This window comes from Canis aureus, chromosome 26 (genome assembly GCF_053574225.1).
Source record: "Canis aureus isolate CA01 chromosome 26, VMU_Caureus_v.1.0, whole genome shotgun sequence".
Taxonomy (NCBI): Eukaryota; Metazoa; Chordata; class Mammalia; order Carnivora; family Canidae; genus Canis; species Canis aureus.
Window position 1 is genome coordinate 32,205,518 of NC_135636.1, and position 71,059 is coordinate 32,276,576.

The following is a 71,059-nucleotide window of genomic DNA, read 5'->3' on the forward strand; positions in this document are numbered from 1 at the left end:
TGGTCTCCAGGGAAGTTATGCCCAGGCTAAAAAATCGGGGAAGGCCGAAGTGGGGTCAGGTCAGAGTCAGGGAAGGAGATGGGGACCAGGCCAGGGTCACCCACTATTATCCCCCACCCTAGCAGATGCCTGGCTGTGCCAGGGGCTGGGCGAAGCCCTGCAGGCCAAGAAAGGGCTTCCCCCAGGGAAGACCAGGCCCTGAAAAACAAGCCTCCTCCCTCTGCCAGCTCAGCCTGCCCAGCCCTGCTGGGGGCCTCAGTGGCAAAGCTGCCCTCCCAGAGCTGAGGCTGGGCTTGTCAGGGTGAGGCCCCCCAGCCTATCTTCAAGCTCCAGTCCTCTCTCCAGAGAATAAACCCCTGTTCTGTCCCTGAACATGTGTTTTGGCTCTTTTTTTCCCCCAGGAACAAGAGACAGGGATTAGGAACCTCAGAATCCCTGCAGGGACTTTTAAGCTGTTCACTTCACAACTGGGGAACCTGAGGCAGTGAGCAGGGAAGTAATTTACCCAAAGTCAATGAGCTAGGGAGGTGGCAAATCCAGGTGGTATGATGTTGCAGGGGTCCAGGAGGAGGCCAGAGAGGCTGGGAGGGTGCGTGGTGTGCAGAGGGGAGGTGTCAGCAGCTCCCCCAGCCCCTGCTGGATGCTCCTATGATGCCAGAGCCCACATTTTCCTGCTAAAGAGAGGACAAGACGGGGCCTCTCAAGACTGAAATGATTTCTTTGGAAAAGGAAAACAAACAATGAAATGAAGCCAAATAACAGATAAATTCACAAAGAGCTGTATACCCATCCACCCCCCACCCCCCACCCCCCGCCCAAAACCCCTGCCACTCCTGACTATGAGCTACAAGCTTATATGGGAAATCTGGAGCTGGCTTGGTGTCTTCATCATCCCACCAAACATTTGACCACCTACTGTATTCCAAGCCCAGTGCTGGGTGTTTGGGATTCAGTTAAAAGCACATCAGTCCTGATTCTCCAAGAGACAGATAAGTCAAGAGGCAGTTACCAAAAATGTACAAATATGGCCAGCCTGTGCTGGGCCAGGAACAGGAGATGTGGGTGCCCAGAAAAGGTGCTAAAACCCACCTGGGAAGGAACATGATTGGGGAAGGCTTCCAGAAGGAAGTGATATCAGAGCTGTGCTTTGAAGGGTACGTAGGAGTTAGCCAGGCAGGCCGATGAGAATAGCAGGACAAAGCCCTGGAGGAACAGGAGAGTGCAACTTCTATACGGAGCTGAGATTGGGCCGAAGACACTCAGCAAAGATAGAGAGGTTGAAGGCCTAACAATTTCTCTGGAACTTTCTAGAACAGATCCCTGAACTCCTGGCACATGCATAGTTTAGGGGACAGGGTGGCAGCTTTTCTGAACCTGGTTTTCCCATTTGAGGCTTCAAAAGGCAGTGGGATGTTTAGCGTTAAAACATGCTGGCGACAGTGGTGAGCACTTAGCCTTCACTGAGCCCACCCCCGTTTCCTGCCCCAGGCACCGGGCCTGGATCAGGTGTCTCCTAAATACCTCTTCTACTGTGTTACAGAGGAGGCCAGAGAGGTCGATGAGGTTGCCCAGGGCCTCACAGTTGGTCAAAAGCAGAGTCAGGGTTAGACCTCGATGTGTCTGACTCACGCTTCAGCCAGATGTGAAAGGGCCGCTGGGTGGAAGGGACTGTCCAGGTACGGCCTCTGAAGCAGAATCCGAGACAGGATTTGTGTGACTGAGGTTTATTAGGGGGTGTCTCCAGGAGCACCAGAAGCCAAGTTGGGGAGTGGGACAGGACAGGGCAGGTCAAGCGAAGGTAAGTCCCCCTGCTGGGCAAAGAGCTGGGTCTCTATTACCTCCTCCAGGCAGGCCTTGATGGGGGGCGGCCCCCCACTGGAGTGGGCAGGGGGTATTAGTTCCTGGGCAAGTCCAGCTCCCCCTGGGCACAGGCAAAGGGTCTTCCGGTGGCCCGAGGCAGCCCACGACGGAGACACAGGTGCAGACTGCTGGAAATCCAAGGCTGGGGGGAGGAAATGGGAAAGAGATCTAAGGGTCTAGGCAGAGCACAGCAAATGGGCTTCTGCTCCCAGGGCTGAGGGGCTGAGGGGAACTGAGCGACCATCCCTGTCCCCAGGGGATCACCTGTGGCCGCCTCGTGGTCTGCAAAATGCTTCTTTTTTTTTTTTTTTAATTTTTATTTATTTTATGATAGTCACACAGAGAGAGAGAGAGAGAGAGAGAGGCAGAGACACAGGCAGAGAGAGAAGCAGGCTCCATGCATCGGGAGCCCGACGTGGGATTCGATCCCAGGTCTCCAGGATGGCGCCCTGGGCCAAAGGCAGGCGCCAAACCGCTGCGCCACCCAGGGATCCCTGCAAAATGCTTCTGCATGTCTCACCTCCACATGTGTGCACATGCTATGCACATCCATCTAACCGTGGCCAGCGAGACCTGCGACACACACACCCCATGCTAGGCTCTGGGGACAGGCAGGTGACTGGAACAGCCCTGCATGGTCCCTAGCTTCCTGGAGCTTCAAACCTGGTAGGGGACGCAGATGCCAGATTGCCAGGTGGTCGCTGCAAAGGGATGTGGGCTCTGAAGGGATAGAATGTGATTCTCTGAGAACAAAGAAACTTGACCTAAACCAAGGGTATCAGGGAAGGCTTCCCTGAAGAAGTGACATCTGAGCTGTGACCCGGAGGAGGAAGAGGCAAAACACAAGCCGTGGGAACGGCTGCCTGACGTGTTCCTGACCAGGGCCTCTGAGCCTGGGATCTCTTGGGTGAGGCAGATCCTGATCAGGGCACCTGAGCAAGCAGCTCCTCTGGGCTGAGCCTCACTTTCTTCATGTGTACAATGGTGCGATGAGGCTTGGCCTTCCAGCTGACCGTTGGTTCAAAACATCCACCAAGAAGTGGGAACAGCAGCCTCCTCAGAACGCTCCTTGACCTCTGACCCTGTGACCCAGAGCTGTCTTCTTGCATCCTCCAGGGTCAGATAGTGAGGGACCTCTGGGTTTATCAGCCTGACCTCCACTTACCCCCTCATAGGACGCCACATATGCGTTGCAAAACAACTGCTTGGTTCCCCAGAACACTGCCTGTTCAGACTCCTATGGCCCAGACGACTGGTCTTGCCTGCCTGGGGAACGTCAGCCCCCAGAGAACCTGACCTGCAGTCAGCTCCTGGAGGGCACTTCCAGAAACAGCTCCATTTCTGAGAAAAGACTGTCTTTGGTGATAGCAACCCCCGGTACTGTGCTCAGAGATAACAGTGCCTCGGTGTATGGTCTTGAGCAAACCATGACTGTATAGCTAGCACATCTTACCCTCTCGGCGCCTTTGAGCCCTCAATGGGTGTTCATTAATTTGACAGATATATTTACTGAGTTTCTACTATGTGCCAATACTGTCCTCGGCACTAAGAGAGACGGCAGCAAAAAAAAAACAAAAACAAAAACAAAAAACACAAACTTTTGCTCTTGTGGAATTTACATTCTACCAAAGGGATTAACAAAGGACAAATAGACAAACATACTACGATGCTGGTGGTGACTGACGGGTGCTTTGCAGAAAAACACAGAAGGATGAGAACTAGTAAATAAAACAGGGAGGTGGAGAAAGTGTTCCGAAGAAGTGATGTTTGAGTAAAGACCTGAAGGAAGGAAGAGAGGGAACGACATGGATAGCCAGAGAAAAGATATACCCAGCGGAAGAAAAGCAAGTGCCAAGGTTACGAGGTGGCAATGTGCTTAACGTGTGTGGAATGGCAAAGGGCCAATGTGGCTGGAGTCCAGTGACAGGGAGGGAGAGCGTGTTGAACATGAAGGTTGCATTCAAGAGTGCATTTTATAAAAAAAAAAAAAAAAAAAGTGCATTTTACCTGTATGTGTGTATGTGAGAGAGACAGAGACAGAGACAGAGACAAAGGAGAGAGAGAGAGAGAAACCTAGAGACTCCCCTTTCTTTTACCTCTTCCCATCTTGGGATCATCAAGATTAAGAGGGGAAAAACACAGATGATTAAATGATTTAAATGTGCAAGTAAAATAACACTTCAGTGAGCACATTATGCAAATCTATGCAATTAACATCACAAATGAGGTGAAGCCACCAAGGCCGAGGAACTAATTTCTCTGGGGGCTCCGGCTCCATTCTTGCCCCTCCCTGCCTGCCGGAAACTTCTCCGGGACAACAGAGAAGAAGCGAGGGCCTGCCCCGTGCCTGGGTGCTTGCGCAGTGCGACTCCACCCTCATTACCTCCTCGAGGCATCCGGCACCTATCAGAGGCGGTGACAGGAAGAGGAAAGAGGAAATTGAGGCATGGAGAGGAGATTAGAACCCAGGCCTCCTGGGGGTAAACTCAAAGAGTTTTTTGCTGAAATTTTTCCGATTTGTCCCTCGGGAGGTTTGAGCTTCTAGGTGGGGCTGCAGATTCCCCAGGCCTTTAAGGAAGGCAAACTTTCTGGAAAGGGCCACGAAATAAATGTTCTAGGTTTTGTGGACCATCCAGGACTGGGCCCTTACAGCGGAAGCAGGCACGGCCATCTGTCAGTCCTCGGGTGTGGCTGCCTCACAGTAAAGCCTGCTTACAAAACAGGCAGTGGCCCAACCCGAGAGCTGTCCTGTGCTGATTGCTCTGGAGCATCTGGTTTAATCAGAGCTTCCCCTGCAGCACAGCGGGTAGCTGCTGGAGGCTGTGTGACCCTGAGCCAGTCCCTGGTCCCTCTGAATCTGTTTCTTCCCCGAAGCAATGAGGGGATGTTCTGGGTGAGGTTCTGCAATGAGAGGGGGTGAGAGCGGCCACGGTGGGGCAGCCCTCAGCGAGGCACACTGTTGCAGCACCACCATCTCTGCCTCACGAGCCTCCCAAAATGCTTCATGGCATAAAGCACCATTTCACAACGCTCCTAGATTCTGTGGGTCAGGAATTCAGACCAGCACCATTAGGGACAGTTTGTCCCGATCCCTGATGTCAGCTGGGAACACTTGAATGGTGATTCAATGGCTAGAGTCTGGAATTATCCAGAAGCATCCTCACTTGCAGATCTGGCGATCGATGCTGGCTGTCAGCTGGGGGCTCAGTGAGGCTCTGGATGGAACACCTCCACGTGGCCCTTCCTGGTGGTATCTCCGGGGGGGCTAGTTTGGGTTTCCTTACAGCACGGTGGCTGGGTTCCCAGAGAGCAGAGTGGAAGTGCATTTTTATGACTTAGCTGTGGAAGCCACAGAGCGTCGCTCTGCCCTGCTCTGGTGGTCAAAACAGTCACAAAGGGAAGGGAATATAGACAATCGCCTCCCGTCCTCCGGGGCTCTATGAAGGAAAGTCAGGGTCACATCTCCATGGTTGTCTTTGGGAAACACAGTCTTCCCCATACACATGGTGTGAAAGCCCCTGAGAGGCATCGGGGCCGAGGATCTCCTTCACTGGTTCCAGGCAGCATCAGCGTCCTCACTGGCTGCCTATTCTGCTCAGACCCTTCCCTGGGACCCAGTTAAGCTTTCTCTGATCAATCTCAGCCCATGCTCAATCCTGGATCTCCTGCCAGAGCTGATCCTGGGGCCCTTCCTGCGGAGGGAAGAGTCGTTAAGCATTTTTCTTACAAACAATGAAGGAAACAAAAGCAAACACCTCCCCACCCACACATCAGCCCTATGACCCCCAGCCATTTGCAAGAGTGTTGGCCAAACAGATGGGGGAATGTTGAGACAAAACCAGCTGGGAAATGCTTCTTCAAGCCCAAGGACACAATTATGTATTGAGGGCTGGAGGGCGGAGCTGGGGTTCTGGTTTTGCCTGAAGAGCGAAGACTCTCAGACAGCTGGTGGTCAAAAGAGGCCCGGAGCACACCAGGGTCACAAGGTTGTGAGCAGATTTCAGAGAGGAAAGAATCGTTGACATCTGGGTGGCTGAGATTCTGCGGGGAGATGTGAGAGCCAGGCCAGCCCTCAGATTAACAACAGGTCCCTGGAATCAGATCCAGCCGATTCCCAACCTCCACCTATTCCAGGGTCTGATCCTCCCTGCAGCAGGGTGGGAGAAGAAACCGGGGCTCAGAGACGGGGAAGGACTCACAGTAAACTGGTGGCCGAGCTGAGACTTGAGCCCAGGGCGCTGGCTTCTTCCATGGGGGTGGCCCTGCAGAGGCCTCTTAGGGTTCAGAATCTCTTTTAAATGGGTCCAATTATCAATAATAATGTGACCTCCCATCCGTGGGACTCCCAGGCTGGGCATTACAGCACAGGCCTCCCTTCACCCCATCCCACAACAGTGCTGAAGGGTAGCGGCTGTTACTAACACTCCCATCTTCCCAGGAGAGAAAATGTGACTGACACAGGAAACAGAGGGTTGAACAAGGGTGAGACCATGGGCCTGGCACTCATGCCCTCAGAGAGAGGGAAGTGGCCTGCTCCAACCGTGCTGGACATGCTGGCATATTCCCAGCCCTTGCTCAGGTGCATTGGCGCTTCCTGCCCCAGGTCATTGGCAACTAGAACTCCCAGCAACCCCAGCCAGGTATGACTGCGTTAACAGGAGTTCCTGGGGTGGGGTTATGTGGGGGGTGGAAGCTGGTGGCCCCTGCAGGCATCTCACTCCCAGCCATCCTATCCCAGCCTCCTGGCAATTAGAGCCAGGATAATTGTCCCCATTTTAACAGATAGGAAAACTGAGGCCCAGAGAGAAAATCAGGTCACCCCTCTTCTGGAGTAGTTGAGGGTGGGAGACAGAAGTTGCAGCTGGATCCTAACTGACATCCTGCCCACAAGGCCCCTTCCCCAGGGTGAGTAAGATGCCAAGGAATGATCGAAGAACAGATGAGCCCGCAGCTCCTTCCCTGCAGACTTCAACAATCCGATCATCCCCCATGACTCATCCCCACACCCGCATGGCCCTGAGGCTGCTCTGCCTTCAGCCTGCTACCCCAGTCTTGCTCCTCAGCAGCGAGGAGGCCACCAGGCCTGCCCATCCCCTCCATCATTCCTGGGGAAGCATCATCCTCCAATGAAAGACAGCAGATGGGTAGGGTGGTCATGTAATTTACTGTTCAAACCAGAACACTTTGGGGAGCTATTCATAATTACAGGGGGGACAGGAGGCATTAGCCTAGACTATCTAAGGCAAATAGGGAAGTCTGGTCACTCTGCTGCTGGGCTATTGCTTAGCTCAAAGTATTAAAAGCACAAATGTCCCACACGGAAGTGCCAGCCACAGACAAGGGCAAAAGAGTTCCTAGGAAGATATATTTTTGAGAACTCTTCAAGTCACAGGGCAAGCCCGGGGGTGGGGTGGGGTGGGGTGGGATCGAGTGGGGTTCAAACCTACATGCAGAGCTTCAGAGCACATACCCCAAAATGAGACTGTCTGGCTTCACATCCTGGTTCTGCTTCTTGAGGGCCGTGTGAGTTCAGGTCTGTTTCCTAACCTCTCTGACCCCTACTTTTCTCAACCATAAAACCAACCTACCCCTGAAGGACTGCTGTGAAGGTGAACACGGGTAATGCAGGTGAATCGTCCACAACAATTTCGGCCCAGGTTAAATGCTCAGAAAATAAGAGGCCATTGCTATTTTGTAGTAATTTTATTGTTATTAATTAATGATGCCAGGCACTTAAAGGGGCAGACCTCAAGGTCTCAGGTAGAGACCCCTGCCCTCAGGTATACACAGTCTTGTGGGAATGAAGGCTTGAAGGACAGACCCGGGGCTGTAGAATTCAGAGACATGTGGGTGGCCACCTTTCTGACTTGAATGGGGCCATCCGGGAGGGCTTCCTAGAGGAGGTGGCCCCTGGGCAGGGTCATAGTTCAGACTCTTTGGAGATTACCACAGTTTCTGTTTCTAAAGAGCTTCTGATGTCCCTCGGTCTCCATATGAGTACCCAAAAAGAAAGTTCACTGAGGTTCTGCTTTTTCTCTTCATGACAACTTCCATGCAGTATTTGAGATGTCAAATACCAAAGTCTTTTCCCTCCAAAGTTCCTCTTGGGGTCCTTGGGCTCACATTTCGTCTGCCTAATGTTTTGTCCCGGTTGCAAGGATCACAAGGCCCTAGAGCTAGCTGGACTGAAGCTGGACTGGCACACGGGGTGGTGAACGGGGGTGGGTGGGGCGGGGGCCAGCAGGTCAGCAGGCAGCCTGGCCTCGGAGCAGGGCTGGCGGCTGGAGCTGGAGGCCAGGGCCCTCACTGCCTCTGGGCCTCTCTCGAGTCCGGCTCTGGGCCTCTCAGTTTTAGTCCACCCCCACCGGGGAATACTTTCCTGCGTTCTAGGGACATGTTGTGACACTGCGGCCCTCTGCCCTTGACTTTACACCACCTGCTCGGTTCAGAAACTGCCTAGCATCGCCGACTCCCAAATTCAAATCCTGGGGACAGACCCCCACTGGCGAGCTTGGGTCACTTGTGTACTCCTCACCCAACCCTGGCTTCAGGGCCCAGGACCCAGGACTAGCAGAGGACTGCTGGCGGGGGGCATTGGCCGGCCACTCTCAGGAAAGGCAGAAGGCTTTGCAGGAGGGGGACACAGCTCAGGCAAAAGCGCAGAAGCGGGGCAGCGGCGGCTTTGTGTGGAGGACACCGGGTGGCTGGGTTGGTGTCAGCCCAGCTGTGGCTGCTTGAGGGGTGGCTGCTGCAGCCACATCCCTGCGTCTGTGCCCAGTGGCCCAGACGTGGCCCAGAAAGGGAAGTCACAAGTCACCCAGCAACAGAACCAGAGCTCAAAGCTGTTTCCTCCTCCCAGCCCAGGCTTGAGTGTCTGAGGTGTAGGAGGAGGGAGAGAAGGAGCAGGGAGGATGAAATCAAGAAATAACAGGCTTCATAGGAGCGATAATGACATTTTAACTTGAAAATTGCAAGGAGACAGGGCTGTGGAGGCGTATGCAAATTTCCATGCAGATGAGATGCAAATGAGCCTGCCTGCTCTTGCCTGGTGCACCTGGATGTGGCTCGGTGACAAATCCTAACGGGCACCGCATGGCTGTGTGATTGATTATCAAGGCCAGCTGGGATGACAACTGCACTGCCCTCCTGGGAGCTGGGGGAGAGAAGAGACTGCTTCTAGAGCGCCCTCTGATGGGGCACCCTGAGGCATGGCCCTATCGAGTTGAGGAATGGCAAATTTGGGACACATCTATTACTTTTATCAATGCTGGCATCCGTGGCAGACATCATTAATCAATCACAGAATTCTTCTCACTGAGCCAGCTGTGCGCTCTAGGCAGTCCCTACTAATTGATCAAAGTTGGCATTCATTCATTCATTCATTCATCCATTCATCTAACAAATTTTGTTGATTTTTTTTTCCCCTGTGCCAAGGATATATTGAACAAAGACTTTCAGTTTCTGCTCTCATGAAACACACAGTTTAGAAAGGGATATGTGCATTAACAAAATATTCCAGAATGGCAACTGGAATCTGTGCTGTGATGAAGTACCTGGTTTTATTATTATTATTTTTTGAGATTTTGTTTATTTATTCATGAGAGACACAGAGAAAGAGACATAGGCAGCGGGAGAAGCAGGTTCCCTGTGAGGATCCCTATTCGGGACTCGATCCCAGGACCCCGGGATCACCACCTCAGCCAAAGGCAGATGCTCAATCCCTGAGCCACCCAGGTGCCCCCAAGTACCTGGTTTTAATACAAGGGGGGTTTAACTTGGCCACCAGGGCCAGGAAAGGGCCAGCCTGTTGCAGATACCTGAAGCATAAGAAAGGCTTAACTGAAAAGGTAAGGGAAGAATGTTCCAGGCCCTGAGACAAGGAAGAGCTTGTAAGAAGACATTGTCCATGCTACACCTACATTCCCTATGGTTGCTTTTTGTTTCTTTGCATCCCTTTCACGACTTAAAAAAAAAAAAAAAAAAAAAAGCTTTATTGAGTTATACAATTCACCCAAAGGGTACAATTCAAAAGTATTTTTGGAGTATTCACAGATCCATATAACCACCACAGCCAATTCTGAAATATTTCATGACCTCCAAAAGAAACCCTTTACACTTTAAGGATTCATACCCTTTTACCCCACACCCCCAGGTCTAAGCAACCACTAATTTACTTTCTGTTTCTACAGATTTGCCTGTTCTGGACATTCCATGGAAGCAGAATCATATAACATAATCTCTTATGACTGGCTTCTTTTACTTAACATGAAGTTTATAAGGTTCATCCATGTCATAGCATATATCAGTACTTTTTCCTTTAAAACATTTTTTTACTGTGATACAATATAAATAACACAAAATTTTCCATTTTAACTATTTTTCAGTGTACAACTCAGTGGCATTAATTATACTTGCAATGTGCAATCATCACCACTATTTCCAAAATGTTTCCATCACCCCCAACAGAAACTCTGTACCAATTAAACAATAATTCTCCATTCTCTCCACCTCCCAGGCCCTGGGAACTTTTTTTTTTTTTTTTAACTGGGTTCCAGGCCCAGCACAGAGCCTAATGCAGGACTTGTACTCACCACCTTGTGATCAAGACCTGAGCTGTTATCAAAAGTCAGATGCTCAACCGACTGAGCCACCCAGGCATCCCAGGCCCTGGTAACTTCTAACTTACCTTATGTTTCTATGAATTTACTTATGCTAGATATTTCATATATCAGAATCATACAATATTGGTCCTTTTTGTCTGGCTTATTTCACTTAGCATATTGTTTTCAAGGATCTTCCATTGTAGCAGGTGTCAGAATTTCATTCCTTTCTATGGATGAATAATTTTCCAATTTATGTATATATCACATTTTCTTTATCCATTTATCTGTTGATGGACATTTTGGTTGTTTCCACCTCTTAGCTATTGTGAATGATGCTGCTGTGAGCATTGGCTTACAAGTTTGAGTCCCTGTTTTCAATTCTTTGGGATACACACCTAGGAGTAGAATTGCTGGGTCATTCTGTGTTGACCTTTTAGAGGTACCCTCAAATTTTTCCACAGTAGCTGCATCATTTTACATTTCCATCAGCAATTCAAGGGTTTCAATTTTGCTACACCCTTACCAACATTTGCGATTTTTCTGCTTTTTTGATTATAGCCATCCTAGTAAGTATGAGGTGGTATTTCACTGTTCTTGATTTGCATTTCCCTAATGATAATTATGTTGAGCATCTTTTCACCGGCTTGCTGGCCACTTGTATATCTTTGGAGAAATGTCTGTTCAATTTCTTTACCCATTTTTTAAAAATTTTTATTTATTTATAATAGTGAGAGAGAGAGAGAGAGAGAGAGAGAGAGAGAGAGGCAGAGACACAGGCAGAGGGAGAGGGAGAAGCAGGCTCCATGCACCGGGAGCCCGATGTGGGATTCGATCCCAGGTCTCCAGGATCGCTCCCTGGGCCAAAGGCAGGCGCCAAACCGCTGCGCCACCTAAGGATCCCTACCCATTTTTAAATTGGATTATGTGTCTTTTTCTTGTTGACTTGTAGTTCTTTATACATAATAATAATTATTATTTTTAGAAAGAGTGTGTGCATGAGCCAGGGGGTGGGGGACAGAGGGAGAGGGAGAGAGACAATCTCAAGCAGGCTTCATGCCCAACATGAAGTACAATGCAGGGCTTGATGTCATGACCCTGAGATCATGGCCTGAGCCAAAATCAAGAGTTGGTTGTTTAATCAACTGAGCCACCTAGGTGCCCTTGTAGTTCTTTTGATATTTTAGGTATTAAACCCTTTATATATATATGATTTGTGAATATTTTCTCCCATTCTGTAGGCTTTTTCACTTTCCTATTGTCCTATTATGCATAAAAGTTTTCATTTTGATAAAGTCAAATTTATCAATTTTTGCCTTTGTTGCTCGTGCTTTTGGTATCGTATCTAAGAATCCACTGCAAAAGCCAAGCTCGTGAAGATTTACTTCTAAGTTTTCTTCTAAGAGTTTTATAGTTTCAGCTCTTACATCTAGATTGTTGATCTATTTGAGTTAATTTTTATATGGTGTGAAGTAGAGGTCCAACTTGCTTCTTTGACATGTGGAAATCTAGCTGTCCTACCAGTTTGTTGGATGGACTTGGTACCCTTGTTGAAAATCAATAAGCTATAGCTATATGGATTTATTTCTGGACTCTCAATTTTATCCCGTTTGTCTGGATGTCTATCTTTATGACAATATCACACTATTTTGATTACTGTAGGCTTGTAGTAAGTTTTGAAATTGGGAACTGTGAGTCCATCATCTTTGTCCTTTTTTTCAAGTTGTTTTGGCTGTTTGGGGCCTCTCGCAATTCTATGTGAATATGAGGATTGCAGGATGCCTGGGTGGCTCAGCAGTTGGGGGTCTGCCTTTGGCTCAGGGTGTGATACCTGAATACGGGATCAAGTCCCACATCGGGGTCCTTGCAGGGGACTTGTTTCTCCCTCTGCCTGTATCTCTGCCTCTCTCTGTGTGTTTCTCATGAATAAATAAATAAAATCTTAAAAAAAAAAAAAAGAATATGAGGATTGACTTTTCCATTTCTTCCCCAAAAAATCTGTTGGAATTTTGACACAGTACATTGAATCTATAGATTGCTTTGGGTAGTACTGACATTTTAACAATGTTAAGTCTTCCTATATATGTACCTGAGATGTCTTTCCCTGCTTTTAGGTCTTCTTTAATTTTTTTCAACAATGTTTTAAAGTTTGCAGTGAAATTTAACCAAGTCTTTCACTCCTTGATTAAATATATTTTATTCTTTTAGATGCTATTGTAGATGGGATTGATTTTTTAAAAAGATTTATTCATTTATTTGAGAGAGAGTAGAGGTCCAGGGGCAGAGGGAAGAGGGAGAGAGAGACTCATTGAGCAGATTCCTCACTTAGTGCAGAGTCTGATGCGGGGCTCAATCCCAGGATCCCAAGATTATGAACTGAGCCAAAATCAAGAGCCAGGGCAGCCCCGGTGGCGCAGCGGTTTAGCGCCGCCTGCAGCCTGGGGTATGATCCTGGAGATCCAGGATCGAGTCCCACATCCGGCTCCTTGCATGGAGCCTGCTTCTCCCTCTGCCTGTGTCTCTGTCTCTGTCTCTCTCTCTCTCTGTGTTTCTCATGAATAAATACATAAAATCTTAAAAAAAAAAAAACAAAAACAAAATCAAGAGCCAGCTGCTTAACCGACTGAGCCACCCAGATGCCCTGTAAATGGAATTGATTTCTTAATTTTCTTTTCAGATTATCCATTGCTGATGTATAAAAACACAACTGAGTTTTGTATCTGATCTTATATCCTGCAACTATTAGCTCTAGTAGCTTGCTTATGGATTACTTGGGATGTTCTATATACAGGTTATGTCATCTGTCAATACACATTGTTTTACTTCCTTTCCAGTTTAGATGCCTTTTATTTCTTTTTCTTATCTAATTGCTCTGGCTAGAACTTCAGTACAATGTTGAATAGCAGCGGTGAAAGCAGGCATCCTTGTCTTTTTCCTGATCTTAGGGGGAAAGCTAACGCCATTGAGTTTGATGTTAATTGTGGGTTTTTCATAAATGCTGTTGAGTGTGTTGAGTAAATTCCTCTCTGTGCCCAGTTTTATGATTATTTTTTATCATGAGAAGGTGTTGGATTTTGTCAAATGTCTTTTCTGCATCAAGATGGTCATGTGGATTTTTAACCTTTCATTCTATTAATGTGGTATATTACAGTGACCTATTTTCTTATGCTTAACTGCCCATGCATTCCTGGGATAAATCTCAATTGGTAGTATTGTATAATCTTTTTAATATGCTGTTATATTTGGTTTGCTAGTATTTTGTTGAGGATTTTTGTATGTATATTCATAAGATACATTGGTGTGTAATTTTATTTTCTTGGGATGTCTTTATCTGGTTCTGGTATTAGGATAATGTTGGTTTCATAGAATAAGTGAGGAAGTGACTTCATTCCTTTTTATGGCTGAATAATGTCCCATTGTTTGAATATACCACATTTTGTTTATCCATTCATTAGCTGATCAATATTTGGTTTTTTTCTACCTTTTGGTTATTATTAACTATGCTATAAACATTCATATACCAATTTTTAGGGGAACTTGATCCAGAGAGAGCTTGGAATGGCTAAGGAATTAAAAAGAAGTCAGTGTTACCAGAACTCAGAAAGAATATGGAAATTGGGGGATACAGTGAGGCGAGAGCAGTCGGCAGATGTCTGACCACACAGAGCTTTGTGTAACACAGTGAAATGTGGGTCTTGATCCGGAGAACCATGGGATGCCACTGGGTGGTGTTAAGCAGGACCTGACTTTATTTGACATTTTGTAAAGGTCCCTCTAGGTCCTGTGTGGAAGACCATGGAAGGGGCCCAACTGGCTGCAGGAAGACCATGGAGGAGATACTATTACAGTTGTCCAAGGGGAGAGAGGATGGAAGCTGGGATGAGGATGGGTAGTGTGAAAGGAGAGAGAAATGGAAGTTTAGAGAGAGATCGGCAGGTGGATTTCAGGGCTATGGAGAAGCTCAAGGACAACTTGCAGATTTCTAGCCTGAGCACCCGGATAGATGATTGGTGAAGAGAGGGAGAGGCAGGATTGAGAAGGCAGAGAGGGAGTTCCACATGCAAGATGACACCAGTTTACCATCAGTTTCTGGCCCAATCCCCTCATTTCACAGATGGGGTAAGTGAGGCCTGAGGAGCACAGTGATTAACCCAGGGTCCTCCATCATGGTCTGAACAGAGGGGATGGGACTTCAGGAGTCCTGTTGCCCAGCCAGAGCACTTACTTTCCAGGAGGCCCACTGTCTCCAGCCTCAGAAAACTATTTTTTTAGCTGAGAGAGGGCAGGGTTTTGAGGCTGATGGATTTGTCCCAGGCTGGAGGCCAGTTCCAGCCCCCAGAGAACAGAATATCTCTGTTTCATGAGGGCAGCCTGTGCCCTGACTCTAACTAGCTGACCTGTCTGGGTCTGGTATGAGTAATTTGACATCAGGAGGGTGTGGGGCGCTCACGTCAGAGTGGCTGACATATTAGAGGCTTATCTGCACTCCCGGATTTGGCATTGATCAGAACTGGGTTCAGATCCTGAGCTTTCCCCTCTTTGCCTTGTGACCCCTTTCCTTGCCATTTGACTTGGGCAAGGCACCTTCCCCTCCCCAGTCTTCATTTGGTCTTCTCATCTGTAACATGGGGACATTCCAGAGTATGACTTTGGTTTCCTCAGCATTGTAGTGACCATCAGATGAGAAAACAGCTGGACCAAAAGGTCTTTGTAAACTGTAAAGTGCCTAAATGTCTATTTGGGCCCAGTCCTACCTTTGCCCAAGCCACTACTCAGTGGATTACTAAGGCTTTGCTCCCCGACAAGATAGCCCACCCCTCTGGAGAGGATAAAAGCCTGGCATGGAGCTCAGAGACCCAGAGATTTTATCACCCTGGCCTGGGAGACTTGATAAACCCATTGGACAGGTGGAGAAAACAGAGAGGTGCCCACTGGCTCAGAGTCCCAGGCTGTTATGCTTAGATTCAAAGGCAGGGCTCTCTGATTCTAAAGATGCAAAAAATCCTTTCCTGTTCAATGACCCAACTGGACAGGCAGGGTAAACTGAAGGCCAGAGGGGAGGCAACAGGGTGTAAGTGCCACCTGAGGTCCTTGCCTTCTTCTACCACCCTTTGCCGACCAACCCCTCACATGTGAAAAGGGGGCACCCATCATGGTGAACTATATGTCATCATGTCACTGGTAGACACGGGGTTCCTTGACAGCCCATCTTCTAAGCACAAAGGGACACTGCACCTCTGCCTCCTCCAAGCAGACTCTTAGGGGCTGAGGCTTTGCTGACACAAAGCTCTGTTGTCACGAGTGGGACATCTGGGCGAGGTCACATGCCATGCACCCACCCACCGTGGGCAGGTTAGGGCAGAAGGCAATTAATCAGAAAACTAAGAAATCCACATGATTCAAAGAGCAAAAAATTCTTTTGGAATCTTGGTGGCCTCTGGAGAAATTTCTTCCTTGATTTGCTGGATAATGAAAGCAGGGACTGGCTGGGCTGGTGCCAAAGTATGATAATAGATAGAATCACTTACTATGTTCCAGGCACCTTTCTAAGGGCTTTCCACATATTAATTCATTTAATACTGACAGCAAGGCTCTGAGATCTGATTAGTCTTATTTTATGGGTAAGGCAACCAAGGCACGGAAAGGTAGCACAACTTGGCCAAGGACTCACAGCTTGTGAGTCAGGGAGCCTGGGCGGAAATCTGGCCTGTCCAACTCCAGAGCCACGTGACAGACCACTTTGCGACACTGGCTAGCGTGCTACAAGAGACCAGATGTGCAGTGCCCAGAGGACCAAGACCAGCTCAGCCAAGGCCCCTGGGGCACTCGGCAGCAGCCCAGGCTCAGCAGGATTTCTGAGGAGACAAAGCCTGTGACCAATTCAGAAACAGCAATCAGCCCAGGCTTGTCCCAAGATAAGTCCAAGGTATCAGTGTGGTACCAAGTCCTGGCTCTGCCACTTGCTGCATAACACTTGTCTGAGTCTTGGTATCCTCCCCAGTAAAATGGAATGAAATTGGTATTGACTTCCTAGGATTGTCATGAAAGATCCAGTGAGCCCTGTAAAGCTTCTAAAGTGCTTAGCACTGAGCTATGCGCTAAGAAAATGCAGAATAAATATTAGCTATTATTATTATTATTATTATTATTATTATTTATTTGTTTTTATATACTAGTATGCATCATTATATTTCATGTCTGCCTCCCCTCTCCCCCATGGGCTGCTCTTGGGGTTTGGCTCTTTTTAAAGTCAGTGGGATGCACAAGATGGCTTTGGGGAGCCCTCCCTTCCAAGGATTCGGGGATCATCCATCCGCCTCCTCAGCCCCTCTCCTCCCTTACAGTGTCTTGTATTCTCTCTCGGAAGTTAGCTTCTATCCTTGCACCCCAGGTGCCCTGGCTCCCTGCCCATGGTCCCCACTGGTTGGATGCTGTTGCTATGGCAACAGCATTTTAAGAGCCTTCAGCCCCCCTCTGAGGCGACAGGCATGGATGGAGGTGGGCTTATCACCCGCCTCCTGCATCCTCAGGCCAGTCTGGATGGAAGGCAGGAGAGTGGAATGCAAGAACGTGGGCTGGCCTGGGCTGGGGGGCCAGCTCAGACCCTAGCCTCAAGTGTGGCCCCATAGTACCCCACCTCGCCGTGTCGCAGGGGAAACACCCGATTACAACTGCAGTTCCCTGCCATGCCCTGGCTCCAAGGGTCTGATTTTAATTATCTGGGTGGGACCCCCTAGGAAGCTGCCTTTGATCAACTCTGCTCATGGTTCTGAGGCAGACAAGCTACAGACCACACCTGAAGAAATCTAGAGTCTTAGAAGATTCCTGAAGCCAACTTGGGCATTGAGGTTTGTGTTGCTTTCTCTGCTGAGCTGTTTCCCAAAAAACTTGCCTGGCCCTCCCAGGCACATTCCCATCCAGCTTCCCTCTCTTTCCAGAGTTGAGCTGAGTGCCCTGCCCTCTGCTCGGAGCTAGGAAGATTCCAGGGCCAGGCTGCCAGGGGCCACCTTATTAATGTATCCTAGGCAGAGACAGGGCCTCATACTTTCTCAGCATCATGACATCCAGGGGAGGTGCTAGCAGGGGTTACTCTGAGCCAAGTGAAAGGCTGGCTGTCTTCTAGATACCCTAGAAAGGACAGTTGGGGTGAGGTAGAGATAGGTAGGAGGCTACGTGACCAGGCTCACAGAAATCCCAGAAATGCTGAGGCCTAACAAAACCAGAGATAAGGGAACAAACCAGACTAACCTGCCCTGGGCATCAGCGGTAGGGTCTTTTTATGGCAGTCACACTGTGACTAACCAAGAATAACCATACCCCACGGAAGAAGTGAGCCATTAAAGATGTTATCACCAGTCCTTACTCAGACCAAGCCATCCCAAAAATGATAAGGCCACAGGCTCCCCAGTTAGTTCTAAATAAGACTGTCGGTGGAGGCTCATGTTGGCAACACTATTGGGACCCCTCTCACTCCTGAGAGCTTTTTCTGTACCCTTGCTTCATAAAACTCTATCACTTTACTCATTCTCTTTTGTCCTCGAGACTCATTCTTTGACTCTGTGAGACAAGAAACTCGCGGTCCCGCTTCACTCTGAGATCGGAGGTGTCAAGGCCTTCCCACCCTGTCTTCCTGTTGGATGGGGATGTGGCTCCCTACTCTCACCCAAACCCAACCACCAGCAGAACCCCACCTAAGACCCGGGGAACCAGAAGCTGTGCCTAAAGAGAGATGGGGACCTGGGGAGTGGGGGAGTGAAAGTCGAAGAGTCTGAGGAGATGTGTGGGGAGAAGAAGCTAGAACATCACCGGGGGAGAGGGTTCTCTCTGGAGTGCGTGGAGGGGGACAAGATCTCTTGGGGTTCCTGGACTGTGAGACTGATGGCCCCTGTGTGTGTGGGAGGCGCCAGCGAGAGAGCAGAGAGTGCATACCCTGCCCTTACTCCTTCAGGGTACACTGACTGGCTTCCAGCAGATGATTCTCTTTGCCCGAGGCCGGCCCAGAGAATAAACAGTCAGCATGCGGTGATTTACTTGACAACACGCCCTTTATTCCCTTCCCACACTCACCTCCTCCCTGTGGTTCCTGGAATCACTGCCAAATAAACAGGCACTGGAATCCTTGTCTCGGATCAGAAGCCACTCCCCGGAATCTCCCCACTCATGGCAACTATGCCCCCGCCCCGGGCCCCAAGGAGAAGCTAATGCACCCCGAACTCCAGATGGGTGTCAGGCTTGCCAAGACCTCTGGAAGGGTCTGTACCAACAGCTCCATCCACGATGGGACGCGGGGCTTACGGAGTCTCCCAGGCTCTACGGTGTCCTGCCTTGCCCTCAGTACTCTCTATTCCGATTCAGTCAGGTCTTCCTAGAGTTTTCTAGAGCTGGGAATGGGTTCGGGTTCTTACCCTCTCCTAGCATGGGCTAAACATACAGCAAGTGCTCAGGAGCCAGGTCCAGATAGGATCAGCCAGGGCTCCCCAGTTTCCTCTTGTCCCTGGGCCCCTTCCCAGCCACCACCCCCCCAACCCCGGAGCCTGGTGCGATTGGAGGGGGTCCTAGCTAGAGGGATGCAGGGGGACTCGTCTGGGGGGAGTCCTCCAGGGACGTCTGTGAGTCTGTCCCCTCTGAGGAGAAGCTGCCCCCCGTGGGATGGGGGTTCTGACTCTGCCTGGGGAGTCGCTGCCAGGAGAAGAGGGGGGCCAGGAAGCCCTCAGGGGCAGGAAACGGAAATGGCTCATGGGGGCCTTTGCCTTCATCAGCCTCTCGGGCCTGGCCAACGTCCTGCGGCAAAAGGCCTGCCTGCAAATTTCTGTTCTGCCCCTCTCTGGGGGCCCGAGGCCAACAGGAATTTGGCGAACGATCCAGGCCTAGTGAATCCTGGAGGGGCAGGCCTGGCCTTCCCCTGGAAGTAACATCTCCATTCAGACTCTGGCCCTTGGCAGCTGCCCTTCTGAGTCCCGGGTGTGCTGAGGGGGCAGTGGGCCCTTCTGGGCATGGACAGTGGGCTAGTGCCTTCTTCAGGAGGGTCTGGATCTCCTCATGTCTCACCCGGGCCTCCTCCCACAGGTCCTGGCCCAGGCCCTCCTGGCTCAGAGAGGCCACCTGGAGCTCCATGGCCGTGAGCTTCTCTGCAGGGAACTCAGACGCCAGTCGCTGCACGTAGCGGAGGAGGCGGCGCTGGTCTCCAGGGCTGGCCCTTTGGGTCTTGCCCAGCCTGAGCTGTCTCATCAGGTCCTGACAGTCCATGTGAAACCAGGTCATCTGGGGCGAGAAGAGGGGGATGAGGAGTTCAGACTACAAGTGGGACTGTGGGGCTCCATGAGGAAAGGGATGCGCCTCTCCAAGCAGAGAGTAAGTATTCCTGGGCTGAATTCCTAAGAAACGCCCAATCAGTGACCTGGCCTCCTCCGTGTGCCATGAGGGTCTCTGCCATCAATGAAGGCAACGGTTTCCCTCTCTTCCCTGAGGTAAACACACCTGCGATCAGTAAGGTCATGCCTGAGGATCCTAGCACCCCTTGGATCCTCAGGCATGGTCTCACAGACCCAGAGGGCCAGCAAAGACTTAGCCCCTTGGGGGCTCAGTTATTCCTTCTCGAGAAGATGAGGTTGTACTAGATGATCATTCGGGTTCTTGGATTGTGGTAACAATTGTCTTCCCGCCTTATGAGTGACACGGAGAGAAATGTCTAGTGGATGTTAATTGAGCACCGACGGCTGGGTTCTATGCATCTCGGGTAGGATCACACTGAACTGTACCAGTAGCCCATTTTACAGAGGAGGAAACCAAGGCTCAGAGACATGACATCTCTTGCCCCAGGTCATGCTGCTAGTCAGTGGAGAGCTGGGATTTGAACTCAGATGTGTCCAGCCTTAGACTCCGATGTGTCCAAGCACCTCCTTGCACGGGGAGACTGGCCCAGGCAGGGTGGTGCCGGAGCAGTCACCATCAAGACCGCCAGCCAACCTGGGCCCGGGCCCCCCTCACTCTGCCCCATTTGAGGATGTGGCCCGTCCCTACTTCACCCACAAAATGTCTGCAGGCTGCAAAGGAGCCAACATATTCCCAGCAGCTCGTGAAAAACATAATCTTTCTCTCCATTAATTTAGGAGCCGACAGCGAGCTGTTAGCTGTGGGGATTGAGAACCGTTTTCTCCAAGGAAACCATCTTTCCGCGGATTAAGGGAACTTGTCTTTAGATAAATGGCTTCATATTCGCGGAAGCACACGGAGCTCATGGCTGGGAAAGGGCTCCATAAATCTCTGTTAGCGGCACAATTGTTTTATTATTATTTAGTGCCAAAGCTGTGGTCCACGCGCTCTCGGCCTGGGGCTGAGTCCAGCCCCAGGGCTGTCCTGTCTGTCCGTCTGTCTGGGACCCCATCTTCTAGGCTGAGCCGCACAGGGATGGGCAGCCCTCCGAGATCATCTTGCCCAACCCTGGATCGTGTGGATTAAGAGGAGCAGGGGCCTGCTGCCAGGTCAGTGAGATGGCCGGGGTGAGATTCCAGGGTTGAGGCCACCTCCTGTCTGACTTCCAGGCCTGGTAGGGGGTGGCCAGGGGTGGGGGGGATCTATCCTCCTGCTTGCCCCCCCCTCCCCAGTCTTCCTTCCTCTGCCTCACTCCTCGCTCTTCCTGTAGCTACTTGGCCTCCGTGGGGGCCGACCCTGCACCTGGCACCAGGGATGCATGAGGACACAGTCCGGGGCTCACCTCCCCAGTCACAACAGGCAAGCAGGGGAGGAAGCCACAGGATAACTGCAGATGGTGAGGAGCACTGTGAAGTGAAAAAATCAGGGTGACTGCAGGGATGGGGGGCCAGGCCAGGAGGGGACCTGCGAGCTGAGCCTGCAGAAAGCAAGGCAGCAGCCGGTCTTGAGGCAGATGGTTCCCCACGGAGGGAGCCGCAAGTGCAAAGGCGCAGAGCTGCAGCGAGATGGCTTTATGGGGCTGAAATCGGCTAAAATTAGTAAGCAAGGGAGAGAAGCTGCCAGATGCCCTTAACCCATGAGGCATTCCACGCTCCTACTGCTGCTAATGATGATCATATTGGTGTCGATAATAATAACACCAAATTTGAGTAAAGCCCCAGGGGGTGAGGGTTTACTTACATTTCGTTTCATTCTCTCACTACCCAGCAAGGCTGGCACCAGAGCCAAGGGTTCTGGGTTTGAATCTCAGCTCTGCCACTTTCCAGCTGTGTGACCCTGGAGAGTTATTTGACCTCTCTGTGTTTCCTGGTGCATAAAATGGGCATAATAATAGCACCTGCCTCAGAGAGTTGGCGTGACAATGAAATGACCTGTGAAATGATGGACAGGGCCCACCACATAATAACTCCAAAAGCATTGGTCATGACTACTATGACGATCACTATTACTGATGAGGAGCTGAGGCCCAGAGCAGAGAAGACCGTCGCTGAGGTCACACGGCCTGTGCAGGCAGGAGCTGCCCCCCTGGCTCTAAGCCCCAGACTCTGGCACCGCCTGGCTCTCTGCTGTCAGCTGGGAGTGGGGGGTCCCTTCACTGCCACTGTCATATCCCTTGCCGGCTGCCCTGCAGAGACAGAGTGGCCTGTTCTTGCAGCGCCCCAGGCGGGACTTGACCAGAGTCCCTCCTGCTGCCCTCTGAAGCATCGGTGTCATTGTCTGCTGTGTGCTGGACCAGCCTGACAGCTGGGAGGCTGGGGTCAAGCCCTTCCCACACTCTGTCCTCGGGGGCAAGTGCGAGGGGGCAAGTCTGAGGACCCTAGGCCTGGGCCTGGGCCAGAGCTGTGGGTTCTTGTCCCATCTGGGGTGCAGCTCTCTGGGGCTGTGCCTTGTCCTCCTAAGCCTCAGTTCCCCATCAGAAAAATGAGAGATGTGGCTAAATGGCTAAATGGTGGGGAGGGTCTTAAGTCAAATCCTGCTTGGCCACCAGTCCTCTGGGGAACCATGAGTGAGGCACTCTCCTCTTTAGGTACCCTTTCCTCGTAAAGATATGGTGAAATTAGGGGTGCCTAGATGGCTCAGTCAGTAGAGTGTGTGACCTGATCTCGGGGTTGTGAGTTTGAACCTCACACTGGGCATAGAGCCTACTTTAAAAAAAAAAATGGAAAAAGAAATGATGAGATCAAAACAAGCACGTGTCTGGCACAGAGTCCACAGTCACTAATGTGGGCTACTCTGATAATGATCGTACCATCATCATCACCATCATCATCACACCCAGTTGAACAGGGGAATCTGTTACCACCGGCCTTCTCACCATTGGAGAAGAACACAGAGCATCACGAATGCATCTGGGTTTGGATTCCAGCTCTTTTCTGCAGCCTTGGGCAAGTGGCCTTAGGCAAGTCCCTTCCTTCTCCTCTCAGGGCCTCAGTCTGCTCATCTGTAAGATGGGACTGCTCAGCCTGGAGACACTGGATTGCCAAGAGATGATGGATGCCAAGTAATGGAGTTCCTCTTGCCTCCTACCCCAGCACTGCCCCACTCCCATCTACCTTCTACCTTCTCCTCCCCATTCCTAGCCAAACTCTGGGCTCCCGGCAAGGGCCGAGGCCTCTGCTCTGAGGGTGCTCAGAAAAACCCCTGGGCCCACCCTGCGCCGACCGTCCATCCCCTCTTTCCCCAGCTCCTGCTGTCTGTGCCGGACAAGGTGGGGCATGGGAAAGAGCACTAGAATGGTGTCATGGGCTTGCTGTGTGACGCTGGCTGAGTGACAACCCTTCTTTGATCCTGTTTCCCCAGCCAAAGGAGTAGGATAAGGTCAACATTCTTAAGGCGGGTCTGGCCACCAGAAGTTGTCAGCTGGGAGCTGACAGGTAGCAGAGAGCTACCTGTGGAGACAAAGTCCACAGCTTTGATTGGATTCTCGGAAATAACCTGGCCTCCTTTCCCCTAATCCCATCGTTTAAGAAGCAGATGATTTCTGAGTGTCCTTTGAGAGCTGGGAAGCCGCCTGGGTTAGTGGGACAAGCTGGGGTCAGAGATCAGCCAGGACTGATTTAGGGGAGTAGCCTATCCTCTCACACGTTGCTTCTCTTCTAGAAAATGCTAGGTAATGCTCTCCTGCCACCCCACAGGACTACAGAATGAATCACACTAAGAACCCAGGGCTGCGTGCAGGTTCCCACGCTCCCTCCCGGCTGGGGTGGGCAGGGGTGGTCTGGGCAGGGGAGCCACGAGGCTCACCTTCCTGCAGAAGTGGTACAGGTGCAGCAGCGTCTCCAGGTCCGTGCGCTGCCGCTCGGCCGCCATGTAGAAGTGGGTCAGCTTCGCCTGGAAGGCCCGCCGGGTGGAGGCCAAGGCCGCCAGTTCCGGACACTCTGCTCCTCCGGCCTCTCTGGTGCCTTCGGCCGCAGCTCCCAGCTGAGCCGCCTGCTTGGACAGCTCCAGGCCATGGCGGTACTGGGCCTGGGCGGGGACAGGGGGTGCCCACTCAGCCCCCATCTTGGCTGAGGCCTCCTCCAGAGGTCAGGAACCTCTGCTGCCCCGGCCGCTGAACTGCGGGTCTGTAAGATGCGGGCCAGGCCTCTGCCTCAGCAGCTCACGTGCCTAGCTCGGACTCTGTTTAGTGTCACCTCCTTCTGGAAGACTTCCCTGACCCGGGGCCTGGGTTAGGGGCTCCTGTTGTGTGTCCCCTTTCTGTTTCCCTGTTTGTCTGCCCCCAGAGCTCCCTGAGGACTGAGAAGGGGCTGAGTCACCGTGTCCTAGGGTCCACTACATCAAGGGTACAAATTCCTAGCCCACGACCTCTGAGGCCGACCCCGGAATCTGTATTTTATGAAATCTGCCAGGGATTTGGAGATAGGTCTTTTTTGGATGTGGTGGTCCAGGAAGGATTCTTGGAGGAGACAGCATCTAAGCTGAACCCTCTGTGATCTAAGCTGGTTTTCTCTGTGTCTCTGGAAGTTTCTTCATACTCTCCTACCTCCACACCTTTGCCCCACAGGGCCCCCCTCCTCCACTGCCTTCTCCATTTGCTCTGGTCCTGTGTCTCAGTCTTAGGAACGCACCGCAGCCTGAAGGAAGAAGTCCTCAAACTCGGCGTGGGCCTTCTCTATAGTCTCCAAGCTTGTGTCTTTGGGGGTCAGCACTTGCAGGCACCGGCTCCCCTCCTGCTCCATCCAGCTGCTGACCTAGGGCAGAGGAGGGAGGTTTGGACATGGAGGGCAGGTGCCTGGGGGGACGTCCCTAAGCCAGTTCCCCAACTCCCTTGGCGGTGGGGATCTTCTTGTCCTCAGTTATTCAGTGGCTGGGCCTATGCCCATTGGCCTAGACTGAGGCCTTCCCAGTTCTGGGGAGGAGGGACAGTTTGGGGAGGGTGGGTGTATTGTCACGATTTTCAAATACCTGAAGGGGACATGACTCCCCGAGTGGGATCCCAGTACTACTGTGGTACCCTGGCCAATACCATGCACAAAGTAAGCCTTCTGGGCATGCTTGTCCGAATGAAGTCACGGGGTGGCGAATTTCAGCTTGCGATAACCACTTGGTGCCACCATTCATAAGAGGCAGCTTTTAGAGTAATGAGCTCCCCATCCCCAGGGGTATGCATACAGTGCCAGAGGAAAAGCTGCCTTCTGTAGAGTCAGGTGCACCAGTGCTGTGAAGTAAGGTGCGATGAACTCACTATGTGAACTGGGCAAGTCACTTCCTCCTTCTGGGCTTCAGTTTACTCAGTGGCATAATGGGGTAGACATGAGGATTCAGGGAGGGATGGAGGGGATACAACGGGTCTTGAACCCACGAGCAGAAGTTCCCTTCTTATTCTGGGACTATGTATTCCCTTGCTTTATCCTCCAAAAGCCTGGTGTGGCAGGCACTACTATTACTCCCCATTGAATGGATGGGGAAACCGAGGCAGAGAACACTTAAATAAACTGCCTAGGGTCGGAGTCAGTGCTGGAGCCAGGATCAGAGCCCACACCGGCTCTGTGATAAAGGGATGCACTAGTTCTAGGTGCCAGCAGTCAGAGTAGTGATGCCAGGTGTGGGCTCCAGGATCGCCAGGTGTGTGACCACAGGCAGGTGATGTAATGTCTCCCAGCCTCAGTGTCCTCATTGATGAGTGGGAGAAATCCTGGCATCTTCCCACATCACCGGTAATTGATAAGGTTGGAAAATCATGGCAGACACAAAGGCTCCGGCCCAGGGCTTGGCAGGGTACGTATGGCTTTTGGGGTTAGGTCTTCACTGGTTGGGCACTCATGCAGCGCCATCATGTGCCATGTCACGGGACACCAGCCTTGGGTCCTTACACCAGAGGGAGTCCCTGGCTGGGGCAGGGCCCGGGGCTTCCCTGTGGAGAGGCCAGCCTCCCCTTTCACCTGGTGGATGGCAGCTTCCAGGCGGCCCAGTCGGATGCGGAGCTCCAGCCTCCCTAGGAGGTGGTTAGATGCAGTGACCAGGACATGCAGCTGCTCATCCACGAGGCCGTACAAGGTGACAGCTTCAGCCAGATGGCTCCTGGGAGGTGGAAGAGAGGGAAAGGGGGCCCAAAATCTTCTTCCCCACCAGTACTCCTGCCCAGCACAGGCCTGCCCTCTGCAACCCCTACCAATTCTCTGGTTCCAGCCTGGGTATTCCAGCTGCTGCCTTGCTGTGTGACCTTGGGCAGGTCCCTATACCTCTCTGGACCTCAGACCTGGCCTTCCACGGGACTGAGAAGACCAGAGCACACAGCAGGAAGCCCAGTGACCCTCCCCTTCCCTGGGAGGGTATGAAGTGACCCGGACAGATCCGGGTTCAAATCTTAACACCTACTCTAAGCCAACTGAATCAGACTTTGAGTACGGCCTGGACATCAGTGCTTTCTAAAGCTTCTTAGATGGTTCCAGTAGGGGCTGAGAACCAGCCCTCACACATTCAGACCTCTTACCACAGGGCCCACCACACAGTGTTTGTTAGCACTTATCATTTCTATTGTAATGGTGGTGACTGGCCCGAACACACCCTTCCAGCCTCGCTTCCATTTTACAGATGGGGAACTGAGGTCCAGAGAGGACTGACTGGTGCATGGCATTCCGAATGGAAACCTGGTCTGCGGCTTTTCTGCACATAGTTTTTTAAAAGTCGGCAAAGCCAGTAAGACATAAGTGAAGAGGCACAGACGGGATTGGGGCATGGTAACACTCCAGGCAAGGAGGGACCTCAGGGCTCTTCCCAACACCCCTCAAATCCCACCCCACCCCTCTGCCCTCCGAGGTCTTACTCCAGAAGGAGATGGAAGGAAAGCCTGCTACCCATGCTCTGGGCCTCCTCAGCTGCCTGCAGCTGCCCACAGATCACTGCCCTTCCCGGGAGGGGTGAGGGCCCAGGGCCGGGATGGAAAATGCTAGCCTGCCTGGGGGCACAGAGGGCCGCAGGGGGGGGCGGGCAGAGCTGCAGGGACCCGGCGGCTCAGGTGGGAGCACAGCGCCCCCTGGCGGAGCTGCTGGTGGCCAACGGTCTGCAGAGGCCTGGGGGGGCCGGAGGAGCCAGGCGGCCAGCCGGGGAGGCCGGGTCACTCGGGGAAGGACAGTGACAGCCCCGCCGGGCCCTGGGCCAGGCAGGGGGACGCGCCCAGCGCCAGCACCCACGTCAGCGTGAATCTGTCTGCAGCTGCAGCTCGGGGTGGCGTGTTCAAGAGTCTGGGCCAGGCTGCGTGGGTTGAAGTCCTGACCCCACCACACCCCCGCTGTGTGATCCTGGGAAAGTCACTCAGCCTCTCTCTGGGCCTCAGCCTCCTCCACAGTAAAATGAGGATAATGCTAGACTCCACCTAGTGGGAATGAAACAAGCTAATGTTCGCAAAGCCCTCAGAATAAGTGCTGTTTAGGTGTTGGTTACATACACTTATTCTCGGGTGCTTGGGTAAACTTTGTTTTGTTGTTTGTTCTAACGGAGATAAAATATCTCCAATTACTGGCTGATTTAATTACTGACTTGCACCCCCACCCCTATATTTAAGAAAACTGGTACTGGCCAAGAATATATGTGTTTGTTTTGTGACACAGCATGGGAAGGCAGGGTCTGCAGGGGTTGCTGCTCAGATGTCCTGGCTGTCAGGGCATTTCTCAGAGCCCTGGTCACCCATCGGCCAAATGAGGACTATATGGCCCTCACAAGGTTCTTTTGAGGGATAAACAGATGGACCCTTGAAGGGACTCAGCCCAGTGTCTTAGAAAGTCAGAAGGTGGCCTGGAATGGCCTGAGGGTGGCCTGGAATGAGCAGGGGCCGTCCTCTGATACCTACCTCGGGCTGAAGATGGCCAGGGCTGAAGGAGGGGGAGCAGAGAAGGGACGGGGATCTTACCAAAGCCTCTGCGCAGGAGCCGGGCCCTGCAAGTGCCCATCTTAGGCGTCCTTAGCGCCCTCCTGGTGTGTCCCAGCTCCAAGCCCTCAGGCCAGGGAACAAAGGTGGGGGAGGATAAGCCTGGGTGTTGGTACCTGACATCGGGGTTGAAGTCCAGCCGACCAGCTTCCTGCTGCAGCCTGGCCAGAGTGGCTCCCCCTTCCCGCTGGAGGCCCAGCAGGCCTGGGTCCCTCAGCACGGCCTCCATCAGCTCCTTGGACTTGCTCAGACACCTGGAGGCCTCCTGTCAGTGTAGGGAGGTGAGCTGAGGCTCAGTCCCCACTCTCACTCTCTCACTCTACACCCAGATCAGGCCTGACTGCCCCAGTAGTGGCATTCAAGGTCCTGCAGAAATCTGTCCTTTCTATCTGTAAAACGTCTCCTTGAGCCACTCTTCCTCTTGTCGCCATGGCAACCTCACTGGTCCAAGCACCATCATCTCTCCGAGACACTCATCTCAGCCTCTTCACTGGTCTCCCTGCTGCTCTCTGGCCCCCCACCCCCTGCAGTCTGCTCCCCACACGGCAGCTGGACGGATCTCAAGGTGCCACGGTGTTCATCCCACTGTGTAAAAGTGGGCTTCCCTGCCAGCTAAGAGTCAAATCCCAGCCCAGCTCCTTGATACAGGCTCCACCAGATTAGAAGATCCTCCAGCTGTCCTCTTCTTTGCCTAACCCACTCCCACCACTCAGCTCTACGTTGGCCTCCGTGCTACTCTCAAACATACCAGAACAATTCCATCTCAACACCTTAGCACAGATTTGCCCTCCTATTCCATGGCTAGCTCCTTCTCATGCTCAGGTGGCAACTTAAATACCATCTCTTTAGGGAGGCCTTCCCTCTTTCCTTATTGTTCTTGATCTTTCATGACATTTGGCTCAATTTATAACTACATACCCATTTTTCATTTACTTTTTTAATGACTGCCTCTGCCACTGTACCACTAACCACTCCAAGGGCAGGGATGAGTCGGCTTGGGCAGGCTGGGTCTCCAGGGCCTGACACATAGTGAGTGTCCAATAAACATTAGTCCAGTGAATGGATGAAAAATGGGATGATGATGCTCACTGTGCCAGTCCCCTTTACTGAGCCCTTGCTCCATGGAATCTGGGGTGCAGTGGGGCTTCCCCACCCCATGCGCCCGGCTCACCTGCACCCCTCCAGGGGGGTGACTCTTCTCAAACTGCTTGATGGAAGCCTTTAGCAAGGAGGAGGCCTGGCGGAGGTCAGCTAGGAAAGGGTCCAACTTCTGCAGGATGGGAGGCCAGAGTGGGGGTGTTAGCCTGGACCAGTGAGGACGGTGCCTGGCTCCCTCCAGGAGGACATAGGGTGGGTGTCGGACAGTGGTTCTCAAACTTTAGCTGCATCAGAATCACCTGGAGGGCTGGTTAAACTCCAGACTGCTGAGCTCCACTCCTGAGTTCCTGATTTAATTTTGGGGGGGTGGGGTCTGAGAGCATGCATCTCTAACAAGTTCCCAGGTGGTGCTGATGCTGCTGGTCCAGAGACCACACTCTGAGAACCACTGGCGCTGGGAATGAGAGAGGGAGAGAAAAGAAGACCCAAGGAATCCCCTTGGGGAAGAGGAAGGAGCAGGTGTGGGAGGGCGGAGCTAGGAGACATCCTCTGTTGGGTCCCACTCCAACCCACCTCCACCATTGACTGGCTGTGAGACCTTGAGCAAGTTGCCTAGCCTCTCTGTGCCTCTGTTTCCTCCTCTGTAAAATGGGATGACAGTAGTTCCTACCTTACAGGCTTGTGTGAGGATGAAATGGGTTCATGTGTGCGAGGCACTAAGTGTATTAGCCATCATCATCATTAGTTTTATATTCTATGGGTTAGATTCTGTTTCAAGGGATGGTTTTAAAGTGAAAATACAGCTCAAAGGCCACTGGATTCATCAGAGGGGAACGGGGGATGAACAGGAAGGCAGATTGCTCAATATATACCCTTAGTAGCATTTGAATTTTTAATGTACCGCCTGTTCAAAAACAGGCACATGTTCAACAAGAGAGTGCCTGGGCCCCAAACAAATAAATCAACCACCGCATCAGACCGTTAGTGTAGACCAGTGATTCTCACTAGGGGGTGATTTCATCCCCCAGGGGACATTAGGCAAAGTCTGGAGATGATTTTGGTTGTCCCAATTTGTGAGGCACTCACATGAGTGCATGTAGTGGCCGGAGACGGTGCTAATCATGCTACAATGCACAAGATAGCAACTCCCTACCCCGCTCTAAAAAAAAGAATTACCAGTCCCAAACATGGACAGTGCCAAGGGTGAGCAGCCCTGCTCTAGGGAAAGTCCAGGGTGGCATTTATGAGCACTGGTTTCTGTGCAATTTGAGCCTGGAATCTTCTGTGTGCTGTTGTGCTAGGGCCCCTCCCAGTCCTCTGTGTCCTCATGTGTTAAACTGGGCATGAAATGCCCCCTCCAGGGTCGTGCTGAGAAGCTGAGATCACCCGGGGAAGGAGCCCAGCCCTGGCCCTGGCGGTTTCCTGATCCCCTCCCTCTCTCGGGAGGAAAAGAGTCTGCCTCCCCCACCAGCCCCTGTGTTCTCTGAGCTGTGTGGGTCACAGAACAAATGTCTGTCCATTTATTTTCAGTTAACATCAACACAGCTCTTTGCATGCGCCAGCCACTCTTCTAAGCTCTTCGCCCACGTTAACTCAATCAATCCTCACCACGGCCCGCTCGGGAAGTGCTATCATTACCCCTTCTGTTTTGTACACAAGGTAAAGAGCTCAGAGAAGATAGATAACTTACCCAAGGTCACACAGCAGAGCTGGGATTGGAACCCAGGCTGTCTGGGCCCGGAGCCCGAGCCCTTCATAACTGTACTCTGCACCCTCATCACAAATGTTTGTTGAATGTCTGTTGTCGAACGTGACAGGGTCACTGGATTCCTGAGGCAGGACAGTGAAGGGAGGAAGAGGAGGAGGCAGGGTGGGGGGGGTGGAGGCTGTGAAGCAGGCACCTGGAAAAACTGCACCCATTCGCCGTGGCAGTAGGGGAAGGGGCCCTCCAGGGCTGGGGGCAGCTGGCTGGGGTCCACGTGGTGGCTGAGAGCCTTCAGGGAGGTCACTGCCTCTACCTGCAGATGAAAGAAGCCAGTCAGGGGGACCAGGGGACTTGGGCGTGGAGACATGTTTGAGAAGGGTCTGCAAGATCCCCGCCCCAACACCACTCCACCCGCCACAGGTAGGGCTGGCCTTGGCTTTCTGGGCCAAGGATCTTCTTTTTTTTTTTTTTTTTTTGGCCAAGGATCTTCTCTGACAAATCAAAATTCAGAATGAGACCCTGGCTAAGGAATGGCAAGTTACAGTGGTCATACTGCCCCTCTCTTAGCCTGTGCCCAAGGCAGACATCACTAATCAATCACAGCACGGGCTCCCTCTAAGCCAGGCTCTTGCCCAGCACAGCTCTCCCGGCAATTGCACAAGCTCATTGAAGCTGACCCTTCTCATGTAACTTTTCTGTAATCTTTGAACTGTCCTCTGATGACCCACCAAGGTGCTGTGCCTTCTTGGGGCAGATGAAAAAGGTCACCAAATCTTGACAGTATCTTCTAAGACATGGAGGAGGGATGAGGCAGGTGCCTTTCCTGAGCAAGGAAGTTGGAAGCTTATGCCAGGCCCGGCTCCAGAGACCTAAGCTTGGGATTGGGTGGATTCTAATTTTTTTTTTTTTTTTTTTTTGGACTCTTCTCTTTTCCTTGGTACTCAAAGTGTGGTCCAGGGACCAGCAGCAGCAGCACCACCTAGGAGCTTCCTAGAGATGCAGAATCCTGGGCCCCATCCAGAACTACTTCATCAGAACCTGCACATTGACAAGGTCCCCAAGGGATTCACTGGCACATAAAAGCACCTCACTGCTGGCTCACGACGTGCCTCTTTACCAGCGAGGAGGAGGGAGGAGGAAGGAGGCCTTTAAAATCATTTCCTGAAGCAGGGCAGAGGGCAGGGTGCCCACGCTCAGGATTGTAATACATGGCACTAATTAAAGAAAACAGCAGGGCTTTCTCCTACAAAGCCCCAAATCATCTCAGTATCTGAGCTGGAGATACTGAGACGCGAGGGAGGGAAATGCAGGAAGACAGAGGCCACAGTATGCCTCTAGCTTGCCATGTGGCCGTGGGCCTGTTTCCCCTTCTGAAAAGAGGGAGGGAGCGGTCAGGGGGTTGAAGGGTTTTTTATTATTTTTTATTTTGTATTATTTATTTATTTTTTAAATCTTTTTTTTTTTAAATTTATTTATTCATGATAGTCACACGGAGAGAGAGAGGCAGAGACACAGGCAGAGGGAGAAGCAGGCTCCATGCACCGGGAGCCCGATGTGGGTTTCGATCCCGGGTCTCCAGGATTGCGCCCTGGGCCAAAGGCAGGCGCCAAACCGCTGCGCCACCCAGGGATCCTTATTTTTTTATTTTTTTTGAAGGGTTTTTTATTTTTTTTTTAAAGATTTTATTTATTTATTTATTTATTCATAGAGACACAGAGAGAGAATGAGAGGCAGAGACACAGGCAGAGGGAGAAGCAGGCTCCATGCAGGGAGCCCGACGTGGGACTCGATCCAGGGTCTTCAGGATCACGCCCCGGGCTGCAGGCGGCACTAAACCGCTGCGCCACCGGGGCTTCCCTGAAGGGTTTTTTAAAAAAGATTTTCTTATTTTTATTGTTTATTATTTATGAGCACGAGCAGAGGGAGAAGGAGAAGTAGACTCCCCGCTGAGCAGGGAGCCTGACATGGGGCTTGATCCTGGGACCCTGGGACCATGACCTGAGCTGAAGGCAGATGCCCAACCACCCAAGCCACCCAGGTGCCCCGAGATGAAATAGGTTTCATGCCACCACAACTACAGTCATGTGGCAGTGTCCCCACAGGAGGTGCTGGGATTGCCAGAGAGAGTGAACTGTATGATTTGGGAACACTTGCCACAGAGGGCAGGCCACGGGGTTGTAGCATCCCACCTTGAACTTGTTGACCTCTACTAGGTTGTTTCACGGTGACCCCTAGCAGGTGAATCTGCACCCCCGCTCAGCTCAGCCTCTCCCTCACCTGGATGCCAGGTAACGTCTCCAGCTGGAGAGCAGCCTCCTTCTCCCCCAGGTAGAGCACAGCACGGATGGAAGCTGGAGCCAGAGCCTGCCAGAGAGAACCATTTCAGAGGGGCTCTGCCTAGACCTTCACCAAGCCCCCCTGCTAAGATTCGGGCAAACAGAGAAGAAGTGGGGCACGACTGGAACATGTATGTGGCATGTTTGGAGGGTGAGTCATTGGGAGTCAATAGAGCAGCAGGTCCAAGCCATGTTACAAACTTCCTGTCCCTTCTGGGCCTCAGTTTCCCCATCTATAAAGTGAGGAGGAGGAGTAGAGATCGGACCATTAGGTAAGCATACGCCAACCTTCCACTTCCTCTGCTCCCGAAACCAGCTACTTAGGAACCTCTGCTTTCCTCTGGCATTCTGGGCTCACGAGGCTCATGGCACCCAAGTCTAAGCTGATCAGTGTGTCGCATTCCTCTGGCCACAGAGATTGGCTGGTGGATGGACACCTGAGCTTAGGAGACAGAAGGAAACTTGCTGGGGCCTCTGGGAAGGCAATCTCTCACTCTTTCTTACTGGACTTAAACGAAAGACCATGAGAAATGACAGCTGTGGGGAACCTGGCTGAGAATAGCACCCTCCTAGGAGAACCCAGCCAGGCGTGGAGAGACAGGAACCAGGTCTCAGTGACAATATTCAAGCCCCTGCATCCAGCCGTACTTGCAGTTGGATTTAATTTCCGATTGTCAAGTCAATGAACCAATGGACGCCCTCCATCTTCAGGCCTGTCTGCGCTGGGATTTCTGTACCTATAACTTAGAGCACCTGCCTGGGGCTCCTGGGCCCAGCTCTGAGCCCCCTGGGCTCCATGAATGTCACAAGTCCCCTGGAGCTCCCAAGACTTGCTAGGCTGAGGCTGTCCGCCTCCTACTCACCTGGGTGGACTGCAGGGCACTGACCAGACCAGGGTGTGGGGGCTGTTTCCTGGCATCGATCACAACCGCCAGCCCCTTGGTTTTATCTTCAGGCCTGTGGGTGGTAGACAGAGTTGGCAGTCTTGCTGGATGGGCTGGGCTTTCTAGAGGGAAGGACCTAGTGGAAGGGGAGGGAAACTGGCTTCCAGAAGCCTTGATTTATCGGTGAGCTCTTCATCCTACAAGACCAACTGCCAATGCCCACCCCACTCCAGGAAGCCCTCCATGATCCCCCTGCAGGTGGAGTCCATCACTTCTCTCTTTGGTGTCCCCACAGGACCTCACACAGCCCTCCGTCACACCGTATAAGCCACTGTCCCAGCCGTGGTAGGTGAGCCGCCCAGCATTCAACCCATCCCTTCCATGTGGCCAGAAGCCTCATTTTGTTCAAGAATCCAAAGCCCTCCAAGCAACAGCACCCTCTCCCCCCACCGAGGGGCTGGTTTATGATTGGTTGAGGTCATCGCTGATGAGCTAATTCCTCTGGCCCATGATTGCTTTAAGTAGGGGTCATATGACATATGACCTCTGTCCAATGAGAAGTGAGGGGACTTCTTGGAAAGACAGGCTCTCCTTTAGGAGATTCTCCCTAAGATCTGGAAAGTGGAGACCAAGAGAGAGAAATTTCCGTTTTAGTTGAGACCTCTTGAATGGACTTTGTTACTTGCAGCCGGAACACCCTCACTGGTTCGCGCTGTACTTTTCAGTAATTACCTTAGGATTTCCCAAACGGGCCTAATTGTCTGGACTTGTTAAAATAATCGACTCCTCACCCCCAGCCCTGCCCCATCCCCCTAGACATCTGGCAGCAGGTGCAGGGTGAGGGAGGGGGGTCTGTCTGGTTCCAAGTGCCCTTGGCCATCCTGATGATCAGGCAAGTTGGGAAAATACCTGCCCACCCCCCACCCCCCACCCAAGGCCTCATAGATAAAAGCAGAGGTGGCCAGTGTGGATGGAGGTGCAGTTGCGACGCTGCCATAGTATCTGGTCACCTGGGCATGTTGTTTCATCTTGTTGAGAGTCGATTTCCCCATCTGTAAATGGGGGCAATAATAGTGCTGGCCCCATGGGCTGTGGTGAGGACTGATGAGTTCATTAGTGGAAGACACTCAGTACCTGCACAGAGTAAGAGGAATATAAATGTCTGCTACTGTCGCTGCCCGAGAAGGGGAAACTGAGGCACAGAGCAGTGACATGGCAGACAGTGAGGAGAGGCCCTTGGAAGGGACATGACGTCATGACCTGCACCTCGCCTGCCTCTAGCCGATCAAGCTGGGAGCACGGTTGGCTTCCACACCTGCCTTGCTATCAGCCTGGAGGCCCCTGGAGGGCAGAGCCTGATGTGAGGAGCATCTGAGGAGCATGTGAGGAGGGGCTGAGTCTCTAGCATGCCCAGTGTGAAGCTGGGTCTAGTACTCTGCAGTTTACAGTGGTCATCAGAGTCCATTTGCTCATCTCTTTTTTTCAAGTGAGACTCAGAGAAGGGAGGTTACCGCCTCCAGGTCACACAACAAGTTGGTGGGATTCCAGGACTCTACCATGCTGGCCAACATCTCAGCACAGGAAAAGAGGTCCCATCTCCCCCCAGAAAAGCCATACTACCTTGGAGAAGAGGAAGAAAAATCTCAATGGCCAGCAGATGGCAGTGATGGCCTCCATGGGGTAGAGCAGGTGGGGAAGGTTCCAAAGGGTTCCATCAGTCCCTCCACACCCCACCCCTAGCCACACAGCCTCTAGGTTGGGTTGGGGTATATACCCACAGTCCTGAGCAAACACCACTTCTGAGACCCTCCCAGCTGGGGGCCAGACCTCTGAGGAAGGGATGGTGCCTTTCCCCAGCCAGTCCAACATGAAGTCACTCAGGTGGAGGAGTGGAGGTGTTACACATCAGCCTGGATCACCCATTACTCACACACTAATTCTTTCACTCTCTTATTCATTCATTCATTCATTCATTCATTCATTCATTCATTCACTCATTCGTCCTCATTTGCTCAACAAATACTTATAATTCAGATGCCAGCTCAATGATCATCTCCTCTGGGATGCCTTCCCTGATTTCCCAGTTGAAGTTAGCTCCCCACCGTTCCCACTCTACTACAGTGGTTATCAAAACGTGTCCCTAGCCCAGCAGCATCAGGATCACCAGGACATTTGTGAGAAATGTAGATTCTTAGGCCCCAGATCTGAATGACAAACTTGGGGTGGGGCCCAGTGATCTGCTTTAACAGCTCTCCAGGTGATTCTGATGTATGCTTGAGTTTGTGAACCACTGATCTACATCATCCCCCTGTTTTCTTTACCTCACTGATACTCCTGAGAGGGGCTTGTCCATACTTTGTTTCTTACACATCATCCATCTCCTCCCTGTCGCACCCCCCCCCCAACTGGGAACCCCGTGATGGCAGGGACAAAGTCTGTCCTGTTTCCCCCCCAGCATCTGGCTTACGACTGGCTCTGGGAACAGATGCCTGGGTGGAAGGACATGTCTCCATTCAGTGCCTGGTCCTGGCTCTGGGCCATGAAGTCAGAGGGGGATAGGGTGGCCAGCTGGCCCAGAGCCTTACCTGGGGACTGAGCACAGGTAGGAGAGTAGCTTGGTGACCTCTGAGACTGTGCACCATGGTGCCTCCCAGGCCCCCTGGGTGGTTGACACCAGAAGCAGAGGCCTCCCTGCCCTGTCCCGACCACCTGGAGGAGAGAGGACACACGTGAGCGGTGAGAACTTTGGTGGAGCCCTCTTTCTCTTTGGGAACCTGCTCTGTGGCCTCCAGGTCCCTCCACCTGGGGTACCCCTTCTTCCTCCCCCGTGAACTCTGAACTCAGCCTTCAAGACCCAGCTCAAAAACCACTTCCTCAGAAAGCCGTCCCTGTATCCATCCTCTATGCAGAGGGACCCTCACCCCTGCATAGGACTGGACCCCCCTCTGCACAGGGCACTCTGGGAGGCACAGCTCAGGGAACAGACTTTGGAGTCACACCGATGGGTTCAAGTGGCAGCTCTGCACTGACGCACTGTGTGTCCTGGGGCTAGTCAGTGTGCCTCTGAGCCGGTGTCCTCCTCTGTCACACGGGGATTAAAAAATATAGAGCTTACTCACTAATTTCGAGGACTAAAGGAGAAGGTCCTGAGAAACACTCTGAGCCCTGGGCTCGGTGACAGCAGTTATTTTATGCATCTCTGTCCTCGTCTATGCCCCCGGCCCACGGCTCCAGCTCTCTATTCTTGCAGACTTTACCCATTGGTTCTCTCCAGGCTGTTTCCTGTCCCCGGAATCAGGGCTGTGTGGCCCACTGCCCCCATAGGGATTAAGAGGCCCATGAGTGGCAAGGTGAAAGGGAAGAGGGGGAAGGAGGCTCAGGCTTCTGGAAACTGGGCCTGCCTCGCACCTTGAACTCAGAGCCCGGCCCTCCAGAGTCATCTCATGCAGAACCATCCAATGGCTGCTGCCTACTCCATGTGGGCATGACCCTCTAAGTGTGTAAGTGTTATGAGACCCTTTATGGTTCACGAAGCCTGGGAGACAAACTCAATTGCCTTCACAAGCACTGTCTTACACAGGGGTGTAGACTGCTGGAACATTTCTTTCTTTCATACGTCTGCAAATTTGACATAACTTTAAATTTTTATTTTTTTTAATTTAAAAAATTTAAAAGATATCCATCTCTGTGTGTGTGTGTGTGTGTATCTAACTTTATAGCCTCTTGATATTATGAGTTTGATTTTTTTTTCCCCTAATACTCCCTTATAAATTCGAAAAACATTTTGTTGGGGACATTGCAGGAAATTTGAATATGAGCTGGGTGTTGAATAGTAATAGAAATTATACTTAGTTTCATTAGATGTGCTAATGGTGTTGCAATTATTAGGGAAAATATCCTTAGGGCTGAGAGAGGCATGCTGAAGTATTTAGAGGCAAAATATGAAGATCTTTCATTTATGCCCAAGTGTGAAGCTTTATTAAATCTGAGTGATCATATGGGGGTGTTCATTATACTACAGTTTCTACTTTTTTGTGTGTTTGACACGTTTTATAAGAAAAGATCAAAAAATGTGAAATGATTAAAGCATGAGAAAATGACATAACCTGCAAAGTCAGAGATGTCTGTCCATGTCCCTCTGAAATCCTCTGGCAGCCACTGGGGCTGTCAGGTTGAGAAATGCTGCATCACGCCCCTGGGCCCATTTTATTGATAAGGAAACTGAGGCCTGGGGAGGGGAACTGGCTTCCCAGTCTCGCACAGAGCCAGGTCCCTAATCTGCCAGCGAGGGAGGGGGTCTTGCTAGATCTGGCCCTTGACCACACAGACAGATGAGCGCTCATCTCTGTAGACCAGCGACTAGAGCTCAGTAGCTCCCTGGGTGCTACTGCCCTACTCTAAGCCCTTCGTGGCTCCCCATGGCCTCCAAGAAAAAGTGCAAGCTTCTCAACTCGGCACTTAAGGCTCTCCAGGGTTTGCACACTCTTCTGGGCCCATTTCATTCACTCTGTGTTATGAGCTGCATCATGCCAGCCACACGCCTCCCCACACCTTCCTATGTTAAAGTCCTAATCCCTAGGACCTCAGAATGTAACTGTATGTAGAGATAGGGTCTTTAAAGAGGTGATTCAGTTAAAATGAGGCCATTGGAGTGGGCCCTAATCCAATAGGACTTGTGTCCCTATGAAAAGAGGAAATGTGGACACAGACACCCATACAGAAGACCACGTGAAGATGTAAGAAGATGGCCCTCCACAAGCCAGGGAGAGAGGTCTCGGGGGAAAGCGGTCCACATGACACCTTCATCTCAGTTGTCCAGACTTCAGAACTGTGAGAAATAAATTCCTATTGCTTAAGCTCCCCACCAAGTCTGTGGCACTTTGTTATGATAGCCCTAGCAACTAATACACTGTGTCATCCCTTGTCACCTATGGCCCAGCTAGAATGGGTCAACTGTCATTGCCTAAAGTAGTCTGATCCTTTCTCATGTCCCCACTTCTTCTGTGCTATTTCTTCTCCCCTCCTATCACTGTCTGGTGAAACCCTCTTCATCTTTCCAAGCCCTGTTTAGACGCCACCTTCTCCAGGAAGACCTCCTCCCTGCCCTCTATAGAAGCCCCTCTTCGAACCCAGCCTCCTACAGCAAATGTAGGCTGGGTTTATTAGGTCCCACAAGACTAGGGCTCCAGTGTACACTGGCTCAAACTCATCATATCCCAGCACTCAGCACAGAATTGGAACAGATAATCAATGTCTGTGACTGATGAATGTGTAGATTATGAGAATTGTGCCTCTCAGACTTCCATGCGCCTGAGGATCATGCTAGAATGCAGATTCTGATTCTGATCAGGTCTGAGAGTCTGTGTCTCTCCCTAGCTCCAAGGTGATGCCCGTATGGTTGGTCCCCAGACCACACTTTGAGTAGCAGAGGGTTCCACACTGGGACTCGGCTATCAGCTCATGTGTCTGGTTCCCCAACAAGCACTGCCTGGAATTGGGTTTGCTCACCAGAGCTAGCTGGGCACGCAGATGCTGGCTGCGTCCACTGGAGTGATGGGCAGTTGTCCACCTGATGTGCCTTGAGCTCCAAGGCCCTTCTGCCCCAGATGCCTCCCTTGTCTGACCGCTGGAGCCACCAATACCATTAGTGCCTCGGAGCCCTGGCTCAGAGCTGCGCTGTTCACACTGGGTTCTGAGTCTCAGGTGGAAATAGGGACAGCAAGTTGGGGGAGGGGGGCGTACCAAAAGTCACCAAAAAACTGTTGCACCTTTCTGCAGCATTGTTCTCTCCCAGTCTGGCGGGAAATGGTGAGTGATTTAACTGGCAAGCAATTGAGAGCATTTTTTAATATCGAAGCAAATATGAATGTATTCTTTAGTAGAATACAAAACAAATAGAAATTTTAAAGACAAAAAGGATTTCAAAGATACGTGCAATGCAACTGAGAGCTTGGGGTGAAGTCTCAACCCCTATGACCTTGTTCACTTTTTTCTGATTTCCAGGTTTCTCCATGCAAAGCCTGAGAAGCCCTCTCCAAAGGCTGGGTGCCTGTGGTAGTAGAGTGGTTGCAAAGATACCCACATCCTAATCGAGAGCCCTATATGCCAGGTTACCCGGCAAAGGGACTTTGCAGATGTGATTAAAGCAGGACCTACAGTTGGAAGATTAGCCTGGATTATGCAAGTGGTCTGATCTAACCTAATCATGTGATTCTTAAAACCAAACACCTTTCCTGGCTTCAGGCAGTCAGAGAAAGGTGTGAAAACAGATGGGCAATATGCCAGCATGTCTTATGCTGGTGGGAATGGTCCGAGAGAGGAGAATCTTGCCTCAGGGACATCTCTGAGTAGGTGAGCAGGAGCCGAGCTGGGAAGAAGTGAAGACATGATGAAGGTGGAGAGGGAGGTTGAGAAGGTAGTTGGACCAATAGGTTGAGGGTCTGTGGGACTAGAAGATTATTAAAATTGGGCCGGTGGGTGAGCCAGAAAGAGGGGCAGTGTACTGTAATTCTGGGGGTGGCATGGTGTGAGGAGCCAGTGGGAATGATCACCGAAGGACAGGATCACCAAAGACAAGGAGATGAAGGGAGGGAATGGAAGGGGCACCTACATGGAGAATATTCATTCACTCAAAAAATTCTTTTTGAGCACCAGACACTGCTCCAGCCACCCGGGACCCATTAATGTGTGTCGCAAGTCCAAAAATTACAAGTCATTGTGGAAAGTGACAGTGAGCCAAGTCCTATCTGCTTCCACTCCTCTTACATAAGGAGGAGCCTGAGGCTCAGAGAGGGCAAATGATTCTTCTGAGATCACACAGGAAGCTGATAAAAATGGTCTCCTGCCTCCTAGAACAGGGCCCTTTGATGGATAAAAATCTGAGCGCTTGGAACACGACAGCCCTAAAAGGACTGTGAGACCCTTTGTGTACAATTAATGTGGGCAAACACAGCAAGAGTTTCAACAAAGATGACCAGGGAGAGGACAGGCAGTGCCTCCTAGGAGCTTCAAAAAGACAGAGCAGTGTCCAGGACCCTGCGGAGATGTCAAAGTCTATGAAGTAAAATAGAACTTCAAGACAGTAGGTCACAGGAAGCGCTGTGGTCTCTCTTGCCCCTGGACATTTGCACATCCTGTTCCCTCTGTCCCGAACACTGTTCCCACCCCTTCACCTGGATAACACCTGGTTGTGCTCTAGGACTGAGCTTCCTATTGCTTCTTCCTTCCTCCCTGACCTCTCCTCCACCCCACGCCTGAGCCAGGGTGCTCCTGGGTCCTCCCACAGCCCCCTGTACTGCTCCACAGCTGCAGTTTGTTTACACAAACAATAACCTGTTGCATTTTCTCTACCATGAGGATAGAGACTTCTTGAGAGCAGAGCACACATCAGACTTGTTCCCCAGTGAATCCGCAGTACTAAGCTCAGGGCCTGGCTGTGCACAGCAGGTATTAAAGAAATATTTATTGCAAAGATGAATAAATATTCAACAGAAGTGATAGCACCTTCTCTATCGGATGCTGGTAACACCCCACTCAGATCCCCTCGTCATCAGAATACCCATCGCCCCCTGTTTTCTGTTGGCTGTATTGGCTCACAAACGTCCCCACCTCTGGGGAATTGCCCTCAATGGAAGTGGATCACGGACTCACCCTGCATCGCCATCTCAGGCTCAGCCTGGGTGGATGACCAACAGACCCAAGCATATGAAAGACCAGTCCCCTACGCCTTAAAATGGAACCAGCTCTGTCGTGTAATTCATACTCCAGAGCTTCTCGTGGGGTCAGGCCACATCCTTGCTTAGCTCCTCCCCTGCCCTGTCCTGCCTCCTTCACTCCCTTTCTCCTGAGACCAACACAACAAATCACTTTCCCAAAGATCCCTGTCTTAGGCCCTGCTTCTAGGGAACTGACCTAACGCAACCACCCTGGTTGTGCCACTGAAAGTAGGATGAATGGATGGATGGATGGATGGATGGATGGATAGATAGATGGATATCTAGAAACTGCTTTCATATAATCAAACTCCTTCAGTGGAAAGATGAAGAGCCTGAGTCCAGGGAGGCCTGGTCCAGAACACAAGCCTCCAGGACCTTCCCTGTCTTCTCCGTACCCACCAGCATCAAGGATGCTCAGAGACCCGCCCCCCACTCTGGCCTCCACCCCAACACCCTCCACTCCCCCTCCAGCTGCCCCATGATCCCCGAGGACCTGGCAGGCATGCTATCCTTGACTGGAAGAGCTCCGCACTCAGAGCCCCAATCCTGGGCTCCAGCCCTGGGGACTCCTTGTCCAGACTGGGGCCTCTTTCTGGAGGGCCTTCTGGGAAGCCAGCCTTTTCCCCAGTCAGTGGGCCTGAGTCAGCGGCTGGACCAGATGTTTTGGTCTGAGTTGTTCCAGCTGGGGAAGAGCAACAAAGAAAAGGGTATTAAGCAGAATATGGGTTTCCCCACAAGAAATGTCTTCTCTTGCACCTTCTGATTGCTAATAACAGCTTATTGATCTCTTACCATGTGGCGGATGTTATGCTAAGCTCCTTTCTATTTTTTTTTTTTAAGTTTATTTGTTTATTTAGTCATCTCCACACCCAACGTTGGGCTCAAAATCATGACCCGGAGATCAAGAGTTGCATGCTCTACCCACTGAGCCAGCTAGGTGCCCCTAAGCTCCTTACTTCTGGTGTGTCTTTGAACCTCAAAACAACTGTTTGAGGCAGGTAAGACCCACACTGCATGGAGGAGACCTTGACTAAAGGTCAGCTAGCTGGTGTGGGGCCGAGCTCAGTGTGGACTCAGGCCAGCTCAATACAGCTCAGCTCCAGATTCATGAGATGTCAAGCTTTTTGACCTGTCACCTGTGCACTAAATCCTGATACATCCCTGAGTGAGCAGGCACCTTACCTTTCCCCAAGCACTTGGCTCGGTTGGGTTTGGGAGAGTAGAGCGAACACAAGACTTTCCAGGGCCCGTCGTGCTGGGGTGAGGCTTTCTCAGGGGGCTGGGGGGCTTGCCTTTGCCCTTTCAAGAAAGAGAATCTGGGCCCAGGAGTGGGGGGTCTGGAAGAGGAGGTATGCTGACTAGGGTCAGTCCCAGGTTTGAGAAGACTCCCATGACCCTGTTTGGCCCTCTCTTCCACCTTGGTTCCAGGGGCCGGAGCAGCAGGAGGGGAGCACAGGTGCAGGGAGGATGCTTGTTTTGGTTCAGGCCTGGGCTGGACCATATTTTCTGGGTTTCCTAGAGGTCCCTGCATCTTGGAGGAAGCTGACTCATCTGAACCACCTGTCTCAAGGCCAGAAGCACAGGGCAGTGGTTTCTCAAGGATGCTGAGATAGGGCTCTGGGGGCTGGTGTTCGGAGTCGTGAGTGGGTGAGTCAACTTTATGATTGACCTTTCTCCTGAAGCTCAAAAGGCAAGGCTCATCTTCTGAGTTTGCTGGCTTCTCACAAGCCCATTTTTTCAAGGAAGGTCCCCCATTTGTACCTGAGAGGGGTGGCATTCTTTGAGAGAAAGGGATTTCCTTAGTTTTGGATCGTCCCTCCAGGGTCCCCAAAGGATACCCACTGGATGTCTCCACTTCCCTACTGGGAGACGCTCCTCTGCTCTCCAGGAGGGCGACATAGTCTCCCTCCAAGTCCTGGATGGCCACATCATCCATCCTATAGGGCACCTTTGCAGACCTGGCTTGCTCCACCTTGATGAGTCCTGGGTACTTGTTTCCATATGTCCTGCCCTTACCCTTGGCCAAGCTCTGGGTAAGCAGCAGCTGGCTGCCTGGGGCCCGGGGCTGGGGCAGCTCTGGGGGGCGGCTCAAATCAAGTGCCTCTAATTGAAGGGAACTCCAGGCCAGGGAGAGGACATTCACTGCTTGGGGTCTGTCATCCACAAACTCTGGGCTGGTTATCTTGGTCCAGGGCACAGGGGCAATCCCATCTTCTGAGGCTACCAGGCAGTTGTGTAGGGGACTTCCCTCAAAGTCACTGTTGATGGCCTCCAGCCACATTGAGGTGAAAAGTATCGGGTAGGATGACTCGGGAACAGGCTTTGTGTCCACTGTGCGGAGGTCCAAGGAGAGGCACTTGAACATGATGCAGGCCGACTGCTCCTCCTGGGGTTCGACTTGGAGGTAGAAGTCTCCCTGGCGCAATAGGAGGGGATTGAGGGGAGCCAGGTGCACCACGACCTCACCCCGAAGGCACAGGGGCCAGCCCTCATGCAGGAAGAGGCAGTGTGAGTACGGGGCCTGCAGACAGAAGGGTGACGTCAGAGAATCCTGTCTTGAAAGGCCCTGCCTGCCCATGGGTCTACTTCCTTCCCTCTTCCAGATGGGATCTGGGGCAGGTCAGGGATGGGGCCGGGGGAGGCAAGAGGGGCCCATCTCAGGGCCTTGTAAGTCACACAATCCTGAGAACAAGTGCCTCTCCTGCCTCGCCCTAGGCCTGACCCTGACCTTAAAAATGCTTGCTAGCCTTCTGGCCCAAGGGAGAAACACTCTGAATGGCAGGCACCAATTAGCAGGTGCCTTTCCCGTGAAGATCATCTTGCTCAGGTCATGATCCCTTCTCCTCATCCACCCAAAACTTCTCTCAACCAAGATCAAGTCTAAGGCCTTCATTTTGGAGCCAGGGAGACATGAGTTCCAAGGTTTGAATCGCTAATTTGTGCAAATTACATAATTGCTTCAAGCCTCAACTTTCCTATCTGCAAATAGGAATCATAATATGTATCATATGATTGCGTTGGTATGAGGATTAGGCGAGATATATCTAGATCAATCAATTGATTGATCTATCTACTTATTTATCAGCGCCCCACAGCACAATGCCTGGCTACATACACTAAGTGGATGTTCGATAAATATTAGTTTCCTTGTCCTTTGACACTTACCCTTTGAAAAACTGGGAATTTTTTATTAAAAAGTAAGACAGTTGCTGCATTTATACCATTCTCTAATTTTTAAGCGGAGAGATTACAGAGTGAAATCAAAACAAGACTGAGTGAAGAGCCAGGAAATTTGCTGGATGACCTTGAAAAAAAAATCATTGCACTACTCTGGGCTTGAAGGTGTATTATTTATTTGTTTATGATTTACTTTTTATTTTCCTTTACTGAGTAATAACATGGCAGGTGAGGCAAAACTTTGTTTGTTCATTTGTTTGTTTTAAACAGGAGGTGCCAGCAAGTCTCTGTATAGGTAGACACAGCGGGGCATCCTGGAGCCAGTTGGACACAGTGATCCCTCTTGATGGAGCTGCTCCACTGGGCTGTGCGGGGACCCACGTCCAACAGTGACACCATGTAGCAACAACAGAAACAACACCCCACCGAACTGACAACAGCTCTCTCTCTCTCTCTCTCTCTCTCTCTGAGAGTCCTGTGGATTGAGTAAACCCTGGATAATCTTCTATCGTTTGCATGCGTATGTGGGAGGCCTCTGCAGAATGAACCAGAAGCTCCCATTCATTAAGCAGGTGCTTCCTGGCATTATTAATTGGGCAGATACTAAGAACTGACCAACTCCTACCTCGAGTGGATAAACCAGTTCCCAACAGCTACACTGTAGGTTTGGTGATCCCAGGAAACCTTCATATCCGTCACCTCCACGAGTCTGTGAGTTCCTCTGCTACTGTCACTTAGCGCTCTGCTGTTGACAGCACGCGTTCTCTTGCCTTCTCATCGAACGAAGCAGAGCAACCCAGCAGCATTGTGCAAACAACAACGCACCACAGAGATGACGGTTACGATCAACTTATTTGAACCTCACAGTAAGTCGGTGGGGCAGGGAGTTTAGGCATCATTAGGGGATGAATGAGGCCCAAAGGGGTGCGAGGACTGGCTCAGAGTCACACAGCTGATAGCCGCATAAACAGGGCTTGTGCCTATGCCTTCACATTTGGAGTCATCTCTGTCTGTCCCTGGACTTCAGTTGAAGGTGCTGGCTGCCTCCGGATGCTGGCCATTACCAGGACCGACTTTGGGGCCGCAAGTTCTTATTTCCAAGGGAGAAAGGAAGTAGTGGGATAGTCACAGCCAACGGTTGCTCAGTGCTTACTGCAAGCCAGGCTCTGGGCCAGGCTGTGTGTATCATCTCTGTGAGGTAGGTACTGTGTTATCAACATTCCCACTTTCCCATTAAGGAAAATGAAGCTCAGCAGGTGATCCTGCGGCTCCACAGTGGTGGAGGCTTTGAACCCGGGGCACCTGACTCCTGCTGCCATGCTATTAATCCCACCCCCGGCTCTGAGGTGATATGAATTCATCTATATAATTATAATTAAGATTGCCTATAATTAAAAATAGAGAAATTAAAAGTTGTGACCCTTGTTCCTGGAAGAAATGGGGAAGGAGACCATGCAAATGCAATTTTAATGGCCTAAAAAGGGAAGCAGAGGGTTGAAGAGCTTATCATGGGGAACCAGTCAGGAGCGGCAGGATGTGCATGAAATAGTGTCAGGGTAGGTAAGTGGGAATTGGGAGCAGGTTTTTGGTGAGAATCTTCCTTCTCACCAGGAGCCATACTTTTTGCTCCTGAGGTATCATGTCCCTGATGCACAAGAGCCGGCAGGACCTGTGAACCTCTTAGTGATTCTGGAGGCAGGGGCAGCAGGGGGATGGGCATCCACAGCAGAGCAGAGCACAGTTGGCAACCCCGTGAAGGGTGTGGCCAAGTTCCTGCAAAGGGCATCTGAGGGTTTGGTCTCCAAAGGCCTGTCCCCAACTTTAAAATAGTCACCATCTCTGACAGAAATGTAGGCATATGATGCAAGCCCGGCCAGCCCCGCTTTCTCATTTCTCTGGCTGCAGTGATTGGTCAGGGATGGACACAGGACCCAAGCCTGGTCAGTCAGGATCCTTCCCGGAAACTTTTCTATCTGCAGTTGACAGGGAAGTGTCCTTTCGCCTCTCTAGGACAGGAGCTGATCCCTGTCTTGTGGGGACATCGAGCCTATAAAAATGATGTTGGCAACCAAGAAGAAGCAGAGGCAAGAGACAGAAACCCCTTAAGAGTTTGGTCCATCAACCTGGGTGTCAAACTGAGGCCAGATCACCTCGAGTAAAGATCTGTTATTTGCAGCCAACGAGACTTATTTCAAACACTTTTCTTTCCACTTTGCCTTAAAGAGGTTCCCTGAGATCTGGGTTCAAAGACGTCTCTGGGGAAGAAAGTGAGTCCTGAGGCCTCAAGGGCTCCAGGAAAGATCTGGAACATTGTCTACTATTTCCACTGAAGCTGACCCACTTCAGCCAAGGCAGTCTGGTGATGCCCACAGTGCCAGCCCAGGGCAGGCCCCCAGGAGCTATCCCACAAGGATGCCTTTTAGCCAGGATTTACTCCCTGCTGGTGAAAGTATAAACATGGTTGACTCCTAGATACCAGAGAGCAAAGGGCCAAGTGAGCTTCCTGCTCCACCGGGGGGCTGACCCCTCCCTTTGAGCAGGCAGTGGTAGCTGGAGAATCATCCCACGTCCTCAGTTCTTGCTCTGACATAAGACACATACCAGCTCACTTCCTGCTCTGCTCATCTCCAGCCCCCTGGTTCTGGGACAGCTTGTCCCCCGGCCCCACCATCCCTTCCAACTTACACAGGCTGCTTCACGCACTTGCTCACACAGGCGCTTGGCAGGAATAAGGAAATCCAGAAGGAAGCTCAGCCCATCCCCCTGGAAGTCAGAATCCAGGAGACGGAACACCTGCCCCAGGATGGTGGGCGCTGTGGCCTCAAAAGGAGGATAGAGGCCTGCCAGGGCATGCTGGATGGCTGTGTCCAGGGATGGGGGGTCCTGTGGGGGATAGGAGGAGAGTGTGAAAAGTGATCGTAGCAGTAATAATAAGGGTAGTGGCCACTTCCCATGACCTTCCAGGCCCCATATGACTAAAGCTGCTCCTAACTCATTGTTCTCTTTTGTTACCCCTACCCCTCAGCCCTCTTCCACCCTGTTTCCTATTCCTGTAGCCACACTGGCCTTCTTTCTTATTCCTCAAACACACTAGGCATCATTCCACCTCAAGGCCTTTGCACTGGCTGCTCCCTCTGTCTAGAATACTCTTCCTCAAGACATCCTCATTCCTTCACCTCCTGTAGTCTTTACTCAATGTCATCCACTGGTTGGAGGTGGAGTGGAGGAATGGGGGGCATTCAAGTCAGGGTCAGAGGGAAGGGGAGGCCAGCATCCCCAGATCCTACCATCTGACTAACCTGCGGACTTACAGTTTGAAGCTGAGCCATCAGTGAAGCCCCACCTGCAGTCAACGTGCAGATGCATCAACGTGTAGGTGCATGAGTGATAATAAATAATTGCTGTTTTTTAACACCAAGTTTTGGGGTGGTTTGTTACACAGCAATAACTGATTGATACAAATTAATGTAATGGATATGTGAGCTCATAGATCCAGACTCATATAACGAGCTGCCTCTTGGATGCCTCCCCTAGATGTCCACCAGGCACAGATCATCAACACATCAAACTCAACTTAATACGTCCCTAAACCCACTCAATATGTCCCTATGCCCATGCCTCTACCCTAGTGATGACGGCACAGTCCAGTCAGACTCCCAGGCCAGATATCTGCTCCCCATCCTGCCCCTCCTCTTGCCTCCTCTGTTCACACACACCCCTCAGCCGTGTCCTATACTCTTCTCACCTGCAGCAGCTCACCCACCAGCTCTGCTCTGGTCCCCTGTCCCTGCCCTGACCCAGGTCTCTGTCTCTTCCACTGAATCCCCTCCTCATTGCCATCCAACCTTTAGGCTGCCTCACTTCCAACCATTCTAGATTAGGAACCCACAGTGATCTTTCTCAAATGCCAACCTGACCATGAAAATATCCCTGATGCCTTCAGGAAAGCATCGGCCTCCGGTCATCCAGGTCCCCTGAGATCTTCATAGCCCCTTGGCCTCTCTCATGCTTCAGCCACAGTGCTGCATGCATTCTCTTGCTTACCTCTGCACCTGAAGTTCCTTCCTCCTGGAATGCCCTCCACTTCCACTCCCTCTTCACCTGGCTAACTCCCTCTCATTCTTCGAGTCAGGTGAGGCCTCATTTGTAGCATCAGATTTTTTCTGAATTCCCTCCTCCACACCACCAGTGTGGAGCTTCTACGGTGCACCTATCATAGCAGTTCCCATGCTGATTGCCATCTCCCTCAAGGGCTCTGGGGTCCCCGAGGACAGGACAGGTAAACAAAATAGTGGCCCCCAAAGATGCCCATAGCCTAATCTCCAGAACCCATCAGTATGTTACCTCATAAAGCAAAGGGGAACGGAAGCTGCAGTTGGAATAAGCATTGTGAATTTGTGAATCAGCCAGCCTTAAAATAGAGAGCGTGTCCTGGATTATCCAGGTGGGTCCCATGCAATCATAAGGGGCCTCCAAAGTGTGAGAGGATGCAGAAGAGGCGGGAGTCAGGGGCAAAGGTGACATCGGAAGAAGGACCCAAGAGAGACCATGTTGCTGGTTTTAAAAATAGAGGAAGAGCCCAGGAATGTGGGCTGCTCCCAGCTGCTGCAAAAGGTGAGCGGATTCTCCTCTGGAGTCCCCCGGAAGGGGGCAGCCTGCCAACACCTCGATCTGAGCCCAGTGAGCCCCGTGTTGGGTTTCTGGTCTGTAGAGCTGTGAGATAATAACCGTAGGCTGCTTTGGGCTACGAAGTCTGCGACCACGACCAGCAGCCCTCGAAACTGCCACAGCGGGCGGCTCCTCTTCCTCCAGGGCCTCGGGCTCCTGGCGCGGGGCCTGGGCCAAAATACCTGCTCAGTAAACGCTGTGGGAGGACAAACAGAACGTCCCTCTCTGAACCACAGGTTTTCCCATCTGTCAAACAGCCTGGACAAGACCGGAGGTTTCCAATCAGGTGTAGTATTAGAACCCACGGGTTACAATCTTCAGTTCTTAAGAAGCCCAGGGGAGGCCGTTCGGGTTGGCCCAGACTGGTTGTAAGCTCTGGGCCCACCTGTCACTGAGGGATGCAAAGGAAGACGGGAATGAACGAGAATCCAGCATAAAGGGAGCTTATGTGGGGCAGAAAAATCATTTTTACAAATGAGGTCCCTTAAGACAGGGAAATAAAACACTGTCTACCCCCCAGCGAGTCCAATGCCAGGAGGCTATAAAACAGGGGGCGCTAGCCTGGGGCAATTGGAGCCCCAGTACCCACACAGCACTGGGCACAGGGTAGGGTCCCCACCACTGTTTGCAGAAGCAATGAATGTCTGTCTACGGCCCGCATTCTGAAGGAAGGAGGGTCTCGCCACCGACATGGCGTGAACTCAGCGGGGACGAAGTATTGCAGGTACTTGATGTCAAAAGCACACGTGCCCAGGAAGGGCTACGTTCACATTGAGGTGCTAGGCAAGGTTGGGCCGGGGACATCTTCAGTTAGCAGAACAGGGAAAGGCTCATCTGGCCTGGCCGCCTCTTCTAGTGCTCTTTCCCTCCAAAGCAAGGCCAAAACCCCAAGAGGTACCCTCCACTGACGCAATCCTTGAGGACAGCAGTGGGAATGGGGACCCAGAGACAGAGGATCTTGTCTGACATCTGTGAACACATGGACACACTAAGTCAATTAAGGCAGCACCCCTCCCCTGCCCCATGCCTTCCCCACCCTACCCAGCCTCTCCAGGGCATTTGCTTCCTGAGTTCCAAGTCACTGTGCCACCACCTTCAGTAGGTGCTTTCCTTCTCAGGGCCCCTTTCCCTGAGTGCACGCCTAGATGAGCTAGGTTTGTTTCCTTTTGTTTGTGGAAATTTAATCATTGAAGTTTAGCATATGAATCATATGAAGTTTAGCATATGCCAGTACCATTTGTACTATTAGCTCTTACTGGTTGGTTTGTTTTTTTCAAATCACTCACTTTATTTATTTATTTATTTATTTATTTATTTTTATTTTTATTTATTTATGATAGTCACACAGAGATAGAGAGAGAGGCAGAGACACAGGCAGAGGGAGAAGCAGGCTCCATGCACCGGGAGCCCGACGTGGGATTCGATCCCGGGTCTCCAGGATCGCGCCCTGGGCCAAAGGCAGGCGCTAAATCGCTGCGCCACCCAGGGATCCCCAAATCACTCACTTTAAAAAAAAAAAAAAAAAAAAAAAACCTTACATAATTGCATTGTAAATGGAGACCCTACACCACCATACTGGTTATGAGAATGCAGCCAGACTGCCCAAGTTCAAATCTTGGCTCTTGCCACTTCCTGCTTATGTGACTGCCAAGTTGCTTAGCTCTCTCTGCCTCAATTTCCTTACCGGGAAAACCGGGACTTGCGAGGTACGTGCCTGAAACGATTGATCAAGACCAAATGAGGTAAGACACGTAGGGTCTCTCTACAGGACTAGCACTTAGTAGGTGCTCATTCAGCAACAGCCATTGCTGTTATGCTTGTGGCCAGTACTGTGGTTATTATAATGGTATTACTTTACGTGGAAAATCATCAAGTGGCATGTACAGAATGGAACTCCAAAAATAAACCAATGATGCATTGGGCAGTTTTTGTATTATCTTATTTATATAAATATATTTATATTTATCATATGTATTTATCATTATAGCCACAGGATATACCTTACATTAGTATATATTTCCATAAAGTAACATATAACTATAGAATAAATAACACTTATTATATAAAATATATTTCTTTACTGGTCTAGTTCTATACAAATAAACTATTTTTTAAAAGAAAAAGTAAGTAATGAGAACAAATATATTTTCTAAATTAAATTCTAGGACAGGGGATCCCTGGGTGGCGCAGCGGTTTGGCGCCTGCCTTTGGCCCAGGGCGTGATCCTGGAAACCCGGGATCAAATCCCACGTCGGGCTCCCGGTGCATGGAGCCTGCTTCTCCCTCTGCCTGTGTCTCTGCCTCTCTCTCTCTCTCTCTCTGTGTGACTATCATAAATAAATTTTAAAAAAAAATTTAAAAAAAAATAAATAAATTCTAGGACATCTGGTCACCTCCTAAAGGCTCATCAATTTTCTCTCTTTCTTCCAAAGCAAGCTTGCCACGCATTAGAAAGGTGGTGAAGACATCTTATTTTGAGAGGGGGGGGGGTTTCTTTTGGGGACCTCAGAACACCACAGAAATATTTAAAGGGATTGAGTCTCCCACCCACACGACTCCATGTTACTTAGCTCCAGTCTGTGACAGCCTGTGTCCCGACTACGGTCTGTGTGCCAACCTCCGAGCAACACTGAGCTAACCATCTCTGTCTTGTGTGCCTCAGTTTCCTCATCTGTAAACAAGGATTCTAGAGCCTATCCTATCTTGTTCAGAGGATTCTTCTGCGGATTCAGGGAGATGATGGAGGAAAGGTAAAGGTACTGCTGCCTTTTTTGGGATTGTCTTTTTGTTTTTATTCCTCCTGTCAAAGCTGGAGTCACCGCCTCTGTGTGAAGACACGTTCCCCTTCTGACCCCTTTCTGAATCCACTGCTGTCACCCCAAGAATAACAGCAGCTTCTCGGCACCTGCCGTGTACCAGGCCCTGCACTCACATTCCCTGGCTTAGCCACACAACGGTCCTGGAGCAGAGGGAACATCCTACTCTGAAGCTGATCAGGTCTAAGACTGCAGAGAGGAGAAGAAAGGCTGCGCCAGGATCCAACCCAGTCTTGGCCAGTTGGGTCCGCCCTCTTCCCCCCCCACCCCCTGCCCTCGCCCCCTGGGGCCTTGCCCGCCCCCCTCCTTGGCCACCGGCAGCCACCAGCCTTCGGGGTGGCCTTCCCAGCGGCCTCTCCTGCAGTGTTTCAAGCTGTTTACTTCTCGCAGACTAAAGCTCGCAGATGGGATGCCTTTGGCTTTCACAAATGGGCTCAGTGGCCACACACTATAACAATTTTAAGGGGCAGCCAGTAAAAAACAAGAATGTTCCAAGTTAATGGGACTCCAAGCTCTTGGCCAGACCATTACCTGCTACAGGCCTGAACCCCAGGGGTTCATAAGCTATCCAAGTATGAGGATAAGCACACAGTAAGGAGCCCAGGAACCCGCAGGAAGGAAAGCTGGCCACTCTCCACTCAAAACCAATCCGGCAGCCCAGCCTGGGCCCGCAGGAACCCAAACACCGCTGGCCAGGCGCGGGCCCCTCAAAATGATTTCCGTGAAACTTAATCGATGTGTTTCCATTCCTCCCCAGTGAGCGCAGCCAGGCTGGGCCTTTAACTGTTCCTCGGCAGGAGCCAGGAGCCAGCGTGAAGCTGAAAAGGGAGGAGGGAGGAGGGAGGAGGGAGCCAAGCAGAGCCGTTCTGCAGCCCTGCAGCCCTCCTGCCGCCCCTCCTGGCAGCAGAGAAGGAACCCCCAAGGGGGCCCACAGATCCTGCTGCAGGGCCAATGCCTGGACGTGCTCACAGGCCACAAGGGATCTACTGTGGAGCCGAAGGACACAGAAAAGGAGATATCCCCTGTGGGGGGAAGAAGAGTTTTGTTTTTGTTTTTGTTTTAATATTTTATTTATTCATGAGAGACACAGAGAGAGAGGCAGAGAGACAGGCAGAGGGAGAAGCAGGCTCCCTGCAGGGAGCTGGATGTGGGACTCAACCCCAGGACCCCGGGATCATGCCCTGAGCCAAAGGCAGACAGACGCTCAACCACTGAGCTACCCAGGCATCCCAGGAAGGAGGTTTCTACACTTCTGGATCAATGTTTTGCAATGACCCTCCACTATTATTTTACAAAGCAAAATAAACAAGTTGATGCGTTTTCACATAAGCCCATCTCCTTGTGACTGCTGCCCAGATCCACATAGGAGATTGCCACCACCTCAGAGAGAGGCTCCCTGCCAGGCAACTCCCTCACCCCAGAGGTAACCAACCACTCTTCTGACTATTGGATGTTTTTCAAAGAAAAAATTCCCAGACCCTGTGATCTCCACCGCGTAAAAATGTGCGGAGGCCAAGAGGACATGGAATCAAGCATCCACTGCGGTCGCCCCTGAGCACTGTGCGGGGCAGGGACCTTGGAAGTCACCCGGTTCATTTTCTTCACAGTTTGTTGGATTTTCCGACCATTCGGTAACCAGCTTGTGTAGCTTTTATAATCAAGGGGGGAAAATAAAAGTGTGATTGTATGTGTTTTTAAGGCCTGTTCCCTTTTTAAATGGTCTCACCAGATGTTGTTAGCTGGGCTTTCTGAGATGTGTGCTGAACTCCTCTTAAAGGCCCAGATTTATCCATTTGCTCCAGACAAAGCTTTTAGAACCTCTTAGCATCAGCGCCTCCTAGCTTGGGAAGAGAGAAGGCTGAGAAAAACTGAGGTAGGCAGTGTCCTCTTCCTCTCCTCCATGGCAGGGATGCCTAGGGAAAGGGAGATTCCACCCTCGACTCATGGGGTGACTGTGGCCTCAATTTCCCCATCTGTAAAATGGGAGCATTGGGCTTATCTATCTATCTCGAAGGATGCTTCCAGGAGGGCCATTCTAGAATTCAAGGTATAATCAGGCTCAGGAAGGTTTGGAGCTGGGACATGGTTTCTGAATGGGATCTGTTAACCCTCCAATGGTGGGAAAGTTTAAAAAGATCTGTCTCATCCATCCCTCAACTCAGCCCAGGAAAAATCTAAACCACCAGCCGCAGACACAAATGCCCACAGGGAGGGCTGAGAGGTGACCTGGAAGACAGAAGTAGGTCAAGTGGGAGAAAAATAACCCCTCTGGCCCCTTCCTGAATGGCCCTCAACAGTCAGCCTCAATATCAAGGAAGGGATGGGAGTAGAGCATGCCCCACCTCATCAGCTCCCACTGAGTGCTGCCTTCGTCCAACATCAGCGGGGTCTGCTGATACTTTAGTAAAGCCTCCCAATATGTTAAAGGTTAGCCTGACCAAACACATCTGTGGGCCAGATACAGGCCAGTGCATGTCAGCTTGTGACCATCAGGTTCAACTACCTGGGACCTTCCTCTTGAACTGTTCCAGGCTGGAGATTCTAAAACTAGTGCTCTATTGCCCTGGCTGCCAGGAAGTTGTTGCTCGTGTCCAACTAAAACTTCTCCTGCTTGAAATCCTTTTTATTTTTGTGTGGGTGGAGGTATGAGTGAGAATTGGCTCCTTATTCAAAAGAAGAAAAAAAAAAAAAACACTTTCAGAAACTGGAAAAACAGCCCAGATGCAGTGAGCTGAGAAGCAAGTGGGTGTCAGAAGACCCACATTCAGGTGCAGCTCTGTCATGTGTCATCTGTGTGACCTTGAGCAAGTCCCTTCACCTGTCCACGTGCTTAGTTTCGTGTTGGTCCTTTTGTCTCCCTGTCCCCTTTGCCTCTGCTTTGGGGCTCACCATCACCCACCCAAAATACATTATGATAATAGCAGTTATAGCTAGAGCTTCTTACTGAGCAAGGTTCTGTATCAGGTTTTATTCTAAGCACTCTCCACTATTTTATTAACATTATTTTATTCCATCTTCCCAACAATTCTAGGGTGGGTATTTTTTTTTAAGATTTTTTATTTATTTATTCATGAGAAACACGGGGTGGGGGAGAGAGGCAGAGACACAGGCAGAGGGAGGAACAGGCTCTATGAAACAAGCCTGATGTGGGACTCGATCCGGGGTCTCCAGGATCAGGCCCTGGGCTGAAGGCAGCGCTAAACTGCTGAGCCACCTGGGCTGCCCAGGATGGGTATTTTTATTCCCATTTTACAGGTTAAGAAACTGAGCCCAAGGCTCTCCCACCAGTAAATGGTAGAGCTAGGGTATGAACCTGGCACACAACTACCAGCTTTCCTGCCCTTTCCCTAGGCCAGCCTCTCCTTTGGCCACTACAATGGCCTTTTTGCACACAGATGCCACTGTGACCCTCCACTGCTCAACAACCTCGAGTGGCTCCCTACTCAGTCTTAGCAGCTCAGTCTGCTGCTACTGGCTGTCAATCTACACCGGCGTACCTTTCCTGCTTCTTCTAACACACTTGACACTCTAGCCCTGGGCTGGCCAATCACCCATGCTCCACATGCATGAATTTTTCTTGCTGCTCACACACCCTAATTTATTTTCCTTGGTATTGATTATTATTTACTCAACATTTTGTCTTTTTGTCAATTCATTGCCAACTCAAATCCACTGATTTTTATTGACTATCATGTGTTTGTGCTCCTTAAATCACTTTCTACCACTCACTAAGATGAAAAACAATAAAATAAAAATGTTCATCTAAAGTCTCCCCACCCAGGACCCACGGCAGATGCCCCACTTTGAGAAGTACTGCCTGAACTCACATTGCGCCCCTCCCCGGACTGGGTGAGCTCCTTCCCATCCTTCAGAGCCCTGCTCTCAACCTGCATCTCTTCTCTTTCCATGACATTTGTGCTTCCAGGCAAAGAGAGGGCCTCCTATCACTCATCACCCAGCCCAGAAATCTCAGCAAGTGGGTGTATAAACCTCCAGGGCGGGAGCCCGGGGTTAGTCCTCACATGGGGCCCGGCACACAGTAGGTGCTTTGGAGGAACGCTGTAAAGCAGGTGCTCTTGCAACGTGGGATGAACTGGATTCAAACAGCTCTTCTCCAAGGGCAAGGTAGGATGACAGGTGACCCACGAGATGAGCTGGGGAGGATGACACACGCTCCACAGGAAATCACAGAAAGCCACCCCAACTCTTGTTTAGATCTCTGGAGAGGACTTAAAACACCTCTCAGACACTCCCTGCTTATTCCTTTTAAGGAAAGAAAGAGAGTCCTCCCCCTTGGGATCGTCCACAGCCAATCTCCTCCAGCCAGAATTTGCAAACACACAAATTCGCCTTCATTGCAGACATTTTAACAGTTACTTTGTGTTTATGACGATGGATACTAATTTTTCATGGTGGTGATATAAAATGTCTTAAATATATCTTTAAGTTTATAAAGTAAGTTGATTAAAAGAAAAATATTAACTGAATAATTCTGATTTTGTTATTTCTTCATATTACCTTATCCAGTCAGTGAAAATGCAAAAATTGTTAGGATAATACTAAAAGTCCGGGAATGTGAAACCAGATAAGCCCAGAGTGCTTTTGTCATAAGATGCTCTGACACTGGGCTGCCCCGAACACTACAATAGCCTCTACTCAAATCACGCCATGAAAAGAATAACTGTGATAGGTCCATGGAGGGAAGATCCATGGCATGCTAGAGTGGGAGTCAGGGAAATTGGGAAAGGCTTTCCTGGGGACATGGTATTTGGGTGGAGATTTACAGGATGGATAGGAATTCTTCAGGTGAAGGAGTGTCACCCAGCAGCAACAACATACTCAAAGGCCCTGGGTCAGGAGGGAACATGAAACAGAAGAGGCTCTGAACCAAGGTCAGAGTGGACTGAAGTACAGAGGTGGGCAGGTAACAAAGGTGGGAGAAAAGTCTGTCCATCGTTCCTATTTAGGAAAGAGTTATTCAACCTTTTCCAGGAGCCACCCAGGGCCTGACTCTTGATCTGAGGGTCTGATGTTCAGCAAGGAGTTTCTGGATTCTAAAAGGAATAACTGAGTTAGGTCCAAAACTAAGGAAGGTTTAGCAAACACTACGTGGTGCAGGTGTGGTTCTGCAGTGGCCATGACAGCTGAGTGCCTGCTCAGAATTCAGGCTGTCCTATCTCCCACTTCCTAGTTGGGTGACCTTGGGCAGCCACTGAAGCTCCCAGAGCCTCAGGTCCCCATCTGTGGGGTGGAGATAGCAGCAGCTTTATTTTTAGAGCTGGTGTGAGTTATACAAGCTCCTGCACGTAAACTGGCTAGCACAGAGCACTGCCAGTGGTGAGAGGTGAATAACCATTAGCTTATGAAGATTTCTGTCAAACAGCTCGGGCAGCAATGTGTGTGTACACCTGTCCTGCTGGCGTACGGATCAGCAGCCTGGTTTTGCAATATGTCTCTGGTGTGGGTGCAGGTGTATACCCATATTTTAGCAGTAGGGAGAGCACGTGGATAAGCGGAGTGTGTGTGTGTGTGTGTGTGTGTGTATCAGAGGGCATGTCTGTTCAGCCGTGTGAGTATGGGAGCACGCTTTGGTGTACTCTGCGAGTGTGTTCTCATCTAAATAGAAGTCTTCTGCATATGAATGCGCACCTAGTGAAAACCCACACAAATTCACATGGTGAATCAGTCAAAGGGTTAAAGCCTTGGCCTGTCTTCACAGCACTTTTCCAAATCCCCTCTGCTCCCGTGACTCTGCCTGGGGCTCCTGCGCCTGTTTGGACCTGGGCTGGGATTCCCTGAAAACAGACTTTTCTTTCATTCCCTGTTCCCAGATACTGGAGCGCGGGCACCTCCCAGAGCATCTCAACCTTATGGAAGGGCCAGCCGAGGAAGCCACAGTATGGAAGTATTGCCCTCCTTCTCCTTCTCCCCCTCCCCCTAGGCCTGCCTCCCCACCCAGTTCCCACGAGACCACCTCGTGTCAGGACAATGTGCACATCCCACTTTCCTGCCTTGAGTCAAAAGCGGCGAAACCACCCCAAGTTTGGATGAGCCACTCCCTCCTCTCCACGGAGCACTTGGGAAGAGCCTTTAACCCCCATCCCCATCCCCACCCTGCGTGGGGACAGTGGACACACCTATCCTCAGCCCCAAGTCTAAAATGCAATGTTTCATCTAAGGCCCAAGGGCTATAGGCACCAGCTCTGATCCGAGCCTGGCAGGGGGCAACATCAAAGCTCACAGTCATCCATCCCCTTCAGGGCTGGAGAGACAGGGCCCAGAGTGGAGAGACCACAGGGCCAGAGGGCGCCCCCCGCCCCCCCACCCCACTGCTGCTGGGGGGCAGTTAACACAGACCCGTGGCGAGGTACCCAGGGTCATAGCATAATAGGTGGGGCGGATCCGCCCTGGACACCCCCACCAGAGGGGGACAGAGGTGGTCCAGGCCTTGGCAGCGTTACCATGGTGACGGGCTGCTCCGCTCGGCGGCGCGGGTCGCTCGGTCCGCAGGTCCGTCTGTCGGGGCGCGGGTCCTCTAGCCCTGGAGCGGGGGAGCGGGGCGGCCGGGAGGGGCGGCCGGGGACACGGGGAGAGCCCGACCGAGCCGGCGAGGCGAGACCAGACCCGAGGCCGGGCGCGGCGAGGGGGCGGCGGGCGTGGGCCGGGTCGGGGCGCTGCTCCCCCCGCGGGACGGGACGGGACGGGACGGGGCGGCGCGACGGCGGCCCCTTTGTGGCGGCGCCCGCTCCCCTCCCCTCCCCTCCCCGCCCCGCCCGCCCGCGCCGCCCGCCTCCCCCGCCCCCCGCCCCACCCCGTCCCCTCTGCGGCGCGCCGCCGGGTCCCCCGCACCCCCCCCCCCCAGGCGAGCACCCGCTGCGGCCTCAGCCCTGGGGTTGGGTCTCCGCCTCGCCCACTTCCCAGCTGGGGGGATCGGGCCAGTCACCAAGTGTCTTAAGCCTCAGTTTCCTCATCTGTAGCATGGGGATGATGCTCTGCTGATGCTGATGGTACCTGCTTCTTAGACTTGGTGGAGAGAGTAGGCATCTGTCCCCACGTCCCGCCCCTGTGAAGTCCATGCCACCCATCGTCAAGAGGACCCAGTTCAAGGCTTAGAGGCGATGGTGGCTGGTCTTGTCTCTCGCACTTAAGGACTAGCTTTGTGACCTTGATCAAGCCATTGTTCCTCAGCTCTGGAGGGAGACTACAGACTGGATGATTTCTGGTTGGATGACTCCGGGGTTTATCCATTTATTGTCCAAACATTGTGCCAGGGACAGAGCCAGAAGTCAGAGCCTCTGCCCTCAGGTAATGTATAACCTAGCCGGGAAGACAGGCAAGAAACATAAACAGAAACGCCTAATAATTGAGTATGGTAGCTGCTAAGGCAACAGACAAATGTGGACATTGGGAAATGTAGGGGGACCAACTTGGAGCTGGAGGTCTAGGAAGGGTTAGAAAAGCCTAGATCTAAAAAAGGGGGAAAGGATTAGGTGAGGGGAGGGGGAGGGGTGGGGGGTGAGGTGGGGATGGGGAAGAAACAGAATTCCAGGCAGAAGGAACAGCATGTGCAAAAGCCCTGAGGTACCATTAAGCTTAAAGAAACTGGGAATCAGTGAAGAACTGAAAAAAGACAAGTGGAGTAATGAGGGCTCAAGTTCAAAGTCCAAGCCTTATTCACACCCCATCTCCCATCTCCCACCTCACATAGGTTAACCAGTCTTTTAGCAGAGAGAACCTGAGCTAGGAACCATCCCATCTTGCTCTGTAACTTATAGCAAGTCCCTTCATATCCCCGGACCTCCCATGTGCTCATTGTTAATTTGGAACTAATAATCCCAAATAGTTTCATCATGCCACACAGCCCAAAGGATCCCTCCCAAGCATGTATTCAGCGATCAGTTAAGTGTCTCCAACCTGCAGGAACAGTCTGTTTTGGCATCACTGCTCCAGGCATGAATTTGGGAGAGAACAGACTTGTTGATGTCAGGTGTAGAATTCTACTGGGAATTGGGGAGATCACAGCTCGGGGCCTCCGGAGTCCCAGTTTTGCAGTGAGACAGAATTGACATGGCACCCAGTGTTCTGGGGTTGTAGGCAACAGAGACTGAGTTAGTTTAGCAGAGAAATAATGGATTGGTAGAGTATGGGGAGCTCACAGAGTCAACTAGAAGACTGGGGGCCCGTCCTCTGGAAAGCAGAGGAACCAAACGAGGTGCTCCAGGGGTCTCCTTTGGGAACCCTTGAAGACTGATGGCAATACATCAAGGCAGACAAACATGCCAAAGTAGAACTTTCTATGTGTCAGGTACTTCTCTTAGTGTGTAACAGTTATAAGGTAGATTCTATGATTGTCCTTATTTTACAGGTGAAAAAACCAAGGCCCAGAGAGGTCAAGTAGCTTGCCTAATGTGGGATTGCTACTAATTGTGGAGGCTGAAATTACACAAAGCTATTCATTTCCAGAAATTATGTTATTCGCCACCTTCCTGTGCTACCTAAATGAATCCCAAGCCATGTGTCACTCCTTTCTAGATTCAAAGACTTAAATGAGAGATTCTAATTCAAAGACTTAAATGAGAGATTCACATGCCCCAGGTCCCATAACACTGAACCTTTCGGGACTGGTTGGTCACTTAAAGGGAAATTAGGTTCCCAGAGAAGGGTGAGTATGGATCTGAAAGAGCTTATAAACAATGGTGCTCATTACAATCCATCCCCTGGGGCTCTCAACATCCTTTGCACCTTTACTCCCATGCACGCTCTCCCAAAAATACTCTCTACGGACATGATACTACTCTACATGCAACCAAAAATGTCCACATGCATACCTATATCCTTGTATGGTTTGGTTCCATACTGTGTGTGACCTCAGGGAAGTTCACCTTTCCAAGCCTCAGATCTGTCCATTGTAAGACAGAATAATACTTACTTCCTCATGGGACTCTGGTAGGGATTAAATAAGTTAATGAGTGTGAAATGCTTTGCACTGTGTCTGGTACACAGAATTAATATATGACACATAAAATGATGTTGTTTATGTGAGGGACCAATGATTGTGAAATCAGTCTCCAACCACACAGGCTGAACTCCTGGATTGGATTTGGTTCATCTCTCAGGGACTTTCCAGAGGATTTTCCAAGGACTGTTCAATGTATTTCCTCCCTTTTTGACAAATGATTAACTAAATCATGCTCCACTTGCTACACTGGATTCAGAGAAATAATGAAACCCAGCATTGGTCTTACATGTGGTGGAGTGGAGAAAATGGGAAAGAGTGGTGGAAATGAGTCTTGGCTACCCATCTGCTGCATGACCTTGCACAGATCCCTCCTCTTTTGGGACCACAACTGCCTCAGCATAAATTGGAGGCTCTAATCCTCTCCTCATGAGGTTTTTGTGAAAATCCAATGAAGTGATGATTGAAAGAGCCTAACTTAGTGCCTGGCATATAGGAGGTCCCCAGCAAATAGCAGTTGTCCCTATGATTCTGTGATTCCCAGGGCCAGGTGCCAGGACATCTCCCCCAGAAACAGTTTCACTTTAGGGAAGAGAGTTGCCTAATTCAAACAGATTGTCCTGGGATTTGAATTCATTGATTCAATATTCATTTGTTCCTATTATAAGGATAGCAAGTACTTGGCACACATATGCACACTCAACCCCTTCCTAGCCATGGTAGGTATCAAGAATCAATCATGAACCTTCCTGCAGAACTTAGAAGCAGCCTCAGAATCCTTCTCAACACAGAGCCCAGGCAATAGGAGTTGGCATTAGGACAATGCTTATCTACTCCTTGCGGTCACTAATGTATGAAGATTAACATTGAAAAAAACACAGACTCCGGAAGCAGAAGGCTTGGTTTTGAATCTTGCCCTAAAATTTCCTATGGGCTGTTACTAGAATGAGTAGGTACAGAGACATTGTATCAACCATGGAGTATGCCACCTAGATCTCCCTTCAGGAAGGATCCTACATCAGGAAGTTCAGTGAGTTGTGGATTACTCCAGGATACAGCTTCTGACCTGAGGCCATGTGCCTCTGGAACAGCCCCCAGCTGAGCATAGTATGCACAAGGAGTCAGCATCTCTGCCTGAGGTGGGACCCCTCTGTGAACCATCTTTGTGCCAGAGCTCCCCCACTAGGCTGGCTGAGACCTTCTCAGTGCCCTACCACAGCCTCCTGAAATTCTTTCTACCCCATCCTCCTTTCTTCCTCTCTTCCTTTCATGGATGTCAGACCTTTGGCGTAGTCTGAAGGCTCTCCCTTGCTTTTTCTTCCCCGTATGCCCTTCACACTCAGAGGCATCACCCCCAGTAAGTTTCTTGCACTTTGAACTCTCATCTTTGGCATCTGTTGCAGAGGATGTGACTAACACAACACTGAGCTGTGGAAGTCTGGGTCAGAAGGGATTGTGCTCCTCTCTGGGATGCTGAGACTAAGGGGAGGGATTATTGTCAGGGCTTGGGCCAAAGACCCAGAACTGGAAGGCTGAAGAGTGAGTACAGTAACATAACCCATGATCTGCCCTAGATGAAACTGACCTTACCTGTCAGGGACTCTCGATTGTAAGTGACAGAAGCTCAACTCAACTTAGCCTAAGTGAAAAAGGGACTTTAGGGTCTTAAAAGTGAAAACTGGTGCTGGATATCTACATCATTCTTCTGGTGGTTTCTCTCCTGTCCAATGGAAGATGGTGGGTAGGAACTCCAGGTCTGCATGGTCTCAGCTCAGTAATCCTAGCATCACCACATTTTTTCCCAACCTCTATATGCTGATCCTACGGAAGAGACCTTGATTGGCCTTGCGTAGGTCCCAAGTCTATTCCTCAGTCACTGTGGTCAGGGTAATGAGGATATTCTGATGGGTCAGAATAGACTCCCTGCCCACTGCTTGGTGGGATCATATGATGGTGGCTCTACTAGGACTGCATGGAGTGGGGAGAAGTTCTTCAAAGAAACCAGAAGGAGAGGGATGGAAACACAGGTTAAGCCAATGGAAGCTTTGGGGTTCATTGCCCACTTCATGAACAGTGGGAAGAGAAAAGATGGAAAAGACTTGGTCTTATCCCTCAAGGACCTTCTCTTCTTGCAGGTGAAATATGATGTTTAGATAAGTTTCCTGAGACCAGGAATGGGATGGGACTAGAGGAGACCCGGGGACACATGGGGACCTCAGACACTGTCCCACCTTCTACGATGCCCACAGTCTGGTCCACAAGGGCAGAGATGGAACCAACCTATGAGAACAAAAAGCCCCTGAGACTTAAAACTTACCTTGTTTGTCTGTCCTAATTCACAGCAGGGAGATCCACCCACAGAGAGGTGAGTCATGCAGTGTCACACTGCCCCCTGAGACACCTACCTATCATGTTTGGACTGTTTCTAAAATCGCTTCCTGATGGAGCAGGCCATGATAGATATGTAGGGCCCTGAGTTTGAGTCCCTGCCTGCCCACTAACTTCCTGGGGGCTTCCGGGAGTTTCCTTAAATTCTCTAAATCTCAATTTTTTCAGCTGTACGATGGAAGCAATAATCTCTGCTTTGCCTCCTTCCCCTGCCTGCTGTGAGGCAATAGCCACGAGTTTGATCATGTCCTGCAAGAGAGGGAGATGCATTTATTGATCACTCATTGTATGCCAGGACAGTGTGCTGAGTGCTGGTAGTAACAGGGTGAGCATGACAGACAGGCCCTTCCCTTGTATAGCTCACAGCATAGTAGGAGATCAGATCTTAATAATGAAGCATCATACAGATGGTGATATGGTTGTTAAAGAGGGAAAAAACACGTATCAAAGGAACCCAGTAGATTCTAAGGGTCTGGAGGGCTGTCCTGAAGGCTTAAGCTGAGATCCAAAGAGAGATAAAGAATGAACTAGTAAAAGAAGTCAGGGAAGAGCATTACAGTCAGAAGGAACGGCATATACAAAAGCCCTGTGGCAGGAGAACAGTTGGAGGCGCAAAAAAAGGCACAGTGAGAAGGACAAGGACACAAGAAGGGGTGGGGGAGGTTTTTGCCTTAGAGCCCTGAAGAACCATGGGAGGAAACTAAGAAGAAAAGTGACAAACTTATTTTTCCCAAAAGATTCCTCTAGCTGCTGGATGAGCAGCTGGTAGAAGGGGGGCAGAAGCTGCAGGGATACCTGCCAGCAAAGGGGCTACCTCAAGAGGCTGGAGAAGGGGCAAGCTCCAAGGACAGTGGAAACCAAGAGCCAAGACCCCATGGAAGGGGGCACTGAGGGCCATCCCACTCCCCCAGCCTATCCCTTAGCTCCCACCTGAGGTTTCTTTTTTCCTCCCAGTCCAGCCCTTGCTTGTTATTGTAGGACAGACTCCATCGATGACTCATCCAGGACTCGGGTTTCTCATTTCAGCCGCCTCCCCCCTCCCCAGCTACTTGGAGCTTCTTGGGGCCTGTGGAGCTCACCCCTCACCACCTGGGAAGGCAGCCAAGAGCCCCTCCAGCTGGGGAGGGAGGTGGAGTCTAAAGAGAAAGGAGCTGGGAGTCTGCCCGCTTAGCCACCACCCACGCTTCCCTTCTTCTGTGATTTTTCTCATCTTCTTCCTCCTGCCAGGGGACCCCCTATCTGCAAGTCCTGTTCATCCCCCCAGGACCACCTCCTCTGGGAAACCCTGCCCCATGCACTAAAGAGATTGTTTCCCTTCTGCTCAACAACATCTGTCTTTTCATCCACCCCTCAGGAGCTCACCTCCTTGTGAGGGAGGCAAGGGAGAGCAAAGGTGGCAGCGGGAACACAAATATGGTAGCAGCCTACAGGAGGAAACCAGAAACACCCCCCAAGGGATCAGAGGAGGTTTCCCAGAGGTAGAGACATTTGCACCTGGGTTGTGAAAGAGGAATAGAAGAAGTTCATATGGGAAGAAAGAGGAGGAGGCATTCCAGCCCAAGGAAGCAGTGTGTGTGTGTGTGTGTGTGTGTGTGTGTGTGTGTGTGGTGATTGCAAATCATTTCTGTGACGTGTGAAAGGGGCCCCATGCATTTTTTAATGAATAGATGTTTGGGGAGAACCTGAGAAATTCAGTTGTGTAGCTGCATCAGTTTCCAAACTGGTGATGAGTGGGCCAAACCAGGCAAACACAGGGTTAAAAACAACAACAACAACAAACTGAATTCGTTGTCAACATCTAACAACAGGGAGGCTTCACATAAATTTCTGGGCAGCAGCCTCTCTCTTCTTCTACTTCAAGCATGTGGGTACCCAACTCACTAGAGTCTCTACCTGGTTCACTCTACTCATTTGCATTTCCTGGGTCACTTTCTGGACCCTTTGGGCATTCGCATCCCCGATCTAGATGATAAGCTTCCCAACGCTCTAAACTATATGAGGTGCTAAGAGGGCCAGGTGCACAACAGGGGCTCAATAAATGTTGGCTAGGTGGATGGTTAGTGTGATACTAAAACATGTCCACAATATCTTAGCACTCCTGCCTTTCCAAGTTGGAGCCCCCTTCAGTGTGGGCTGGATTGAGGCTACTCACCTTGAAAGAGTCAACCATGGGGGGACGGGGGAATTGACAATATATAACTATCGTGACTAGGTCATAAAAGACAGGCAGCTTCCTCCTTGCTGTCTCTTGGGTCTCTCACTGTGGTGAAAGCCAGTTGCCAAGTTGTTAGGACCCTCAAGTGACTCTAAGGAAACACCCACTTGGCAAGGAACTGAAGCCTCCTGCCAGCAGTCAGCACCAACTTGCTGGCCACATGAGCAAGGCACTTTGGAAGTGGACCCTAAAACCCAGGCCAGGCTTTGGATAGTTACAGCTCCAGCTGATGGTTTGACAGCAACCTCATGAGAGACCCAGAGCTGAACCTACCCAACTAAGCTGCTCTCAGACACCTAATCCACAGTGTGCATCAATAAATGTTTATTTATAATCAATGTACATTTACCTCAGTACTCAGCATTGAAGCAATGAGTTATGCATCAGTAGATAAATTAATACAAATGGATGGATGGATGGATGGATGGATGGACAGATAGATGGGATGGAGAGAGGGAATGGATGACTAAAGGATGTGTTATGTAGGGAGAGAGATTCCACTGGGAAAGCAAAGGGGAGGGGTCAGATCCCAACTGAATTTTGTCACCCTGGAAAGCCAAAAGTTTGTAATCCAGGAGTGCCACTGTCATATCTAAGTTTCAAGCGAGTCGCTCAGATAGACAGACAGGGGAGGACAGTTAATGAGCTTTGAGACTGAAAGGTAAGCAAAAGGCTGTGTCAATCATCCTGGGGAGATGGGCTGCCTTGTGTCACCAAACACAACTTCCTCCAGCAGCAGTCCACTCTGTTCTTTGTACCCCATGGTCCTGGCTCTGTCATTCCTCGGGCCTGACTGGCCCCCTGGGCTGTGGAGGAGGTCAAGACTTGAGCATTTCTCAGAGACCAAGTCATCCTCCTCACTCAGAGTCGTCTTTGTGTGGAGCAAGCAGTTGCTCCCTTGGCTGGTGGGGCCTCGGAGTAGGGTCATGGCCTTCAGGAGCCATGACCAAGAGAGGGGGACCAAGGAGCTCAGTTCTCTGCGAGGACCCCACTGGCCCCGAGGCGTGATGGGGAGCCACAGTTACCAACCACCCATGGGTTAGGTCAACCCTGAGGTTCAGTCCATTGGGATTGTTTGCAATGGCCCAGCATGTGTCCCAGGGAGACGTATTTGCAAATGAGCCTCACATGTATGAGAAGTTTTAATGCAAATCAATCTGCATTGAAATACCATTTCTCATCTATTAAACTGGCAAAAGTTCAAAAGTTTGGCAACATGTTAGTGAGGCTTTGAGCACATAGGCACTCTGACACATCATTGGCAGGAATGCTAATTGGTAATAAGTCTCAGAAGGGAATTTGATGGTATCTAGCAGAATGACACACGCTGTAGCCTCCGACTCAAGATTTTTACTTCTAGGATTTATCCTAAAGATATAATTCCACAAATACAAAAACAAAACAAAACAAAACAAAAACAAAACAAAACAAAAAAACCCCTCCATCCCATAAATAAACTTATTCACTGAGGCATTAATTTGTAATAGCAAAATGTTGGAATACTCATGTGCATTTATAGGAAACTGGGTGAATGATCTATGGTACCAAACAAGGGAATGTTATGCAGTCATAAAAGTAGGCAGGAAGGTCTCTATGGACCTGGAGTGACTTACAGCTTATGCGGTTAAGCAAAAACACAAAATAAAAGCAAAATATAAAGAACTACATATAGTCTGCTACTTTCCAAGTAAGAAAAACTCTTTGAAAACGATTTATTTATGTGTGTGCTTACTTATTTAATTATGCAAAATTTTATCCAGGAAGGATAAATCAAAAACTTACTGAAAATGGTCACTCATAAGGATTTGGTCACAATGCAATGAAGAAGAAAGAGATTGGCAACAAGATTTCTCTGGATATATTTGCATACAGTTTGACTTTTTGACTATGTAGACACTGCACATTTTCAAAAATAAAATTAAATAAAGATATGAAAACCTAAACTCTAAACTTGAAAACAAAGAGATAAAAGTGAACTTAACTGTACGTTGAGTAAATAGTATAACCACACACAAAAAATAATTAATTCAAGTAACTTTGGCCACACGATTCTGACTCTTGACCCCATAGTAGGATATACTTTATGGACAAATAAAATGGAAAAGAACTCCTGAACTTTAGTTTATAGTAGTTGGCAGAGGTATTGGTATTACAATTCTGAAGCTACTATATGTGTTGCATGATTGAAGAAATGAGCAAATATATTGATGATTTGAGAACCCAGGTCTTCACTCTGAGGAAAGCAAATTAAAAATATGGAATGGAGAAAAGATCTGTGGCTCTGAGTTTTAACTAGAGATAGTGGTAGGAGCTCACGCTTTAAAAGACATGCACAGGGATCCCTGGGTGGCGCAGCGGTTTAGCGCCTGCCTTTGGACCAGGGCGCGATCCTGGAGACCCGGGATCGAATCCCATGTCGGGCTCCCGGTGCATGAAGCCTGCTTCTCCCTCTGCCTGTGTCTCTGCCTCTCTCTCTCTCTCTCTCTCTCTGTGTGACTATCATAAACAAATAAAAATTAAAAAAAAAAAGACATGCACACACAACAGCACACACACACATGTACACACACACTACACACACTCCCTAGCTCTACCCACTGACAGGGCCAGGGAACTACAATACCCTCAGAGCAATTAGCACACCCAGCACCCACACCTTGGTTCCTAAATACCAACCTCTGCTAAGTAAAACCCACATCTCTAGAGAAGAAACTAATTCCAGGATTGGGCAGGAAAAGTGCAAGGCGAACCTGAAATATCTTGTGTCAGAAATCAAGGAAGTGCTGGAGAATGGTGAGGTCAAGTGAAAGGATCTAACTTAAAGGAGCTTCCACTAACTAAAGTTCAGACAATTTGATCATCAAAAGAAGAGTGAGGTGGTTTCTTACTGATGGAGTAAGAGCTTACAGAGAAGCAGGGGGTAGAATGATCTCTGTGATAAGGGTTAGAGCCAGAGACAGTATGAACTCATGCTTAGTTTAATAAAGATATAGATGAAGATAGGTAGATTGATAGATACATATAGAAACATTTACAGATATGTGTGTACACAGAAGTCATTATATACACCTATATTTTCTCATTCCATCAGCTGAAGAAGCTTATAAGCAGTGATGCCCCAGTAGCAATGAGCACACCTAACACCCACATCTTGGTTTCAAATACCATTCTCAAAAAAAAAAAAAAAAAAAGAAGAAGTCAGAGGGGAGAAATAGCTGATTCTAGCACCAAAGTAGGAAATACACAAGATGAGCCTGGAGGAAGTAAGGAAGGGCCAAACAGCAAACACAAAACCCACAATGATGGAGGTATGTCAAAGAGCCACAGAAACCCTCTGAAAGAGCTTCTCATGACCAAAGCTGCAACAATTTGAACAAGAAAAAAAGTGCAAGTATTACACGGATATAAATATGAGTGAATAAGCGGGAGAGAACAGACAAATCTCCCATGCAGAAGAATTCCAAATAATTCGTGCAGATACTTCGTTTTTGAGATGGAGCATAACTCCCCACTTCTAAAGTAAACTGCACATAGGGACTTCTTTCCAAAGAGCACAGTCTGGAAAGGAGGGAAAAACAATTTTACAGTCTATAAACCTGATAAACACTACCTCAGCCAGGTGCTCAAGGGCAACATCAAGACTCGTAAGTCATGTTGATAGTAGATCCTATTGATATGCTTTGCAAGGACAGAGTAATTGACAGACTGTCTTAGACATCCTCCATTCTGACCCTACCTGCCTTGCAAAGATGCCCAGAGAGGGCAACAGTCTTCTCTGAGGCCACACAGCATGTCCATGGGCAGAGGAGGATTAGAGTCCATCATACTGACCCCTCACCCAGGGATCTACCTCCAAATCTAAGTGCTGGGAATGACAGGGACCAGACAGTCTTCCTTACAACATCATCAGAGCTGCCACAGAGAAGGCAAGGGGGGCTCAGAGGGTTAGCGGAATGTCCCCACATCACCTTGGAGTGACAGAGTTGCCAAAAAATAGGCAAATGGGGTGCCAAGCCACCCCACCCCAAGGTCACAGCTTAGCCTGATTACCCCCATCTCTGGGAGTCCCAGCACGGATGTCTCCTTCCCCAAAATGCTTATTCCCTCTCTGTCCTTTCTCATGGTGATGGTCCCTTCCCTTCCCTCTGTGGCCCCATGTCAGGGATCCAGGGCCACCCAAGTACACCCTGGGCCTCTACCTAGGGTGATAGGGTCTGGGCAGTGTGAAAAAACTAAACAGATGGCGCTCTGGGGGCGGCAACAGGAAGGGGGCAGGGTCACGCCGCAGAACCTAGCTCGCCATGAAAGAGCTAAATTGTCCTGTGCAGCTGTGCTTGTCTTTCTCCCCCTTTCAGTCTGCAGCCCTGGTCAGGGAGGGGGCAGCCACCTTCTCCGTGCCTGTGCCCTCCTACCCCCACGCACAGTCCCCTAGGGGCCATCAAGCGCCACTTTCCCCTTCTGGGTTCTTGTCAAAACAGAATTTCAGGTCTGCAGAGCAAGAAGGGGTCTTGGAAGCCATGGTGTCTTGCAGCTGCTACATGAGAATGGCCTGTGAGGTGCATTTCGTGCAGACAGTCCCTCTTCCTCAGGATCAGAACCCCCAGGGCCAAGACCAGAAATTGTATTTTTAATAAACACAGCTGGTTGGTGAGACACCTGGTTACACAGATGAGAAAAAAACTGGCAACTCCCTGTCTGGAAAGGTGACACAGACTTGCTCAGGGTCACAGAGTGAGTTTTATGGCTAGACCCAAGCTGACTCATTCATTCATTTGTTTATTCATTCACTCCTTCATAAAGACATTCACTCAGCACTGACTATCCCAGGCTACATGGTAAGGATTTACCAGAAAGAAGGTTTGCTCCCAAGATGCTCACAATAAGCAAGCAAGCAAGCAAGCAAGCAAATATGTCCTTCAAAAACCTGATGATACGTACTTCAATTGAGTACTTCAGGAGCCTGCCTGGAAAGGGTACTTACCCCAGGCAAGAGGGGAGTGATCAGGGAAGGCTGCCTGGAGGAGGTGAAAACCCAAACAGAACCTTAAAGGTGTTATATAGGAAATATTACCACCAGGGAGGAAGGGCCTCCAGGCAGGTGGATCAACATGAGCAAAGGCTTGGAGGTAAGAAGCAGCATAGTGTGTGTGGGCAGCCAATAGCAGGTCAGTGTTGCTGCAGCCCAAATGTAAGGCAAGAAGCTCATTCACTGATTATATCTGTTGAGTGCTTACTGCATGCCAGACCCTATTCAGCACTGAGTTTGGGCACACTGAAAAAAGCAGACAAAATTTTTGCCCTCATGGACCTTCCATTTCAGTGGAAAGAAAGAAAAAGACAAA

At 50.6% G+C, this 71,059-nt stretch overlaps 1 protein-coding gene across 1 annotated transcript; it reads right to left on the bottom strand.

The window, feature by feature from the left end:
• Window positions 1-18,486: 18,486 nt before the first annotated feature.
• KIAA1755 (KIAA1755 ortholog) lies at window positions 18,487-58,916 on the bottom strand. The gene is made up of 14 exons (XM_077873131.1): window positions 58,620-58,916; window positions 47,360-47,557; window positions 42,680-44,018; window positions 41,991-42,179; window positions 36,368-36,491; window positions 33,762-33,855; window positions 32,840-32,926; window positions 30,759-30,875; window positions 28,931-29,029; window positions 27,876-28,024; window positions 25,775-25,913; window positions 24,461-24,583; window positions 23,637-23,858; window positions 18,487-19,721 (listed from the first exon to the last, which is right to left on the bottom strand). Exons 1-14 carry the CDS (start codon window positions 58,620-58,622, stop codon window positions 19,020-19,022), a joined length of 3,585 nt encoding a protein of 1,194 aa, XP_077729257.1. The 5' UTR covers window positions 58,623-58,916; the 3' UTR covers window positions 18,487-19,019.
• Between the last annotated feature and the right edge of the window lie 12,143 nt (window positions 58,917-71,059).

Bases quoted from the DNA above. Each gene is read 5' to 3' on its own strand.
- KIAA1755 (XM_077873131.1), bottom strand. The intron at 33,856-36,367 runs GTAAGGCTCTGG...TACCACCCACAG, and splicing joins TACCTGTGCTCAGTCCCCAG to GCCTGAAGATAAAACCAAGG. The intron at 19,722-23,636 runs GTGAGCCTCGTG...TTCTCGCCCCAG, and splicing joins TGTACCACTTCTGCAGGAAG to ATGACCTGGTTTCACATGGA.